The following is a 72089-nucleotide window of genomic DNA, read 5'->3' as shown; positions in this document are numbered from 1 at the left end:
GAGTCACACTTGCTATGAATACCTGACGGACTGGAGTTACCATCTGCAGAGTGTTTTTCCTGTGGAAGTTATGAAGTTAAATGTATTCTTTAAAGTTCTGCTAACTGGCAATTAATATAACTAAAGTAGAGAAAAATTGTGAAATTGAAAATTGCTGTTAGTTGGACCATTGTTCAGGAGAGGAAATGTGAAATCGTCTGTACTCTGCTTTTTTTTGCCTAGGGACCTAGTTTAATTGTGTTACTTTTTTCCCTCTTGTAGGTGATAAGATAGTGTTTCAAGGAAAAGGATAAAATGTAAATGTCTTCTTTTTAGGACCTTCCTGATAAAGATGGAAGATTTTATTTACTTATTTTTAGAGAGAGGGGAGGAAGGGAGAAGGAGAGGGAGAGAAACATCCAAGTGAGAGAGAACCATCCATCAGTGGCCTCTCACACGTGTGCCCCGACCAGAGACCGAACCTGCAACCCAGGCATGTGCCCTGACGGGGCATCGATCCGGTGACCTTTTGCTTTGCTGGACGATGCCCGACCAACTGAGCCACACCAGTCAGGGCCTCTTCTAGATCTTTATAGGGATGGATTATTCATCAGTTTAGTAAATATTTAAGATTCAGAAAAAGTCAATTTGTGTTTGGTTGCACACTTACATTTATTACTTTTGGTACTGCATTCTTTAGGGCTAATGCCCCATGCATGTCTGATTCTAGAGCACAAACACTTTAATAAATAAGACAGAATTTCAAACTGAAAAAGGTAAGAGTTTGCTTTTAGTAAATGAAGTATGGCATGGGCTTACCTCCCCTGGAATCTTCTCAGAAGTCTCAGAATTTGAATACTTTGGCATTCTCTCTTTTGCTTCACATTCCCTTTGGGAAAAATTCCTTGAACTACAGTCTGAAGAAACTGAGGGGTAGACTTGTCTTCTCCTCAGACTGGTTACGTGTCCTTCCATTGAGTTGATTTTGAAACCTTAACTGGAAATAAGGGTGGCCGCTCTCTCCTAGTCAGAGTGTCTCTTGCTGCTTACTGGTTGTGTGACAAGCCGGCTAAGCCTTACTTTTGTCGTCCATTGAATGGAATATCTTCCTTGATACAGTGTTTCAGGGGATAAAATAAATTCATGTATGTAGAGCATTTAGCCAAGTGTATGAATAAAGTCAGAGCTCATGTGTCCTTAGGGAAGGAACTCTCCTGGTTTTCCAGGTAAGCCGTGCTTGTCCTTCCTTCTGTAAACACGGCAGTGGGCGCCCTGGCAGGCTGACGGCACCAGGCTAGGAGCTAGTCAAGAAGGTGTAGTCAAGGAGCAATGGCGTTGGTATCACCTGGGTGATTGCCTGGTGTCACCTTGTTAGAAATGCGTTCTGGGTCTCAACTTCATGTTAACAATTCCCAGGCGACCTTTAAACATGTTAAAGTGTGAGAAGCACTCTGACACATGCTTAATACACATGCTTAATATTTGTTTGCTCCCAAATAATTTGCTACCAGTCGCTCTTGGTTTTGTGATTTCATAATTCGAGTGTGTGTCATATAAAGCTAAATAAAAGAGTGAAAAACAAGTTGTATTTTTTTAAGAAAACTAAGTTCAATGCTTTGGAACAGTAATGACTGAGTTATAAAAAGTGATGTTGGCCCTGGCTGGTGTAGCTCAGAGGATTGAGCTCGAGCCTGTGAACCAAAATATCGCCATTTGATTCCCAGTCAGGGCACATGCCTGGGTTGCAGGCCAGTTCCCAGCAGGGGACTCATGAGAGGCAACCATACATTGATATTTCTCTCCCTTTCTCCTTCCCTTCCCCTCTAAAGATAAATAAATAAAATCTTAAAAATAAATAAAAGTAAAAAAAAAATTTTTTTAAAGTGATGTTAAGTGTGGGTGAGACAACTATATAGATTGGGAAAATGATTAAAAATCTTAGGAATTTGAGCTTCAGGTTTTTTTCTTGTGTTTTAGCTTCTTAGAATTTAAAGAAATCTAATACCATCTCATTCTTGGTGGGGGTCACTCGGAAAAGAGCGTGCACTCAGCTCAAAAGTTGAGGAGGACGTGGGGTTAACAGCTGGCGACGCAAAGTCAACCACACACCTGCAGGTCTTCTCTTAAAGGGGAACCAGATGACACTTGGCAACATCTGCCTCAGTCCCAACCTGTTTCTTTAAAATCTGCAAGCCTGTGAATGTATGCATGGCATAAGTAAAGAAGACTGAGGCCAGAGTCTCATTTACTTTGTTTGTATAAAGACACCTACAAATGTAAAGCCTTTGAACATCCCGAGTGCAAAAATTCATTTTAATGACGGTCTTTGGAACTTGACAATTCTCAATCATGCTCTATAAGTATAGTCATCAACAGCCATCTCCAGAGCTGAGAATTGAATCTTAACTGATTTTTAATCTATTGTGAATTTACTGATGCATCAAAATTCTGAATAGAATGGGTTCATGCATATCTAAGCCACCATGGAAATATCTGGGCGGGTTTAGGACTGTGTCCTCCACCATCTCTACAAAATTGGGCAGGCGAGGAGTAACCAATGCAGAAGGATGTTGATCTGCAGCATCTACCACAATCCAGACCTTTCTAACATAAAGGCACCCTGACGTAGTGAGTGTGAGAGTGACATTTGAAGGGAGAAAGCCTGTGTTTGAGAACAGTCTCTGTCATGTAGTTCCCGATGTGATGTCCTAGGAAATTGGTCATCACAATGTCAGAGACTTGGGAGGGGATAAGGAAGTAGATTTGTTGATTTCCTATAATGAGTCAGCAAAGTCCTTATACATATTATTATCAAGTTCAATTCTGCGGTAAAGTTTGATATCTACATTTAATAGGTAAGGAATGTGACACACAGTTACTAGGTGGCCAAGATCACATTTGAACCAACTTCTATCCACTGTGAGAAGCTGTGTTCTTTTCATCAGAACCACCTGCCTCCAGATAAAAAGTCAGTGAAATTCGAGTACATATATGTTAGTTAATACCATAAACAGAATGTCAAAATAGCCCTCGTTATGGCTCGGTTTTGGCCGAGACTGCACTGGCCGAGAACAGTATGATAGGTGTCCGACATCCCTACACGTTGCCCCCAACAGAAGTTAGCCCGCACTGGAGGACCCTAGGGACCGTAAATCAGTTTTCCAACATCATCCAATCACACACTCGGAGGGTATAAAATAGTTGAGGTAAAGGGGCCTCAGGAGCCAGGATTTCTTAGAAAAGTTGTAAGTATCCAAGACCTCCAACTGCCCTCCTTTTCCCACCAATGGCAGGAGGAAGGTGGTTGTTTCCTCCCCAGCTAAACTGAATTGGAAATGCTGAAAGAAGAGCCAGTCAGAGGAGAAAACTGGAAATGCTTGAAGAAGCATAAGAAGAGATGTAAAGCACATACAGCACAGGGAATAAAGTCAATAATATTGTAATAACTGTGTATGGTGCCAGATGGGGACTAGCCCAATGGGGGATCACTCTGTAAATTGTATAAATGCCTAACCAACCACTATGCTACACGCCTAAAGCTGATAAAATGTGAAATGTCAACTGTAATTGGAAAATAACAAAAACATTTTTTTAAGTTAAGAAAAGAGAAAGCCTGATACTGACCTTCACTAAGAAGCCCATCATCACGGGACTGGCTATAGGTGCCTCGCTTGACATCGGTGTAGAAAAGGTCTCTACACTTCCCTTCTAGTTTAGCAAAGTGCATCGTCTCTAGGACCCACCAGTTCACCTTCTTGGAAGAAGACCAGCTGAGTGAAGGCGTGACCCGACCAGAGGGAGTGGATTGTAGTAAGCTGGAATTTTCTAGTTTATCCTGAACAGTGGGGTGAGATGTAATTTCATAAAAGTAACTGTACTTTAATTCACCCTCATCCTGAATTCTGTTGGTGTAATTGTTTGGGGAAGACAACTCCTTGTGGGCTGGAAACTCTTTTTTGTCTGTTAGTTGTCCATCCTCTTTGCTGAAATTAAGGTGCACATTGGCAAATGCCCTCTGTGTGCAGTTGCCTTCTGCGAGCACTCATCCATCTCCCTGGGTTATTATTTCCCCTCCACTTTCCATTCTTGATTTGTTTCTTTCTCGTTCTCACATGTTTTTGTGTCCTCTAGCCAAGAAATGCAGAGAAACTCATAGTTGTTATGATCATTGGCAAGTTACCACTGCAGCCACAAGCACTTAGCCTTGGCGTCTCTCAGTGAAGAGTGAGTGCCGTATGTTGGCTACGGGCGTCTTCCAGCTTCGTGTCCATTGCTCAGACCTCAGCGTGGGTCCTCACAACTGCACCTTCAGCAGGGAATACGCTGGTGTGTGGCCCCGAGAGGACGTGGTAACACTGCACCTAGGGGTTCAGGTAGCATGGTCAGTCTGCCCTGCTAGTGCTCTATCGTAAGTGTGCTATCCTTCCCCAGTCTTCTCCCTGAGTATTTTCAGTTGGCTAAATAAACCCCCTGATTTGAGCACCCTTATTTAGTCTATGAGCCTCTCTGAGCCATGACCTCTGAGAAGGCTGCCTGATAATGTGTACTTGGAGGATACCATTGCATGAAGGTAACTTGTCACATAACATTTTTCTTCTTGTGGTTCTTTTTTCACTTTTACTTTGTGGCTCACCTTCTTGTGTCATCTTAGATAAATATAGTGTCCTTCAAGGGAATGTTTTAGGTGTGGTACTTTCTTTATATAAATGGAATTAATAGATACAGACAAATGTGTCATTAATATAAAACAGTCATCATTCTATAACTTTTAATCTTTTAAAGAGTAAGGGTTATATAGAAATATTTATTGTTTCCAACAACAGATTGCTTAAGCTACAATTTTGTTACTAATTTCTAATTTTATTGCATGTTGGTCAGAGATCTTCTGAATGATATTAATGCTTTGGAACTAATGAAGGTTTTCTTTATGGTCTTAAGGATGCTTTTGTAAATATTCTGTGTTTACTCAAAAAGAACACATGTTTCCTGTTAGTTGAACATAGAGAACTTGATATACTTTTAATAGCTTGAGTTTCACAGTTGTATTTTCTAGATATTTATAACATGTCTAATATTTTACTTCAGTGGTCTATCAGATTCTGAGACAGTATGTTAAAATCCTCAACTAAAATTGATAAATCATCTCTTTCTTCTTAAAGTTATCTCAGTGTTGCTTGATGTGTTTTAATTTTAGTTTTTCAGTTATAATTAACGTGCACTACTGTTGGGAACTTCCCTGACTGGTTTTAGAAACAGCCTCTGGTGGCTAAGACTGAGTAAAAAGACCTTGGGACCATAAGCCACTTAGGAGACAAAACTTATCTTCCTTCTAGGGGCACCACCTCTGGCCCCTTTCACCTCACCTGGCTTGGCTCCAGGCTGATGACTGGTTAGCCAATGGTGGTTAAGATTCCTCAGTGGAGGGATGACCTAAGACAGGCACATATGCAAAGGGGCCCTCAGGGAAGGACTTGGAGGGCTATAGAAAAAAGGGTCGATGGACACTTGCCCCTTAGTTTTGACTAGCCTGAGTTCTCATTCTGTATGCAAGAAGTCTCCTAATCTCTTGGCTGCCTTACTTCCCCTGCCTGACTTAAGCCTGAAACAATGCCTTAAGCCTGAAACAATGCCTGAGGTGGGTGCAGCCCTGTGCTGGAAAGGGTGGGTTCCCTAGGGTGATCAGGCCTAAGAAAGAATGCATAAAATCCTATGAAACCTACTTTGCTAATACCCTCAATTTAAATGCTAGGGTCCAAGCAGGAAGTGAGTTTGTTCCCCAAAGTTTCATGGTCCTTTAGCTATCTGACCCTGACTCAGAATAAGCCCTCAGAGTTTTTTGGATGTTATCTATTGTTTGATCATTCCTGCCTGGCAATGATCGATGAGCTTTACATATACACCCTGTATTCCTATGCAAATTAAACCCAATAAAAGCCCATTGAGGAACAGGCTCCTGGCCCTTCTCCTTTGAGGAATTGGCCACCTTTCCTCTCCAAGCAGATCACATCTTGGTAGACTTATTTCCATCTGTGGCAGCTGGGGGGTTCTGTGGGCGGACCCCCCCAACAATACTATATTAATTTCAGGTGTACAATGTAGTGATTAGGCAATTATATAATTCTCTAAGCTTGATATATTTTAAAGCTGTATTTGAAGGTACATATGAATTTATGATGGTTCTAATCTTCTTGTTCAATTATTCCTTTCACTCATACACAATTTCCTTTCTGTCCTTTATGACTTTTTTGTCTAAAAATTCTATTCGGTTAGATATTCAGAAATAACCTCACTTTTTTTTTAGGGTTTATATTTCCTTAGCACAACTATTCCCATTCATTTTCAATCTTTTCTTTCTTTTTCTTTTCCTTTCTTTTGTCTCAGGTGTGTCTCCTGTTACCAATACATTATGAGGCTTGGATATTTTCATCCAACATGAAATTGTATTTTTAGTTGGTGACCATGACCAGTTTATTATCATTAATCTTATATGAAGACATTTCATGTCTTAGGATCCACGTCTAAAAGGGAAAAGTGTTAGTCTGCTCTTTTGTCATGCTTATCTTGCTCCAAGGTTGTCAGTGTTAACAAAAATTTTAGTTTAGGTTATGTATCTGGCCACATTTGAGTTTTTCTTGTATAAAGTCTTTTATCTTTCTTTAATCCTGGACAACTTTAAATACACCTTCAAATATGTCCCTTCTTCGTTTGTGTTGTTTGGTCCCCTCTGGCAGGAGGAGACCTCCTCCCGTTGGCCAGACAGTGGCATTTCCACCTCTGGGTTTCTGCTTTTCTTTTCCGTTTTTCATCTCTTTTTCTTTTCCTGCTTCCTCTGGGCAGATCAGACATCCAACCCGACCCTCTAACTCACTAACTGATTTTTAAGCTGTATCAGTCTTACTAATTAACTGCTATTTGTCTTAAGTATAAGTATTGCTTATAGAGTTATTCATTTCAGCGATTGCATTTTTTCATAACCAGTAATCCCTGGGGGTTTTTCTGTATCCTTTCTCGTTGTTTTCTATATTGCTAAGGATTGTATTTATGTCCTTCGAAGTCCATATTCAGTGGCATGTGGAGTTCTTCATCAGCATTCCCCAGTCACTGTGGCAGAGAGTCGACTTTGGTTAGTTTGTTGGCTCCCCTTTGGGAATAGTGACATTCCTGAGATGTCTAATTATCTTGACATGAGTTCCTATGTCTGGAGTGATTGGTCTCTGAAGTCTACTGGGCACTGGTCAAAGATGAGGCTGTGGTTTTGTGGATTTAAGGTGAATTTAAGGGGAATGGAGGGAGTAAGTTCCAGGGTAAAGATCTAGTCATCACAGAAGCCCCTGACCTCTCCCCTCTGCTGCTATTCCACCAGGAAAACTTAAACCTGGCCCCTTATAAATCCTGCAGGGTAAAACACTGTGGGGAGGCAAACTCCCCAGGTTGTAATCCATCAGTCTTGTGGGATTGGAGAAGGATGGGAGGGATGGATGCCTAAGATCACTGCTAAGTACACACTTGTTTATCTTCATGGATTTCTTACTCCTTTAGGGCCTGAGAGTACCCAGTGGGCACTGGGACAGCAATAAGGCCTGCTGTTGCAGGTGAAGTCCCAGAGCAATGAGATGGTAAAGAGCAGAGCACAATAAAACTCTTTCCTCCACCCTATCCTTTAGCGCCTGTGGCTGTGGCTGCTAGCTGTTCTCTGGGCTCCAGTCCCTTCCTCAAAATATACACTGGTTCAAGAGCTTAGGCTTCTTCATTTTTCCCCCTTTCCTGGTTTCATTAATTGCTGAGTCCTGAAATGCATGTGCTCCCTCAGCATTTATAGCTTCTCCAGGGTTGGTAATTTGCAGAGGGAGCCAACAGGCCCACCTAGTTTGCCATCATAGCTGGGCCTACAGTTTCAGAGCTTCCTTCTCCATGCTCCACCTCTCTTTCCCACCTGGTGCCTAGGTGAATGGTGAATAAATAATTGTGGTCCTCGCCACCCTAATGAATCAGGACTCAATTCTAGAAAACCAGTAAGTGAAAGTCTTACTACACACAGTGCTGGTCGTCCTGCTTACTCTTGCCCCACTCCGCAGCAAGCCTCCAATGAGGCCAGGCGTGTGCAAGGGGAGACCACGAAACGTGTCCCAGACACATGTTGTCTCCCAGATATCTACACAAAGCCCATCTTGGGAGGAGAGAAACTGCAAACCAACGCAGTGTGTGAAAAACTCTCTGGCTAAAGAAAAGAAATCCTTTCAAACTATACAAACATGGGTTTCATCTGAGGACCCTTCTATATTGGAAGACCCCTCATGATGAACCATGAATTAACTTCATTTTGGACTGAATGGATACATATTGCAATCAATCCCTGTCTTCTCAACCATGAGGAGACAACTCTGGTATTCGTTAGAGTTGAGGGGCCAGTTTCTCTTTGAGAGCTGGGACGGTGCAGTAGGGCCAACCAAGATGGCAATTTCAACAGTAGGGGCATCGGGCCCAGGGTGGCAGGGGACACCTGGATCCCTCTCCCAAGGCTCAGGGATGAGGTGGCCCCAGAATAACCTTGGGATGGAGGAAGAGTGAGTGTGGGTGGCAGCCTGCTGGGCCACCCACAGGGAAGAGATTCCTTGTACACTGGACAGAGTGAGGTCTCTCCTGCTGGGCCAAGCCCTTATTCAGAGCCACAGGCAGCCATCCCACCATGGAGACCTTGGCCCTGGCAGCTCTTCAGACCTACTCGGAATGTGCCATCTCGGGACTTGCAGGTAGAGCTGGAGCCCCACACCCCACGGGGCCAGAACCCCAGGCAGGAGAGACCTCCCCACCCCATGCCCTCAAACTGGAAGCAAAATCCAACAGTTTCATTGTGAGCCCCTGGCAGAGGCTGAAGTTCATGTGCCACGTGCCCGGGGAATTTGGCGACATGGTTCCTGACTGCATGCTGGGCCAGAGCACCTGTGCCCTCTTCCTTAGCCACCACCACCACCACCACCACCACAAGTCACTTCCACCCAGGCTACAACCCCAAGTGTCTGTGGAGCCTGGGAAGAGCGCCCCCCACAGGTCCTGCTCACCCACATGGATGTGAAAGATCCTCAGCAGCCCTCAAGGAGCTGCTGAAGTGTGTCTCCTGGCCGACTGCACCCTGGTCCCTGCCTGGAGCCTGGAGGGCCCGGGTGGTACCTGGACACCTACAAGGCCTGTGAGCAGAAGCCGGCAGACCTCCTGATGGAGAACCCGGAGCGAGACTCTGTGTCCCAGGTGACTGAATGTCTTTCCACTGTGAATCCATTCCACAAAACAGATAGTCAGACCCTCCTCGCTGCTCTTTGGGTCTCTGGAACAGCTCACAGTTGCGTCATAGGATGATCCCGCCTTGTGCCCCTGCTGGGGGCCCCAGAAGCCCCACAGGCTGTTTTGATGTCCTACATGAGCCCTTTTTGAAAGCGCCCCGGTGACCTCAGGAGCCAGTGACGCCCTCTGTATAATAGTAAAGCATTCCCCCGCCCCCCGCCCAAAAAAGCAGAGGCATTGGCACTCTCGGTTCACATGCTAGCTCAGCCGCTTGCCGTGTGACCAGGGTGGACATGTTATTCCACTTTCCCTTGGTTTTCTCCTCACTAAAATGGGAGAAAACTAGCTTGGGTTCTAAAGAGTGAGTATGCCGATGTCTCTAAGTCTATATTGACTGCAGTGTTTTTCTTTTTTTGTTGTGTTTTGTTCTCCAATGTGCTCTGTAACGTTCAGCCCCATGACCTCCCTCTTGTGATGACGGTGGACGGAAGCTGCGATGCACGGGTGCACTGGAGGACCGCTGTCTCCAGAGGAAGGCTTGCGGCCCCGCAGCTGACCACCTACCCTGCTGTGCAGAAGTTCCGAGTGTGCAGCTGGACGAGTGTTAAGGTGCAGGGTCTCTGCGTGAGAGACGGGTGTACCGGCTTCGATCAGCCGGTCTGGCAGGTTTACAGGGAGAACCTGATCCTGATCTATTCTGAATGGAGCTGCTTTTATTTATTTATTTTATTCATTAAAGACATCTCTAATGGTTTCACTGAACTTCTTTTCAGCACTTCAATAGTAATTCCCTGAGATTTTATCTGGGGACAATTTCTCCAAATTAAAATAAAGAGGTAAGTCTCTCAAACGAAAGAGACAGTGATGACGTGCAGTGGCCTTGTTGGTGAGTCAGGGGAAGAGCGAGGGCACCATCTGGGACCCTGCAGGGGGATTCTGGGAAGTTTAGGCAGAAGGCACTGAATTTCTATGAATGGAGAGAGTGCACTAGTCACTGACCTAAGACACTGGCTGCTCACTGCTTAGATGGTGGGCAAAATCTCTGAAATCTTTCAGAGATGCTTGCTAATCCAAATGGAGGGAGGTGGGATGTCAGAAAATCTTGACCTAAGTTAGTTTTCAGTTTCAATGGCTGTGTTTTCTCTTCTTCAGTGTTCACATTATTCAGCTATTAAACAGAGGTTAAGTCTGTCAATATGTCTAGAAGAATAATAACTATCAGGAATATTGTTGTTAGTTTTTAATTTTCAAATGTGGCCTGTCTACCTTCCTGGGTCCTCCCACATACGTGTTCATCCTTTTTCTTTATGCTTTCACTTCTCGTTTCCCCACGTCTCCGCCCCACACAGGTTTTCTGTGGATTCGTTGAGTAAAGTCAATGTTACTGAGCTTAAGTGAGGAGAGAGACAGCTTGTCTCCATGTCAAAACAGCCAGTGAAGTTTGCTTCTGCGTTTACCTGATCACTACCACATCCGACCACGCAGGCCGCTGTGCTCTCCCCCGGCTCCCCAAATATCAGTGGTTGTGGTTTTAGGGTATTAGCTCACTAAGCAGGTTTTGATTTTTACCATTGACACAGAAAGAAGCAATTGTCACTGCAAAGACGTTTTGCCCGGATAACTCCTCTTAATAAGCATTTGTTGTACAGCCGAATGAAAGTTACATGAAACGGCAATGACAGCGAGTGAGGGAATGAATGGGGTGGGTTGGAGCTCCATGATGAGAGCGTTTTTGTCGCGTCTTTGTTTAAAGCCTTTCCTTCCTCAGGGCCCGAGATGAATGAATGTCCACGTGAGCCCAAAGGCCTGTTCCGGGTTCTGTGTAGTAGGGATGAAGGCAGGTGAGTGGCTGACCATCGGAGTTCAACCTGCCTCCTGAAGAGTCAGATTTTGTGATGTGATGAGAGATTATTTTTGTTCTTCAGGATCACGAAGGTGTATCACTCACCGGAACATAAAGGGAAAGATATTCCCCTTACGTATCCTTTTTAAAAAAGTTCTCCAGGTCTCACAAGACCAGCAGTTCTGGATACTGTTGCATAGTGTGAAGAACCTACACTTTACCCATGTTCCCTTTTGTTAGTCTGTCTCAGCCTCATTTAACCCTCGTTTTTTTTTTTTTCATGCTTTCCAGATCTGCACATCTTTCCAATAACGGCCTTTATGCATTCTAATGATTTAATTAGTTGCCTTTTATCTTTAGTCTCTCTTTCAAACTGTATCAAAAATCGATGATTGTAACGATTCTGATCATCTGATGTGATGTTGGACAGTCCAGGTCTGCCCCCAGAATACAAAAGGGTAGGATACTCTCTTGTCCTAGATTTCTATGCCGTGCCTCCCAAACTTATACAATATAAATCAATAGTTGTATGTGGCATTTGCTTTATCAGGAAAATGAGAAATGTGTCATGGAGTCAGATTGAAGACTGAAGATGGTAAAACTGACAAAGACACTAATGTTGCCATTTTGCACGTGGTTTTCTAACCTGTGCTCTGAATTACCCCCTCTCTCCTGCAGGACGAAGGAGAGGATATGTCAGCACCCACGACTGAAATGAAAAAGGAGATGGAATGAGCAGGAGACGAGATGAATGAATGGAAAGATGGAGAATATATTTCTTTAGAAAAATACACAAATATACACCTTTTTGCTTATCACATACACTGTATTAATTTATCCATATATATATATATAGCATAAGCATTTCACATAATTTGGGCAGTAGGTACAATTCTATTATAAGCAGTTTTCTTCAGCCCCTACTTACTATATTAGCTCAATAACATCTAGAATATTTTAGCAATATATTATCACATTTGTACTAGAGCTGCCTGAAATACACTGTTTTCCATGTTTGTAAACAAAAATAGAAACACCATTACATAAACACTGTGATTGGAAAAATACCTTCTTTTTAACTCTTCCTTTACATTCGGTAAAAGAGACTTAAACTACTTTAGTATCCAAAATATTTTCTGAAAGAATATAATTTTGGGGGGGCACCCTATATCCATGTAACCAGCACAAATGTTTTGTCTTTCCACAACTAAATCACTTCCACAGGCAGTGGCATAAAGTGTCATAGATGAGACTTGCAATTTAAAGGGTTTCAGTGTATCTCCTCATTTAGCAGACAAACTAAACAATGATAACTCTGAATACTGTTCCAAATTCACAAATTAATTTCAGGTGCCAGTAATAATACTGGCTTATTCAGGGACTTTTGAAGATTTGAAACTGAGGAAGTAAAGAGAGACACGGGAATGTAATTTGGGGTTTCAGTGAGAACCCATGTGAATTTCAAATGAATCGAGATAGGGACTTGTAGTGGTTACATTTCCCCCCTCCTGTGCACAGCAAACAAGAGGTCAGCTACAACCTGACTTATAATTGGCCCTGCCGAATCTTCCTGAAAAAGACTGATATCTGGTGAAGCGCTGAAGCCGGGTGGAAAGCAGTGAGTGAACTTCTATGGAGTCCTTTAATTACCAGTCTTAAATGTATCTTTTACTGCTAGGTAGGTAGCACCCAAGGGCAAGAGGTAATCAGCTTTACAAACTTTGGAGTGGTTTGCTTTCTAAATCCTAGCGCTTAGGAAAGTAGAAAACTTTCTTTAGAGAGAATATTCTCTCCCACTAGGAATTATATTTTTGGCAGTTTTGTGAAAAATTTAGCAAAGGATTCTTTGTGACCTCCCAGTTTATATATGCCAGTGACCGAAGCACACTTCAACCTGAAGCCCCCTTCCTGACAAACGTTAGGGGCTGCCCAGTGGACACGATGATCTAAAAACCAGGCCGAGCATACAGGTAACAAATTGGCCCCTCTAATGTTTCAAGCAAACTGACTCAATTTCTTTTCCAGTCAAAGCCTTCCATCTTCCTTTCCACATTCTTAGGCATCCCTATGTGAGAAAGCCACTTGGCCTGGTAGAGGTCACACGTCACAATTTGTGTAGTTTGCACTGTGTGGATGGCACAACAGCGGAGTACTATCAGAATCGATTGAAATAAAAAAAAATTAAAAATCAGATCCATAGCCAAATACAGAAATAGTCTAATTCAAATTTTAGAGTTAGAAAGCAAAGAGGTTGACCGTGATTTTCATTTTTAAAGGTAGAAATGGCTCAAGATTATTCACAAGGAGCACCCTGTATCTGAACCAGGTCAATTCAATTGTGTTTGTCTCGGACGCTTCGCATGCACGACACCTGCATTTCAGCACTGGATGGAAGATGGAATGCACAAGTGTCGCAGTGGGAGACTCCATTCCTAGCCTGTCTCCCATGGCAACAGTACCAAGAGTATTCTTCAGCTTCACTACGGACAGAATTACTGAAAGGTTCTTCACAGATGAATTGTTTGGCTCCTGGGAGGATGGGGATCACTTGAAACACATGGTTGGTTTTTCTCCCAGGACATGAAGGCTCAGAGATCACGATGCTCTATCGGCTTCACATTTAAGCGCTGGTCTCCTGCTCCACCACGTCCACCACTTCCATAGGGATGACCTCAGAAATCGCCTCGCAGGGGTTGATGGCAACGTCCTTGTTCCTGGGCTCCTGGTGGCAGATGTAGATGGGGAGACCACTGCCAGGCTCAGCCTCAGCCTCCGAGGCAGAGGCGGCGGCAGCGGCAGCAGCGGCGGCGGCGGCGGCATTGAGGTTGGGGCGCCTGTGGTTGGGGCGCCTGTGGTTGCGGCGCCCGTAGCGCTGGTCGCACTGGATACTAAACTGGATCCACTGGCGCTGCAAGGTGGCCTGGACCTGGAAGAGAAAAGGGAGTCTTATTCTCATATAAGGTCAGAAACGACACAAGCCAAGTTTCTGAGCACAATTCTTGGAACTTAACTGAAGTTAAATGTGGGGGATTGAACTGTGATTCCAATATAAAAGGCTGTGTGGTTCGCGCTCTGGCCGTGCGGGGAAGAACTGGCACGAGCACCTGCCTAGGCCTCCAAGGGCAAGGTTACTTGCTACTGCGCGAGGTTTCTTCTTTAGCTCTTAAGTCCGACGAGTGAACTTTGACTTGGTTTCACGCTTAATACATGGCAGACACATCCCACGAGGGAGAAAGAACTGGAAAACATTGTATCTGCTACCACCTCTGATAAGGCAGAAGCCTTATGTAGAAGACAGGTAGAAGTAGGCAAGGCAGACAGTGATAAGTTTAAATGAGTTTGTAAAAGTACCCAGCAGAAATAAAAATGTCTCGGTTTCTCCTCATTTGTCCTTTTAAAATAACCCTCATTGGAGCACCATGCATATGAATTAAGTGCCCAGCCCAGCACGAGGTGAAAGGATTTGAAATCTACTTTAATTTTTTAAAATGATTACTAAAGAAATGTTCCTAGCCCTCTATGATCAGATCCCAAAATTATAATCTATCCTTTTCTGTGCCGATGGTAATCTGCTTTACTTAGTACACCACACATATTAGAATAGGCCCTTAGCATCATACTTTCAATAATTACACTTTAATAAGGGCAATTATTTTTTACAATACCACAGGTCGAGTGAGCCTAATGCTGCTTTGATCCAACAATAAGGTTATTAAATTTTTTTAAAGATTTTATTTATTTATCTTTAGATGGGAATGGAAAAAGAGAGGGAGAGAAATAGCAATGTATGATTGCCTCTCGTGAGTCCCCTGCTGGGAACTGGCCTGCAACCCAGGCATGTGCCCTGACTGGGAATCGAACCGTGATTCTTTGGTTTGCAGGCCCGCGCCCAATCCACTGAGCTACACCAGCCAGGACAGGTTATTAAATTTGTTTGACAAAAAAAAATAGGAGATTTTGGGGTTTTTGCTCCCAAAGCATTAGAAATGTTAGGAGTTGCCAAGGGGATACCTAGTATAACATTCAGAGTATTGAATTAGCGTATAAACCATCACTTGTTTTAAAAGCAATTAATACAGGTCACTTTAGAGTTTGCCCTGATTATTTCAATTTATTTATTGCCAACTTTATAAAATAAGCCCTGGTCTGATGTTTGGAGACGTAATTATTACACCCAAGTCCATTATTAACCTGCTGCATAAAGTTGGTGCATTTGGGACTCAGTCTACATATATTTGTAAAAAAGAAGGTCAAGTTGTGATAGAATATTTTCGCTTTGGTCTTATTTTCCTGTTAAGTTCTCCACAATCGCCTGCAGCTATGTTATGTACTTGAATGGAAGGCAAGGTTTCTGCCAGGAGTTTTGATCCAATGAATGAAAAGATTTTAAGGCCTACCCCTTCACTTTCTGCCACCACAATGTGACAGACTGCAAAGCAACTTTAAGATTAAAAATCACGATTAAAAAAACTTTAAATTCACTTGGAAACTAAAAAGTAGTTGTATGTTTAAATGTTTTTATAAGACTTTTGGAAGTTGGGACCTTGTTATATCCTATGAATTAAATGTTAAGGGATATTTCTGAATATTATTCACAAAATTGTCACTGACATTTTCCCCACCCTTTTGAAGGGCGTATCAACAATAGCTGTACTGGTCTTCATTTTACAGAATTTATATGGTCTTTTGTTTGAGATAATTGGGTACTTGACAATTACAAGATCAGGGCTTTCTAATTCCCTTCTCTTACCTATTTTCCTATGTTTGGGGAAGATGTTTTGTTTAAAAGACAATAAATATAAGGTTTAATTATTGTGTTTTTTTAAATAACATGCTTTTGCACATCCCCCATTCATCCCCCCAAGTCAAGGTCATTCATTGCTTGAAGGACAAATCATATTCTGCCTAGAGTTCTGGTTCTCAAAGTGTGGTCTCTAGACCAGCAGCATCAGCATCCCCTGGGAACTAGTTAGGAATGCACATTCTCAGGCCCCACCCCTCTCTACTGAATGGCAAGGGGCCACAGTCTGTGTTTCAGCAAACTTTCCTCGTGGTTCCGAGGCACACTGAAGTTTGGGAACACTGGTCTAGAGCCAAGAAATCACTGCTGAGCTTGCAGTCCCCAAGCTGATTTTTCTGAGGCTTTACAGAGACAATAGTTTTGAAAATCAAGTTTTATTGAGTGAAAGAAAGACTTGCTCAATAGAAAAGCTTCCCTTTGTCTATGCAGTGAAAACCTTACTGGTCTGAAAATAGAACTTTACTAAAAGCCATAATATAGAGACCATGTAGAATATGACATAGTCCCTTACAGACAGGAAATGGCAGTGGTGAGCTCAGAGCCCTTCTGAGCAGGAAAGAGAGGAGAGAAAGATATACAGTCACAGGGACCTTGCATTTCCCCCTTCATGGTGGGCCTACCTGGGAAAATAGGGAGAAGAAAGAAAGAAAGGAATAATAAAAGCACCTCGATATAGCAGGTTTTCTCTTTGATTCTGAGAGCAGAGTCCCGAAAACTGACAGCCCTGTAAAGAAGCCCCCCATATTTGGCCTGGCACCATGTGTAACATGGTGTCCAAGCCATGGAGCGGCAATGGCTTAGGGTGAAGACAGATTCACAGTATAAGAGAGGATCTGGAATTCCTGGGTTCCTCGGTGGCTTGGGAAAGAAAACTGAGAGTCAGAAGAGGGCTGGGGCTTGGTGGAGGAGGCTGCAGGGTGAAAGGACCTCTAGGGTCCACAGAAATGAGTGGAGCGACCATGAATTTCAGCAGGGGGTGCAAGCATAATACTGGTAACCAGCTGCACCTTTGAACAAAGGTTCTTGAAACAAGTATGTATTTTCTTGAAAGAGACTGTTGTAAACCGCAGACGTGCCTTGGAAATATTGTGGGTTTGGTTCTGGACCACAGCAATAAAGCAAGTATTGCAGCAAAGTGAGGTGTAATGTTTTTGCTGGTTGAGGGGGGTGGTCTTGCTTTTAATTTGTAAAAATACGCACTGGTGACGTGCAGTAAAGCAAAAGCACAGAAAAAAAACAAGGTGTGCCTGTTTTAGAGGCTAGTACAATGGGCTCCTCAAAGCAAGATGAGGTAAGTTATAGCAAATAAACAAAATTTTACTTCATATACTCTAATTTGTGACTGAAAGGTTGAGATCCTTCTGATTGTGTTACTTTGGTCTACAAACTATTTTATCCACAATGCAGGGGCAATCGCAAGAGGCACGGAAAGGGGAGAAAATCCACAGTGTTGGTAGTACGCTCTCGAGTCTTAAACCACTGCTGGAGGAAATCGGGCATCCTCATAGTCATCATCATCTTTGTGAGGTCTCCTACAACTCCATAACTCACCGAAATGTGTGGATGGTCAAGGTCCACACACTTGGGAGAGTTGTAGGAAATGTCTGATCCATAAGCACGCTCACTGGTCCTCTCCCGATCTCTACGACTGTGATTCTGCAAATTGCTCCCCTGCTTATAATCGATCCATTGACTGTCTAACCCACTTCTGCAACAGGAGTCACTTGTAACACACTGATACTAGGTGATTGAAAACTTCATCTTCCTTGCACAACTGACATATCACCACCCTTGGTCTCTGCTAACACTCAATATTCAACCAGGCAAAGCTCGACCACAGCTCGATATTAGATACAGTGGGAAATAACTTGCAGCGCTTATGAGTGCCCTGCCTGTGCTTAGTGTTGTAAGATGGTATGTTCACAGCAGGTGCGGCTCAGATCCCGATACCTAAATCCGTGGGCTGTGTTATTACATTTGAAACAGTACACAACTTGTGTATTATTAGAAATGTCATACTTGTACTTTCCACCAGCGACAGGATCTTAATTAAAATGGCAATGGTTTCTTTACTTCGAAAAGCAGAGATAACCTGCTCCAACGAACTAGACACATCAATCATTAGGAGTGCCTCTGGGTATGCTTTCGTGCCTGACACGTCAAAGACAGCATTGTAAATTACGACACAATAAATATTGACGTATTTTTATAAGTGCGTGCAATCTTCTCATGTTTTCATGGTATGCCGCTCCTGAGCCCAGTTTTTACATTAGCTGTATATTAATATTAGTTTGGATAAAAAATATTTTTTGTATGTCACCTGAAACAATGCAAAAGGCAAGGATATACATTCACAGAAATTGATATAAAGATGGAGTGACCTGAGCCCTTTGTATTGATTAATTTTTACTATTGTTTAAAAAAGGAAGAGACACTTCAACAACTGGCCTTCAGGCTAGGCCCTAGCAAAAGTCAATGCACAATGTGTTTTTGTGGAATAAATGAATGAGTTGATGGATGAATGAATGGAGGAAAGAAGAAAATGTACTAACTAAAAGAAAAGCAACAATAGTTGGGCTATTGGGGTTGGAAATGAGTAATAAATAGGTCACAGAGCAGCAGAATATCGGTGCTCACTAAATACTGTTCAGTTGATTATTAGACAATCTTTCTAATTACTAACAGGAAATAGTAGGTTGATCTTTTTATAAAATGTAATTTTCCTTGGTATAGAATTTGTCTTTCTAGGAACTGATTTAATGTTATAAAAATACTTTTACATTAAAAGTTATGTGGCATATAACTACAGAAAGTTTATTAACAAAACTTCAGGGAGGAATCCTGGACGTAATACAGTACAGCGGGAGATTTAGTTCATTCAATTAAGAATCAGGAAAGTTGGGTTCTAGTCCTGATGATTCAACTATGATTATGACAGTGGGTGAGTCACATGATCTTTCTGGCATTTAGATTTCTCACCTGAAAGAGGAGGGACATTTCAAATCATGTTCCCTGGAGCTCTGGGAGTTCTTTGGTACAAATTTAAGCAGCTTCACTTTTATGTTTTACAAACTGGGCTCCTTGGCTACATTTCATTGGAAGAAAGGGAGCTCTGGCTAGAAGTGCCTGAACATACTGGCCATGCACACTCTCAATTTTATATGTAAATATTCAGATAGTGTATTAATGATTTGAGTCTTAACTTCAGGGTGATTTTCAAAATGTTGCCTCAGTGACATAATACCGCACCAAGCTCCTGGAAAGGAGGTGGCAGACCAGCACAGACAGGCTGGATGTTGGCTCTGCCGTAGTGAGCAGTTGGGTCTTTTAAAGAGAATAGGGCATGACCTTTCTTTCTGTGTGGATCCAGAATGGCCTTCACTATTGCTGCTCAGGGTGTAATCCGAGGAAATCATAATTTAGCTGCCTGTTTGAGTAATACCTGCCATTGTACCACACAGCATGGAAAAGAGTCACTTTGCAGTGGTGGAAAAACACAACCCCACTAGTCATGCAACCATGAAAAGAGCGCTATGGACATGAACCCAAATGAAAAGCGGCCCCCTGGAAGGTAAAAAGTGCTGGCTTCGTATGAACAAGCAGTGGTAACACATAAAAGGCATGCTTACGTTGCTATTGTAGAAGCAGTAAATCACGGCAACGAAGAATCCCTATAGAGAGGAGGAGAGATAGAGTTGAAGTTACTTTCACATACATTACATTGTTTAGCCATTAATATAAGTAGACAATCTGGAGGGGAACATTTTACTATTGTGATAGCCAGTCAAGGTTCGATGGAAAAACTATTGCTACCACTCACATCCGGTGCTTCACTACAGTTGGGCAACTGATGGGCATGGGTTATGCCATTCTTCAGAACTCCCCTCAAGAAAACAAAATATAGCCCTTAAAATACTGGGGAGGGGAAGGAGAGGTTGAAAGGACTGTGGGGACAGGAGCTTGTCCTCGGCACCTTGCAATGGCTCAGTCCCTTCCTGGACAGGTATTTGGACATAGAGGTGTCTCTCCTAGCCCATACCCCCCTGCTTCCTTCTTCAACTTTAAGATTCAGAAAGTAGGAAAGCGTGGCAGTGAGAACCCCTTCCAGGTTACATATGGTCAAAAGGGTCCTTCTGGTCACAGAGGAGCCCCAGGGAATGGGTCATTCTGCATCAACCAGCAGAGCAAGTCACGGAATCCACACACCACTGGCCTCCTTACCTGGAAGTGAATGAGAGAGTGCATCAGGTAGTCGTAGATCTGGGCAAGCACCTTGTTGTTGGGCCTCCAGGGAAACACGACAAACTGCGCTCCCAGCAGGGGCACCAGGAACAGAGTGGCCTTGACCGCCTTCAGGTACATGTACGAGTCGGGCTGCTGGGCTTCCTTCATCTTCTTCACGAGCACGCGGATGATGTTGAGCAGAAAGAAGAAGTTGACCTGCAAAGATACGATGTCATGAGCGAGCAGACCACCAGGTCAGTACCGCTGCAGGACATCCACTTTCCTCAGTTCTTCTTTCCCCGGGGTGGGGAGCCCACCCACCAGGACTGCCCCAAGGGTGGTTCAGTTTGCCGGGCACTGCTGGGACGTTGGGCATCGATCAGTAACTGTTCTTTTTATTAAAGACTATCATTCAATTAGCTTCATTTGGAAGTTGTGATAGATAGGCTAATAGAACCATCGCCGCAGAAATCCCCAGAGATGAGGACGCTCTGGGGATATTAGTAACGGGCTCCAAAGCAGTTCTCACCACCAGTGCTGCCATGACAGGGCCGTGGATGATGTACAGCAGGTGGGTCTCCGCGCTCAGCCAGCAGCTGGACAAAGGGAGGGGCAGGATACGTCAGTGCAAATGCATCTTATCTACAAGTGGTAACTAAAAACACCCACAGTGCTTACTTGTCATTGAAGTATAGGGTCCTGGTAACGGCATGGATGATAGTTGGCACCATGGGGAACCCTAAAAATGTGAAACGGTACCAGTTACACCTGGCTTCCTTGTCATAAGCTGTAAGTACAGTTGCATAGAAAATGACGACGTGCTTACTTTGAAAAAAAAAGTGGCAAATTAATTGTTTCTGTCAAGATAGTTTCCTGATGTTTGGCACAAATACCTTTGGTCAAATCAGGTAAAAATGTTCTTGATTAGAATGCCACGGGCTTTCAGAGAGCTTGGTTAAGATCAAGTAAGTAAAGCCTCTTCCAAATCATATGGGGTGGTAGACACATTATTACTCTCTCCAGGACTAACACCACTGCTACGTCTCGATGAGGTGAGGATGATGACTGTAGACCAGAAAGCTTGTGTATGACCTGGGCTCTTTCAGGGAGGGAAGTTGGGGTCCCCAGGAGCATGTGACCTGGGACAGCATATGGAAGAGACAGTCTGATTGCTCTGAGGGCCTTGTTGGTGTTTGCAGTATAGCTTCATGGTTTTTTACTTTTCTGTCTCTACCATGTGCATCGATCCCATTCTCTTTCAATACGAGAGCTTCAGAGTAGCCACGTTCGCTCTGGCTGTGGACCTGTATTAAGGCAGGTTAGTATTGCGCTCCTTGACTGCACTTGAAGTGCTAGTGAAAACAACTTGGAATTTACAAACAGAATGATGGAGGTAATTATCATCAATGCATCCTGTCAGGATACTGCTTTGAAAAAAATAAATTTTCATTCTGTACAGCTAATCTAGACAAAAGTTGTGATTTTTGTGAGGAAAAAAGATGTCTTTTTCCTCAAATGTACTGATGTATAACAGCACATTGTTTAATTTGGTTGAGAAACTTGTAGAATGAGTTTTTAAATTCTATCAGATCAAGAAATGGGTCTCAGAAGTGAATTAGACCTACATGCTTTGATTTTCTGAGAATTATAGGCAAATAAGAAAATGCCTGAAAATACTGAGTTTTCACCAGAGAACAACCTCACCCTCTAAAGCCATGAAGCCTATAATTCAATAGGACTGTCAATGAAATTGTAATTTTGACCTGAAATACTTTTGAATTTGACCATTTACACAAAACATAATTGTGTTGTCCTGACAGCAGTTCTAGTCCACTGTTTCCTCACTGGGGTTTAGAGAAATTCACTCTCCGAATTTATTCTGAAATACACACTTTTAATGAGACAACGAGGGAGGTGTGTGGGGATCTCACTCCACCTCCTCCTGTTGTAGGAAGGAAAAATGTGTTTCTTTCAAAGATAGATTTACATCCTTTTTCTTCCAGGAACATTTTGTTTTGACTAGGGCAGAGAGATGTTCTTAAATAGTCAAAGCTGGTACAGGAAGTGCACCATAGATTTTACTTCAAAGGAAGGAAGTATTTATTTCAGACAGAATAGTGCGCGTGTGTGCATATTGGTGGGCCTGGGGTGGGGTGATATTTCCATGGAATACTTTGATTCTGACAATTTCTCTCATTTTGCTTAAATTAGAACATCTTGATCTCTGTCATTTGCAACCAAAGAGTCACAACACCATCAGTTCAATGTGGAAATACCCCAAATATGTGTTCTATTGACCCATGATTGTAGGATATCTCGCTGGGTTCAGGTTGTGTGATTGGTTAAAAATCCATGTATTTCTATTAGGGACGGGTGTTATGAAAAGAAATCTTACCTAGGACCAGCCCTGGTCTAGATTGTGGAAAAGACTTCCAGTTACTTATCGGACCTCCCAGACACGTTTCTGTACACTTGGTAACCATATTTGTTGGGCAGGGGTTTAAATACAAAGACTGATGTTCTTAGCAATCTTTTGGATTATTCTTTATCCTCAGTCAATCCCTTCTCTCTTACCAGTATTTCTAGGAGCTCCCCAAAACACTGCACTTAAATGTCACGCTTAGCTGAAGATACTCTACAGCCTCTGCTCTAAGAGTCACAGTCATCTGATCGGTGGATGCCAAGAATNCAGACACGTTTCTGTACACTTGGTAACCATATTTGTTGGGCAGGGGTTTAAATACAAAGACTGATGTTCTAAGCAATCTTTTGGATTATTCTTTATCCTCAGTCAATCCCTTCTCTCTTACCAGTATTTTTAGGAGCTCCCCAAAACACTGCACTTAAATGTCACGCTTAGCTGAAGATACTCTACAGCCTCTGCTCTAAGAGTCACAGTCATCTGATCGGTGGATGCCAAGAATTCTCCTCCAGTACAGGAGTTTCACGGGACTTTTAGGAAAATAAAGCAGCATGTGTTTTTGTCCCAGAAACTTTTCCATTTCAAGATTTCACTGTCTATCTTCCCCCTTTCCACCAGAGTGGGCTACACTGATAGAGCTCTGAGGGGAGGGAAGCAATTCTAGGGGGCCCTCACGGACCTAAGAACCCTGCCTCAGTCAATCTATAGGAGTGGTCACCGCTTGAGCAATCCAGCTATAAGTTTTCCAAAGCCATTGCCATGCTCTGTGAAGTCAGATAGGCCCCATTTGGAGGCCCGTGTGGTTATACCTATTGCTCATCTAGTCTCTACTCCTTGACATTTCATTGGAGAAACCCTGCTGATGGATGGGCAGGAAGGAACGTTCTTGAGGAAGGGATGTGGACCAGGGTGGGGGACATACAGAATTCAAAATGGGACATTCTCCTTTGCTCTACAAACAGGTGACAAATAAAATGGAAGGGAGCCTCGTCGGATTTTCTCTGTTGGGCATGTTTTCTGTCCATCCAATGGCTGAGTTCCTTGAAGACACTCATCATTGTGACCCTCTGTCCCCACCCCATGTCCACCACAGTCTGTATAAACTTGTTAAAGGGCTTCTACTAAGCTCTCCTGGAGACTGAACTCCTAGCATCTGCCTCATCATTCCTCAAAGGACCTGGGCCCCTGATTGTCCTCTGACACCCAGACCAGAAGAGACTGTACATACACAGACAGAGGGGAAAGAGGCTCAAGACTCAGTTGGAGGTAATACATACCCCAGCCCAAGAGATAATACCACTTCATGTGTTGTTTCTCCGTGAACACAGTCACCACAATGAGTGTGTGCAGATAGATCCCCTCACACAGCATCCAGAAGTAGTTGCAGGACATCAGGTAGTGGTTGATAAAGTGCAAAACCTTGCAGCTCAGCTGTTGGAAGGAAAAGGAGAGGCTCAGGAGAAGACACAGGCAAGGATGTGACAGCGAGCAGAGGGTAAATGTGAAAACCAGCCAAAGTGTCTGCATCAGCCTGCATTTAGCTTCCCCAAGCATCTGTTAATGGGTGCCACCCTCTATACCCACAAGTCAGAGCAACACTTGATTGATCAGATTAAATTCTACCTTTAAAGTGTTTTACAGTTGTTGTTTTTTTTTTCTCTAGGAAGTTTGCTTTTGTATAGCTAAAAAAAAAGTCTTTTGGCTTCACAATATCTGGATTTGAGAGCATCAAGAGTTAGTCATGTCATAAAGATAAGCCTCTTTGCTGATTTTCAGACTTAGGTCACTTTGAGGATGCTTTGTGCAGGACAGCCTTGTGCAGAGACCCAGGGAGGCAGAGACCCAGGGAGTCAGCCACCAGGCAAGTGTTCATAGCAACCCCGAGAGCAATGGCTTACCGTATTATGCCCTCAGGAATTTTTTAAAGCTTTATGGTTGTTTTTTTTTGGAACTACAAGACAATCTCTTGGGAAAAAGCAAGGCAGTATTTACTGTTTGCATTCGATAGATGAGGTTAAATGATTTCTGTAATTCAATGGTGAACTCAGAAAAATCCTGAACTTAGACTATTTCAGGAAGATAACAGGTTTAGCAGATTTCACAGTAGATGAACAGCCCCCTTCCCACTAACAGCCAGGAGTGGGCTGGTGGTATGACACGGGGTGTCAGACCCCACAAGAGATAAGGGTTTATTTAAAAATTTACGATAGTTCATAATTTGATGGTGTACGATTTGCAGGGTTGATAATTTAGTGGTTGAATTCCCATTTCCCGGCCTACTTTGTACAGACAACAAATAACTTTCTCAGGGTTTCCACACTTAATGGGAAATAGGAAGCCAAAAATTTTTCCTGTTGAGAGATGCTTAGTTAATTGCTTCTACATCTGTATCAAATGTTGTGGGGTCATCCTCCCTAATTAAATGTAGTGTCCACATCCAGTTATGGACAGTCACTACTCTGCAATGGCTGAGCCCATCTCTTCAGAAATGCCTGGTCCCGAAGAATGAACAAGACAACGAACGAAAAGCACTCGCAGTGCAGCGGAGAGAGGGTCGGCTTCTGTGGGAGGCAGGTCTGGGTCCGAATCCCATCTCTGACCTGCCACAGGGCAGAGGACCCAACCTTTACTGTGTCTCTGTTTACTCAGCTAATAATGGAGGTAATACCCACCCTTCACTGAGGTCTTAGGAGGATTTAGTGAAATGAGATTATTTTACTGAAATCAGTTGACATTAAAAAAGAAAAGTCATCAAGAGAAACCCCCTGGGCCTTGTTCTATAGGTTAAGACAGGACTTTGTCTCACATGACAAAGGCCATGGTTTTAGGCGATGGATCACAACTCCCTTTTGGATATATTCACACTGCAAAAGATGATTAACACCACGGATCCATTAGAAGCCAAATTAAGCTGCTTTCCCAGGCCATGCCACTGTGACACAGGAGGCATGCTCTGGGCAGATTTCACGCATTTTTGTCATCGGGCTGGCAGAGCAGTCAAATGCCGGTTCTGAAAGATGAGGCTGTCTACACGTGCTTGCATAACACAGTTAGGCAGAGAAACAAAAACGCAAACACGGCTCGGCCCTTCCTGCTGTGCTAGAAAGCTTCTGTTTGTGCTTTGAAATGCACTCTCCGCCCCGCCCCCACTGCCCTGGGCACAGAGAAACAGCTCTGACCACTGCAGTCAGGGCTTCCCTGCCCTGTGGTTTCTGGTTGAGCTCAGATAATGGGACCATCAGCAAAGATCAGAGATGAGAGTGAGGGAAGTAGGGGTAATTAAACCTTTTTAAAGTCTTGCAGATAGAGAATATGATGAATATTTAGACGGCTTACTAGAGTGAATGCATAGTTATTCATTGCTGAAGTATCTGGCCCAAGCCCAGCCTGATGCCAGAATGCTGAGGGGATTAATGTTTAGGCACATTTGTAGCCCGCTAGGTGACATGCTGGGCCACCGGGGACGCACTGCCCAGTGTACCTAGTACTGCCTATGTCCACACGGTGCGCTCAGTAAATTCCCCATTGATGTTCATGCATCTTCAATTAGCAGTGAAAACTCACACGTGGTTGTACACTTCTTATTCGCTTATGGGTGAATTATTCCCAGCCCTTTACTATGGCATATAACAATTAATTCTAATAACTGCCTAGAAATAAAAGATATGCCTTGTTTAATGCAAGACTGAACTGTAAAACTAAATACAGTTGCACATGTAAAAAAACCTGCTTAAATCAAACAATAACACCACGTTCATTATTTACAGATACTATATCCTTAGACATAAAATTAAAAACAAACAAGGCAGCGCTCACCGGATCCATGCTCACGAATTCCTCGTTGGGCACCACTTGAATCAGGTGGATGAGGACAGTGATGGAGTTCAGGATGTAGGTCAGAAACATGTGCTTGTGTATAGTCACCCGCTGGCAGCTGAGGCTCCTGGGAGGAAAAGTCACAGTATTAACCAGCGCCCAGATGCTGAAGGACCAGGGGAAAAACATTTTGGCAGTATTTGTACTATTGCTTTTAGCAATGGTTGAGAGAACATATTGAAGTAAGTGAGGCTGGTCCCATCTATAATTCTTATTGTACTTCTCTGTCTGATTTTTAAAAACAGTCTTCTAGCCATAGGAGCTCATAGTTTTCGGTCCTCAGGTGACTTCATAACAAATGCAAGGGTGCGTGATAAAATCACTTTTAGTTATAACAGATGTGAAATTACTTGAGAAGAGAACTCTTACAAGAGAAACCGTCACAGTTTGGCCTGTGCTTCAGATGAAAAGTCCGCTCTTTATTGATGGGACCAGGCAAGAATTATGTGGCAAATGGAACAACAGGGCATGAAGTCTGAACCAAGGTGGCCTGTGACAAGGTACTGAATCCATGTCCTTGACCCATTACATACACAGGCTTTATTAAGTCTCCCATCATCCCTCTCTCTGGATATTTCTTCCAACTGATTTTGAATTCTCATATTCCAACCAGAATCCACTTTGTGGTTCCTACTTTCCATATCCTCCTGATGGGGGAGCTCAGACACAGGCAAAGAATTTCAGATACACTCTGATTTGATCTCACTGAGACATGTGGGGTTTGGAACTGACAATACCAGTGCTGGTTGGCACAGCCATTGCCCACCACGTGGAGACTCAGCATTTTGTTGGAATTTTTTTATTCACTTGTCCTCCACTGCATAAACTTGTAATATGTATTTGTGTGGATGTTCGTTAGTGTAATATCTTATTTCACTATTTGATGTAAATGAAGAGAGCCTGTAGAATGGCTCTAACAAAATTGGAACGATTATCTTAGAGAAATAGTCTTGTATTTACCATACTTGATCCAGTTAAAAAGTGTTTAGAATCATGTAAAAACTTATGGCATTCAGTTAATGATGCTAAAAATTAATCAGAGTAACTATCCCTAAAAGGTTTTTCATGGAATAAAGCTAGAATCCTAGGAATTTTGAAAAGAAAATTCTGAGGAAAGATGAACATTCTGAGGTCTAGGTTTACTTACAGTGCTTTTCCTACATTTCCAAATCAAAGCAAAATGAGTTGTTACTTATCTGTAGTAAAAAGCAAGTTTAAGTAATGAGGGTGTGTGTTAGAGTCTATTTATAATTACGGTAGCTACATTTTTCAACTTTTCAGGCACTGCCCAAAAGCATCAGTAAAGAGTTCATACAAAATATTTAAATTTTTTTCAACTTGTTGAGCAGGGGTAGAATGCAGACTGGGGTTTAGAGAACTTTCTTTCACACACACATGACCACTTTATTTAGCAGCAACAAAGGCTGTTAAATAAACTGGATCTAATGAATTTTATACTAGTGCTATGAAAGTAGGTTGCGATTTAAGGATTTAAAAAGAAAAAATTATGTATGTAAAACATCGTACCCATTGATACTGCATACACTCTTCCCTGTTGCATTGTTAAACCCGTCACCTGCCGTTTTCCTGACAGTCGGAACAGCATTTATAATGCTTCTCAATGGGAGGCAGCTGACGTCTCGTGATTGGGTGCAGCCTGGCTTAAACCTATGACAACTGACATCACCCAGAACTAAGTGGGTAAATGCATCACACAGTGCTGCCATTCTCGTGCCTGGTTTTCTTTTGAGGGAGAGTTCAATAATCTGCCCATCTACAACATTAACTTAAAGGGCTGGTTAATGTTTAATGTCCTGCGTAAGCAGGAGTTACCCTGAATGAAATGCACTTCCTCCACCTCTCCTTGCTCTCAGGCCCTGGCATCCCTGCTTTATTTTTCGTCTCCCCTCAGGACATCATATATTTGTTTATTGCCCGTTACTCTGTCCTTTTCTCTCACTAGAATGAAGCCTTTTGCTTTGTGCATCTAGAACACTGTCTGGGTACACTGTAGGGTTTAATAGTAATTTTTTGGATTAAAAAATATAAGAGCAATTTTCTTCTTTGAACTGTGACCACTGAACAGTTGCCCAGTACATCAGAGAATTCCATTCAAGGTCGATGGTCCCAAGTCTTACACTTTGCATCACAGTGAACCTGTGCCAAATTCTTAACACAGGCATTAACTAACTGAGAGTGGACATTATCCCATTAGCTACATACAACCTATATACAATACTGTTTTATGCACATAGTGAGAAAGTGATGATTTAAAGCTGGATAAAGTCTTAGGCTCCAAAGGAACACTATGACTAATAATGTAATATGAGTTTCTGTTTCTTGAAGGTTTCGATATAATTTTTGCTAATTAAGTTTTAAAAAATTCATTACATTTTGCTGACATTTACCCTGAGCTTTTTGAAATGAGTTAAAGGTATTTTAAATTTATTAAAATTCATTCAATAATCCAACACATATTACTGTGTACCTACTGTACTTTAGACCTTCTGGTAGGTGCTAGGGATATGTTGGTGAACAAAGCAGACAGAGTCTTGCCTCTAGGGGCCTTCTATACAATGTGTTTATTTACTTTTAGTGTGATACCTGTTCTGAAGGAAAGGTATAGGGTGCTAACGAGGATTAGCTGAATGGAATGAGAGTAATTCCATGTGTAATTGTTCTCAATGTAAATTCTTGTTGCCTGAATGAATGTGAGAGAAGCTGACAATATTTTCCTATCAGATATGGATTGTCTTTAAGTAGAAATAGCACAAACCTGATGTTAGCTATGATTCATTTCTCTCAATAAAAATAGGTATCGAGATGGATAGAATATTACTTTCTCTTCGAGTGAAAAGGACCCATAAGCACTGAAGACTCCCGACTAGTGGGTAGTGGGGGGATAAGGTGACGTAATCGATGCCTACCTTGACCGGATCAAGGTGTCACTCACATGTGAAGAAGAGAATGATCTACGTGAGTGGGAATCTCAAGACGTCATATTTTAAGGCTAAAGTGTAATAATGTCACTTTCATGGTTTTAGTTCACCTGGCACAAATCTTTCACACTAAAAATTTGTTTCAAGTTATTAGCACACTATGCATGTATGTGTATGCTTTTAGAGAGCTAACGGTAAAATGATATAGAAAACATTTAATTTTTGCCTTAAGTTTTGACGATTGCATAAATCGGTTTGATAGCATAGGTTTGAGGAGGACTCTTACAGGGCTGTTCCTTTTTAAAAGGCTCTGGCAGGCACACGTTGTGACTTTAGAGTGAGATTTCAACGGGATGCCTATGAATGGGGCATTGGGTACCAGAAGAGGGGCTGGGTGTGACTTCTCATTTTGCTTTCTTGACAGTTTTATAAAAGTGATTGTTGGCATTTTGCAAAGCAACTCAGCCTTGGGAATGTGGAATTATGCAAGGGAAAGATGATTACTTTTTGCTCAGGTTTCACACAGATGATGCCATTTAAGTGCACAAGTCATAAAGCCCTTCAGTGTGATGGCGGTAAAGACCACAAGGGTGCTGTTGAGCATTTGAAGATTTGGGGAAAAAACTGCTAATCAAAAGAGAAAATCCAGTGACAGACTAGACTTACCTTCCATTTCTCACAATCACTCTTAATATTTTGAAGTGCAGATGTAAAGAAAAATGTGAAGAATTAGAAACACACTGTAATCTTAAGAAAATGGTGCCCTTGATATTTTTGGTCTGGGTAGGTTTAAGATGAGGTTAAGAACATGTATGAAAATCTGATATAACCCCATTTGTAGCTGGATATTTAGCATCACAGCACATGAGTGTTCTTCACATCCTATTTGTTTCTTGTTGTGTGTGCTCTGGAGAAGCAGCTAGTTCACGTCTTCCCATTATGATATTCAGGTTATAAATCAATACTTTCTTTTTAAACCAAGATTTCAGTTGTTGGACAGGTTCTTGAAATTGAGGCAGGAGAACAAAATCTGGTTGTTTCTAGACAATCTGCTCCCAAATTTGATCCCCTGGGTTTGACCAGGTTGATTTTGTTTTGGGACCCACTAGGGTTGGGAAATGTTTCGCTTGGTCCACGTGCTGCACCTTTAAACAGCCATTTGCACTGGCTTAGTGTGGCAATGATTGTGAAAACATTTTTTCTTTGCTGGTTTGGCTCTCACATCTCATCAATTATTTAGATGGCAGGAGAAATAAAGAACTAAGAAATGCCTCCTTGACATTTTTAATCTTTAAAGTCCTGAATACATTTATTATTTGCATCATTATAAATTTGAGCACTCTGTCTTTCAGTTATATCAAAAATATATCTTAAACAATAGACTTTCAGTGGCAGAATTTTTGATCAAGGCTGTGTGAGAGCCACGATGTATTTATTTACTATTATCAAGTGCAGTGGGAAAATGAACAGGCATTCCAAGATCAATCATACCATGTGTTTACTTTGCTATATTTTGATCATTGTAATTGAAAATACTCTTATTGTAATTCTAGTAATTAGTCCCTCATATCTCATTGCTTTGCTTATGTCCTTCTCCTGTTGTACTATGTATGAAAGGAGCTCATTCTCTATTATTATTTGCTATCCAGTTAAAAATATTCAGTAATATTGCTAGATCAATGTAAGAATCTTGACTATGTAAGGTCTAGACATAATATATAATTATGATATAAAATATAGACAAAGATTAAAAAGGATAAAAAACAATAGTTGTGTAAAGGGTAGGTTTAGGGTGCTTCTCTTGGTTTAATTTTCTTCAGTGTCATCATAAGATTTTAAGAAAAATCAAATTAAGATCCTGCTTGTGAATCACTATATATATAATTATGTAACACATCTTCAAAGTTTGGACTACTAAGGAGCTTTTCCTCATCATTCTTCACCTCCTGGAGGGCGGGCCCCTTGTAGTGCAGGCTTCCCCTGCTAGGTGAGTGTTTACAAACCCATCTGTATCAGTGTCCCAGCTGGTGTTGTTGTGAGAGGTTGTGTTCGGCTTCACTGAATTTTTTTTGGAAGACTCAATATGTTTCCCTGTTTCATGATGGGTGATTTACCAGTATACCTGTTCACAGGGTCCTGAGTGTATAGCAGTTTTTAACCCAAAACAGCATGACCCCCATGCCCCACCCTCCCTATTCACCTGATCTTGCCCCTCAAAGGGAAACATTTTGCTGATGAGGAAGAGGTGAACAAAAAATGGCAGAAGCACTAATAGGCATCAGAATTAATAAGTTCAAACATCCTTTTGAGAAGTGGGGAAAAGTCTCCACAGGGGTATTGCATCAAATGGAGAGCACTTTGAAGGTGACTGAAGTTTAAACATGTAAGAATAAATACACAATTTTTTATAAATAAATTCCAGCCTTTTTGGGTCTCCCTCTTGTAATTCCACCACAACTAAATTAGTGGCAGGAGACCCCACAGTAACATAGAAGCTAGAAGTCTCAAGAAAAGGGTAATGCAGTACTTTCTGCCTTTGATTTAAAGAAGTTACACTAAATTTAGGACATTTTTAGGACCAAATTTAACATATATTACTATCTCACATATACTGTAAAGCCATTCCTGAAAGCATATAATCAATGTTTTAAATTTTCCATTATTGTGAAATCAGTATCTATATCAACTCCATCATTTCACCACAGATAATGCTATCAAGTGTCTAGGCACAGAATCGTGACAGAAAACCGCGTTGAAATTTTATTCCTCACACTGTCTTAAAAGATATTTGCAGTTAACCATGCTAGCTTTGTTAGGGCAAAAACTGACATCTTCTCGAAGACATTCTCCTTGACCTTGGCTGGCTGAGTCAAGGCCAAAAGGGAGGAGACTTACCTTCCTTCTCTGGAAAAATACTACCATGGCCTCATCATGCCCACTTCTCTTCTAGCCAAATCTGCTTGTACCATGGCTCAAGGTCAGGCAGGGTGCAGCTGAGCTTGTGGCCGTGGCCTCCATATTTGTGAGTGGGGGTAAAAGAAGGAGGGGACCCTCTCCTCAGTGCTTCATGGAACCTTAGCCTCATTCACACAGTACACTTAAGGGCTGTTTGGTTTTGTGAAGGAGAAATGTTGCCTTGAAAGGTTGTATGAATCGGTCTCATTGTCCTCTAAGGTAGGGCTAAAAGTTTATTTTAATTAGTATTATTTTTTTTGCTACTTCACGACTCCTACGTATTTCCTATGATTTGCAGAAGATCCTCCCCTCCCCTGCCTAACTTTTACAGAGTTTTCCATTTACTTCGGTAACATAAAGAAGATAAAAAGCAGAGGCTGTAAGGGTACTTACTTGAAGCACATGAAAATTCCCAGTGAAACCGACAAAGTGGAAAGAGAGGCAGAGTGACCCACGATAGCCAGGTAGTACAGAATGTAAGCGTTCTGGAACGACAGCGGCAACAACGAAACGGTCACAAAGAGGAATGCGTGAGTAACTGACCATAGAAAAGGGAATTAGTTTCCTCCTTTAAAATTCCTACTGAAACTGTGACAAGTATTTCAGAGAATTTCTTTATATTAAATTATAATAAACCCCGATGAACAGACTGAATAGTATAAGATTAAGAATGTACATGACATAGTGGAAAAAAAACATGAGACTGGGCTTATCAGAACTGTTCTTTACTCAGAGTATTATTATTAAGTTTCTGTGTGGCTTTCACTCCACCTCCCCAGACCTCTGTGGTCCTCACCTGTGAAGCAATTTGTTGGACAAGATGATTTTTAAAGCAGTTATGTGCTACCACTAAGAAATGCCACTAGACACTGGGATACAGAGATAGTGACTGTAAAAGGATGAGAAAGGTGACCCACGTTAACACCAACCACAAGACGACTGGTGTGATACCACATAGGTGCAGGTGTTAAGTCAGAAAGATGCCACAGTTTTAAATTTCCATGAACCTAATAATATAAACTCAAACCATATGAAGCATAAAGAAAAATTTGACACCTCCTAATAACTGATAGCACACACAGGCAAAAATCAAGCTCTAGAAGATTTGAACAACGTGATTAACATATTTTACTAATTTGCATGTAGTAAACACTGTACCCAACATCTGCCGAAGACCCATTCTTCTCAATGCTGACGGAAGATTCAAAGAATATTTACCCAAGATAACATACACCAGTCAGTCCAGCAAATCTCCACAAAATTCAAGTAACTGAAATCTTAAAGATCACATTTGACCACAATAGTTTAGAAATTGTTAATGAAAAGATAACTTGAAAAACACTCTCATATTGCTGGGAATTAAGCAATACATTTCTAAAGGACTATTGCATCAAAGAAGAACTCACAATGGCATGCCAAAGCTTTTTACATGCAGGTGAAACTGCACATAGAGGGAAGTGTAAAGACTAAAAGGCATGTGTAAAAGATGAAGAAGATTGAAAATCAATGACCTAAATTTCCAGCTACAGAAGAATTAAATTCAACTCAAAGAATGTAAAAGAAAGGACATTGTAATGCTAAAGAGAATTTGAACCTAAAAACAACAACAATAAAAGTTAGTTCTTAAAAAAATTTTCAATTCTCCCTGGAAAGACTGATCAAAGAAAAAAGACAAGAAAAATGAAATATATGTCAGCACAAAGGTTTATGGCAGCCTTATTTGTTAGAGCCAAACAGTGGGAGCAACTCCAGTATCCACCAACTGGTGAACCTGGTTCATCCGCGGGATGGAACACAGATGCGAGCTGAACACCAACCGAGGAAAAAAGACAATAGGTACTCAAGTGTCCAGTTTTCAACGAACTGAGGGGCATGTTCTAAATGGGAAAGAATTAAATATGCAGGTCATTATCTGTTTCCTTCTATAATATAGTTTAGCTTTCTGGCAGCAGGTACTTTGCAGGCATCACGTATTTCTATGTACAAGTCATGGCATGTTCAGCACTGGAATTTGAAATAAATCCTACCTTCAGTTTCTCAGCACTGAAAGCATTACACATACTGTAGTTAGTCGAGGTCTTATTCCTCTCAGGGTCTTCAAACCAAGTTCCGTTTTCATCACAGAATTTTGAAGCCTTTTCTGTTAATGAAATATAACAGTTATTACAGTACCATTTCAAAATAACACGAAGAAAAAATAATAAATTGAGGCTTAAAAATCATTCCAAAATGTTAATCCTTTTATAGAGTTGAATATGAATACCAGTAAATAGAGGCTACCATGAATCTGCTAGATTATAGAGATGTTTTAATTATACAAAGTGTTTTAATACGTACTGTCCCGTTTTTTCTTCAGCAGAGCCCTGTAAAGCAGCCATTGCTACTTCCATTTTCCAAACAGCGTGAAGCCATGAGAAAGGTTATGGAATTTGAAAGGTCAGTGCACAGTGGGTGGGCTAGGATGGAAGACCTGGTCTGTCAGTTGCCAGAGTGCTAGCTACACTGTACCTCCTGTTTTTTTTTTTTTAACAGACATTAAACTAATGATGTGAGATAGAACTATGTGAGAAGAGCAAGACATACTTTTGTTCATTTACACACAACATTTATTTACTAGATTGACTTATGAGACCGCAGTTTTTGTGGGTCAAATGGTCAAACATGGGCAATTTCACATGGTTAAATTCAATGGAACAAAGAAGTCCACCACTAAGGGATGTATAAAGAAGTCAGTTTTATGCTTCCTAGCAAAACAGAAAATAAAAACGAGTGTCCCACCTGTGGGGTCGAAGTCCGGAAAGTAGTCGGGGCAGTGCTGGTGGGACGTCACCCCAGCCGGTGTGTCGTCCCAGCACAGCCATCCGTCCCAGGTGCGGTTGCAAAACAGACCTGGCCGTTCAGAAAGAAACGCACGTGCCATTGTCAGAAACTACGGAAGCCTCCGCGGGGTTTAGTAGTGCACAGTCAGTTATTCTGGGGCTCTTCACTTGCAAACACATTTACAAACAAGTGTAGCAGCAGCAGCAACAAAATAGAGGGGTTAACTTCATCAACTACAAACAAAATTTCCGTTTTTTCTAGCATTTTCTCCATTTGTTCCTCAAAAGACACACATGTCTGCTGTATGGAATCCTTTCACCCCAAAATCTTTTCTTTAATTAATTAATTAACTTTTAACTTTATTTTTATTGTCGACACTATTTCAGATGTCCCCATTTCCCCACCCCACCTTGTCCACCTCCACCCAGCCCATGCCCCAACCCCCCCTTCCCTCAGGCCATTAGCACAACATTGTCTGTGTCCATGGGTTATGGGTTTGGCTAATCCCCTTACTTTGTTTCATCCAGCTCCCACCCCAGACAGCTGTCAATCTGCTCCCTATACCCATGACTCTGTTTCTATTCTGTTCACCAGCTCATTAGATTCCCCATGCAAGTGAAATCATATGATATTTGTCTCACTGGCTTATTTCACTTAGCATAATAATCTCCAGATCCATCCATGCTGCAGCAAAAGGTAAGAGCCCCTTCTTTTTTATAGACGTGAAGTATTTCATTGTGTATATGTGACATAGCTTTTTTATCCACTCATCTACTGATGGGCACTTGGGCTGTTTCCAAATCTTTCCTTTAAAATATCTCTGGAAATGCTATAAGGGAAATCTTGTGAAAGTATGTGGAAAATCACTCTTGCATAAAGCCTCCTTAAAAAAAACAACTATATGTCTTTGGAACGTAAGTATCCTACTAACCAGTAACCTTCAAAGGGATTGCCTTGGGCGGGGGGGATTCTGTTTTAATTCAGAGATGATGCAATTGTTCAGAATTCCTAGTGAAGATGCATTTGCCAGATGAATTACAATATAAACAGTCTATTACTTTAGAATCACACTTTATTACTGGCTAAAATAATGCTCAGTTTGATCACCTATTCATCAACATTGGCTCCAAGTGGTTTCTCACCATCTTCAAAATTTAAATCTACCCCAGAACACAAACATTTATCTTTATAAAAGAATGAACTTCAGGCTTTGAAGGCAGTCCCCCTCACTCTAAAAAAAGAAAAAGTTTTAAATACTAGTCAGTAGCACAAAAGTTCAACCTCCCAAGGCAACTAAGACCAAAGCAAGGATGGCTGCACTCACTTGGCCTCTGAAAAGACCAGTTTTATGTTCCTGTGGCTTCATTTACTTCAGAAAAATGGATTCTTTTTGGCAGCAAGTTGCATCTAATGCCTTCCAGGTTCTTAAAAAACACAAACTACTGCAGAGAGAAAATATCATGTATATAATTTTAATTGACTTGCTTCTTTGTTTAAAGAAAAGTGGAAGCTACAAATTAAAATTTTGACTATTTGAAGGCAAACCATGTAGTAATAGACAATATTTAACCAATCCCCCCTGCAAAGAAGATCTTGTTCAGTGTTTTCAACCCATTTGTGGGACGGAGGAGAGAATTTAAAGGGACAAGCAGTGCTGGGTCACTCATATCCTCCCTCTCATTTCCCGTGGGCCCTCTCCAGCTAATCAAATATGCTGGGCCCTGAGAATATTTGGGCAATCACGGAGAGCATTCTAGAGAAATGAGAGATAAACAATTCTGCCTAGGAGATAATTTTTTAAAATTCATCTTGGAACTGGAGGTAGAAAAAGAGAAGAAACAGCATGAGTTACCAACCAATTGACAGGTAGGGGAAGGCACTACCTAATTAACCCAAATAAGATTAGGGTTTTGACAGGTTCCTCTCTCTGGCAAATTCTCTGCCCACGATTTTCCAATTCCCTTCCTGTCATTTTTCAATTCCTTTCCCTCACTTAGCCCTGCATTGTTCCTGCTTGCCAGGGGTGAGTACTGAGTTACTGTAGTAACATTGTCCTAAGTGCAGATGTTGGCCAGAAAGTCTTTGGATGAACTTGAATAAAGAAATCAGGCATGTCTACTGCATGAAATACACAAACATTTCATGGTATGAAGACCGTTGCTAAAACTACTGGCATATTAAGTTAAAATTAGTTCATACATATTTCCCCATGGAAGAAAATAAACCTTCAATGGTATTTGAAATACATGCTAATCCTTCTTCTTACCTTCTCCTTGGTACGGGGGCAGCAGCTGCATGCGTTTGTAGCACTTGGACTCGGCATCCTTCATTTTCCTTCGTCCTAAGACATACAGGAATGGCTCAGGCTCCCCGGTTGGACTGGTGTCATTTGAAGTGTTGGGGAGGACCAGGGCTGGCTGCTGTATTAACGACAAAAATCAGTTACTTACAGAGAGTGCAGATGGGTGTATACATAAAGAAATGAAATAATAAAACATTTGAAGACATTTATTTTTCCTCCTACAAGCAACAGTTGGGCATGGACTCCATGTAGAGTAGTTTTGCTTTATAACCAATAAGTGTTTATGTTGCATCTACAAATTCTACCTACAGATTCCATATTTGCATTCATCCCATTCAGCACTGGCAATGTCCAGCAGCTATACACACTCACGCGCCTCTTCATCATATAAGACTGTTCTGATTTTTATTATTGCCGTAAAGTTTAGATGTCAACAAAGAAAATAACCTCATTTCCAAACAATAGGAATGTTAAATCAACTTTGTTTTTTTTGAAACTCCTAAGAATCATTAATCATGTTATTAAAAAGATATATTAGTGTACTAAACAAGCTTTTTTAAGTTGGATTTCTTCAGCTAATCTTTATTTATGAGTACATCATGCACACTGCCAAAAATTCACCCCATTCACTCCATAGAACAAACACCTCTATTCTGAGATATTCCGCCTTGAATAATTGGACTGATGCTCTTTAATTTGTTTGATCAGCATTTGACCTACACAGGGTTATTCATTTTCATTGGTGAAAATCAATGTAAATCTTGAGTATTTCTTTCAGCTGTTTTGCATTTTTGGTCCAGGCTGACTGACATTAGTTTTGTCAGCCTCAGTTCATCCTCGTCACCATCGTGGGTCCTGTGTATCGGTGTTGCTGTGTGTGTCTACAAAGATCACTGTCTAATACATCATCCTAAATTGTGTACATAGAGATGTCAATTTCTTTTGTGGCCATCATGTTTCAGTGGTATTTTAACCCATGATTTTTTAAATATCCAGGTTCTGTATGGTCTTTTCACTCAATAAACAGATTGAAAGAGTTTCGATATTTAAAAAAGACAGTGGCCCAGAAAGTATAACTCAAATTCACATGTCTAACATGAAAGACATTTTACCCAGAACATTATTAACCTTCAGTATCAATTTACAAGATAATAAAGAGACATCTCAAATTAATGATAAATTTTTGTAAACCAACAAGGCTCACATTTCTGGGTAAATGTAATACTAAATTAAATCAATGGAAGTTTTGAGGGGAGATTTCTTAACAAAATATTGAGATAATGATAGTTTTGAGGAACTTAGTTTTAGCTTCTGGAAAACAATGCCTACTACTACTATAATGTCCATCCACTCATACTGAAAACATTCCTTTGTATTTCAGCATTTTTGATGGACATAGCTTAGAATACTTTTGTTTTACTTACACATAAAAAGATGAACAGTACGAAGCACCAGTGATTAAGTGAGAATGACATCTTTCCTCTTGAACGTGATTTTTTTCTAATTCCTAGAAAAAATAACAAAGACATTTAAATTGATATAGCTTTAATATTGATTATAGTCTCTCTTTTCCTTGTCTCTCTGATTCATTCGAAGAGAATCAATGTCTCAGGTCGCCCTGCATAAAATTCCCATAAGTAACAACAGCATGCTTGTAACTTCCTGTTTCGTTGCCCTTCCTGCCCTCCAGAACAGATGCTTGTCTGGTTGTTGTCTAGAGTCCTCCTGAAGGCATTCTGGAGCCACCTTGACATGTCAAGACCAAAATAAAGAATTCAGAGACATCAAGAGCAATCACTGTGAACTTCAATGAATATGTGACATCAACAGAACTGCTGAAGATTCCAATGGGAACATCCGTAAAGTCACCTCATGGAGCCGGGACAAATAAAACCTGTGGCTTGTGAAGGATTAACAGTCATATCTACTGGGTAGTTAAAATGCCAACTTTTGTTTAAGGAGTCTTAGGTGGAACCTTGAATATTTTTCTTTCCTACAAAATTTTCTTCAAGCTTCAAGTTGCTATTGAGAATAAATTTCTTGCATGGCAAGGACTCAGCATGTCACTGAACATGTCACTGTTCCTACTCTGACCACAGCAGTCTGACACAGGTGGCTTTGTCACAGATGTTAACCATTTTTCATGACTGCAGGCAGTTTTACGTAAGGTAAAAGATGATAAAGGGGTCAAAGTTTAAAAAGTATATATTTCTTTTCATCAGTGGGATTTGTGTGAAAACTATATTTCAACTAGGGGCGAGTAGTTGTAATGGCGTCTGGAACTACAATATGTTTATTGTACCACAGAGTTTACACATTCTGTTAGGTATGAATTAGACACACAGTGTGTCAATAGACTTGTCCCCCAGAGTAAATTGTATTGAATTTACAAGGTTTTTCTTTATTAGCTATATAAGTTTGTAGGCTGCAAACAATTTGGCATTGTGTGTCAAAATTCTTAAAACGTCCATACCCTTGGACCAGCCTTTTTCTCCCTCCGAAGGATAGAATCATAAAGTAGCCCAGGTTTAATTATGGATATATTGTTGACTGTGGTGGGATTTGGAACTAATCTAAATGCTCAAAATAATAAAATTGTTTAACAAACTCTGGTACATCTATACTAGGGAATACTATGCAACCATTAAAACTGTGTGTTAGAATATTTAATTATGTAGATAAATCCTTTATGGTACACTATAGTAATTTAAAAATTACTAAAAATTACACAGTAAAATATCATTTTGTAAATATAATTTATATGTGCACAGAAGAAAGGCTTGTAGAATAATACAATCAATATTTTGATTTCTTATTAAGGCACTATTTCTTATTAGGCACTATCAGTGTATTAACATATTTTGTCATGTATAATGTGCACTTTTTTGCCAAAATTTTTGAGGGAAAAATAAGGTGTATTATATGTGAGTAGTACTAATTCTGTACCTATATAAATGTTTTAATTCTTTTTAAAGAAGATTTTACTTATTTATTTTTAGAGAAAGGGGAAGGGAGGGAGAAAGAGAGGGAGAGAAACATCAATGTGTGTTTGCCTCTCATGCACCCCCAAATGGAGACCTGGCCCGAAACCAAGGCATGTGCCCCAGCTGGGAATCAAACCAGTGACCTTTTGGTTCTCAGGCCAGTACTCAATCCACTGAACCACCTAACCTGTCTATGTAAATCTATATTTTATAGATTTTATCTCTATATAAATTTATTTATATCTATATAAATTCATTTATCTATAGATAAATCATTTATAAGTTGTTCCTGGTTCCCTGTCTAAATTCCTGACCCATAGAAATGGTGAGAGACTAATAAATGACTTTTATTGTTTTAAGCTACTAAATATTAATGCCACAATAGATGACTATAATATAGCTCAAGGGCTTCAGGTAAAAGATTAAGAAAGAGTATTTTGCTTTGTTTCTAGCTTTACAACTACCTAGATGTATTAGTCTAATGTAACTCAGTCTTGAATTAAGTTACATTACTCTCTGGGTCTCAGTTTTTCCATCTTCTAACTGGGAAAACTGGACTAAGTTCCGTGCAGCCCCAGGATCCATGATTCTGTGATGGGGAATTTTAAATAAGGGGATCTCATGAGGTGTATCCAATGGACACTTGTTGAATAAGTGATTAAAAATTAGAAACTAATACAATAGCCATTAACTAAGTACCTTGGGAGCTTTCATTCTGACAGAATGAATGGAGTGGAAGTCATGATATTGATCATCCTACTCACACTGATGCATGTTTTCAACATCCTCAGACAGAATGAGTTTCTATGTAGAAAGTAAATATTTTTGTGTGTAGTTTGATAATGAAAAAAAAACCCCTAGAGCAGTTGTCACCACTCACCACCTCCACTTTACACACACAAAAACAGAACAGTGGATATTAAAAGTCACACAGGTACTATTGTACTAGCAAGTATAAGCTACAGGCATGGAAGGTCGTCAACATTGTTCCTTGATTGGAAACTCTAAGGCAGGGGTGTCAGACTCATTTTCACCGGGGACCACATCAGCCTCGAGGTTGCCTTCAAAGGGCCAGATGTAGTTTTAGGACTAGAAATGTAACTACTGCTTAACAGTTAAGCAAGAGCTCAGCGCTGCTGCTGGGTAGAAACAAGGAGCCACGTGCATAAAACAAGGTGAGGGCCGGATTTGGCCCGAGGGCCTTGTGTTTGCCACCTGTGCTCGAAGGGCTTCTCAAGCCTGGGTGCTTATAAGAAGCACCTGGGAATTTTAAAAGCATTCTGGTTTTTTTGCCTGTCATTCAAGATCCTGATTCACTGGGCGTGGCCTAGGTGTTAGTAAGGAAACATCCACTTCAGTTCCTGGGTAGGAGTCTGGCTAGATATAAAATGAGCTTCTCGCTCTCCATTTTGGACTTGGCATTCCCTTTCCCTGAGCTCTCTACTGGAAGGGAAAGAGAGAGAAGAAAGGGGAATTCTCTGTCAGGAGACATTTGGTACGCTTTTTTAATTGTTAGATACAACATGATTCTTCTTAGCTGAATTGATGGAAATCGTTATTTTAAGGGAAGGAAATTATGTGAAAATTGTATGATGCCTCCTTCTTATCGTGGAGAAATCCAACTTTTATGTGAAAAATCCTGTGTGAAAAAAATGAACCGTGGACACAGAGGAAAACATTATGCTCTGAGGCTGTGACGCGACTGAACCATAATAAAGGTTATACGAGGTCAGTGGGTTTCAGTTTATCATTTTCAGAACCACCACCTTCTGCGCCCAGGAAACATTCACACCTTAGGGTGAACGTTACCCCTTGAAAGATGACTTGTGTTAGTGAGAGAGAATGGTGCTTTGTTTATAGGAACTGGAATCGGACTCAGGCCTGAGAACTCTGTGACTGAGCTGAGGACAGAGGAGGGCCTAGCAGTGCCATCTTGGTTCAGATCAAAGCACCGCAGAGAGGGAGCCCGTAAGATTCCCAGGCAAAACTCTCTTCCTCAACGATACTGGTGTTTAGACAGGAAATGATGAAGTCTTATATTGCATATTATTGAAAATCAAATTTTGTGGAGTGATTCTCCCAAGAATTGCTGGCAACTCTAAGACGCGAGTTATTAGAAATATGTTATTACCTTGGAAAGAGAAGATCCTTCTAGGCTATTCAAAAACGAACAGACTTCCTCATCTCATATCATATAAATAAACAAATGCGCAAGTCCTTTTGGACCTTTTAGTACATATTGCAAAAACAAAATAAAATGAAAAAACTTTCAAGACAACTCAGCTAAAAAAAATCCCAATTTTAAATCAATCTAAAACTTTGGAGTCCAACTTCAGAAACTACCTTGATTTTCTTTCTAAAGACTTTGGCCAAAGCAACCTTTGAAATGCTTACATTTGGAGATGAAGTTGGTAGCTAGGGGGAAAGAGGGCAGGACAAGGGGAGGGGTGCAGTGGGAGGTGGAGGTGGGGAAAGGGGGTTTAGGTGGGGATGGAAAGAGACTGCTTTGGGTGATGGGCGCACAGTGCAGCATGCAGGTAATGTTTTATTGAGTTGTACACTTGAAACCTGTATGATTTTATTAACCGATGTCACACTAATAAGTTCTATCAAATACATACATTTCTTATTTATTTTCTAAATGGAAAATTAGTCTGCCAAGTGAATTTTATTTATTCTAGGAACAGTGTTGCATTTGAAGACTATGTCTTTGACTAGGGATTCAGTGTCGAGTAAATTATGTGAATGACATCAGTACATCTTGGAAGTTTAAATACAGAACTGAAAAATCTCTACGGTAAAATTAGTAATTTTACCAAAGCTGTGTGGTTCACAGCTTCTTCATTATATTAAGGGAGAAACTGAACCCCAGAGAGATTCAGAGACTTATTTAAAGTTTTCCATTTAGTCAGATGGAGAAGCTATACTCAAACCTGTTTTTCTGACTCTACAACACACGTTTTCATTTTCCCAGTACCTCAATGATGCTTTCCTCACTTTAGATAAGTGATTTCTTTTGTTTTATGATACCAGAATTTATAAAGAAAAAAATTATTCAGAACCTCAAAAATATGCGTAACATGGGACTTCTGTAAAATTTACATGGACTCAATGACTCTTTGGTGAGGATAAACGTGGGGGGAGCCTTCTGTTTCATAAATCCAGCTGGAGATCCTAAAGTATGTAAGATAATCATACTTTTTGAGAACACGAATTACTGTGACTTATACGGACCACCTGAAAAGCCTAATTGAAATAATCTCCCACTCAGAGTGGAAGAGGCTCTTTGGTCATTCTTAAGGAGCGCCAGGTGGTTTGGCTGCATCTGCCCCTCACACCAGCAAGGATGTCAGATGACTCCCAGGAAAATTATCTGGTTCTGCGTAAAGTAGCAGTCATCAAATCTTTTTCCTCAATAAATGGGAACACTGACGTAATTTATGAAAACTACTTTCCTTCTAATGTCTGATTACTGTCCTTAGGAAGTGGCAGGAACTAATAAGCAGTAGAGCCTGTCATGTAAGAAGCAAAGCATCAGAGGCAAACCAGAGGCCCCATGAAGGGGAGGAGGGATGATTGACACTCCCTAAGTACCTGTCTGTGTCCAATCCAGACACAGAGCTGCAAGTGATTTCTACATAATCTCAATTGTATCTCACAGCAGCCCTTAGTGGACACAGCAAATGCAAATATATTTATTCCACAGATAAGGAAATGATGCTTAGATAAGTGGAAACTCCCATGTTTTACCATATGTATAAAGGCTAGACATGGGACTAGGAGGCCAAGGACTTTGCCCTTATCGCCCATTTATAAGTGCAAAAAAGAGCTAGCATCCAAATCTGTCCATTCAAAGACCATTTTCTTTTTGTTCTATCATGCATATTTTGTATATTGGTAGGGAGAAGATGAATTACTTAATAAACAGTGCCAGAACAATTGCAAAGCCATTTGGAAAAAATGAGTTTCTTCTTTATTTTCCATATCTAAATAAGTTTTAGGTGGACACAATAAGTGAATGTGAAAACATTAAACATTAAAATAGTAGATGAAAATGTAAATATTTTTTATAATCATGGGATTGAAAGAAGCCCTCTGAGCATGTATGTGTCATGTTTCCAGCGAAACTGGGAGATCCTTGAGGAGAGAACTCAGGTTCGGCTGGTCTCGGGGAGCCTCAACTGATACTTAGCAGAGTGCCTTGAATAAGACAGCGCTTCCAAATTACTAGCAAATGAGCAAAATATTCTCTTTAACTGCTTTTTTAAACCTAGAGATTTTTCCTGTACTTTTAAGTCTAAGCCACAATAGTGAGACAAAATTGAGGTTAGCATAAAGAATTTTTCCAGTAAGTAGATATTACAAATCCAATATCTGGTTCAAATATATAAAATCTGATAATTAGGTAGGTTTCCTTTTGAAGTAGTAAGTTTCTAAGATCTCAATTCTAACAAATGTGCAAATTACTGCCTAAAATGTTCTATAATGGATGCCCATATTTTATAGAAACTTATTCTAGGTGATATATTTATAGCTCTAAGACTCTGATTATAGCACTCTATAATTGTATATTCTTTTTCCATACTTAAATATTTCTTAAGTATTTTAAGTATTCATGGAGGTGACAACCATTCATTAAATAAAATGAAAAGTGTACGTAAAAGGAAGAAGAAAATTGGCCAGAGTCCCACCAACGCAGCAACAACCATCTCCAATATTTTGGTCTTTTTTCCTCAATTTTCTGTACTTACATGTATAATTTTCTCTTCCATGTTATAATTAAATTATAAACTTGTTTCATGTGTATTTAACTTATTAATTTTATTTCTGCTCAAGGAGAAAAATGCTTTCTTATACTAAGTAAGTGGATTTAATTTCCAGTTGTCCCATAAACGTACTGATTGTGTTGTGTTCTTCTTTCACAAGAAGCTCACATATGCTACTGACCTTACAGAATTATCAAAATATTAGACTTGGAAAAAATAAAAATAAAAATAAAAATAATGTGTGTGCCTAATTGTCTCTAAGTAGGTAGTGAGACCTATAACCTTTTTCAGAAAATTAATTCCAAATCCACTCGTAATGAAGTACACTTTAAAGTGAAGTTTGTACCCTACTGGTTTCTACTGTAAAACTGAAATTTTTAGGGCGAGTCATGTCTTCTCTGCAAGCGTCAGCCTCCTCATCTTTAAAGGTAAAAGGCCAATGTAATATTTACCTGAAAGGGTTGTTGGAGGATTAAAGACATTAATACACGCAGCATATGTAGAGAAGTGCCTGAACACGTGCAAAAGGTTTCATGAATGTTGATTGTAATTATTATTACTGTGAAGTGTTTGTGGTGAATTGTAATCCCATGTCTTGAGGCTGAAATTTTTTTTTTCCTGGCCTCAGTTAAATAGAAAATAATAATCATTTTTGTAATAATATTTTTTTTTAGAAATTAAACATTCCTATCTTGGCTCTATACATTTCTATCTTCCCATTCGACCAATTCAAAATATACTTGAAAAGATGACCTTTAACACTGACTCCTGGCTATACTTTTCTCTAGTTATTTGAGTTTTTTACAAACCTGGACTTAGTATCTAACAGAAGTTGCTAGGCTACTAGGGACTCACAGGCTATCTTAAAAGCTACTTATTTGGATTTCTCAGAACTGTGTTCACACTAATAGATGAAATAATCCCATCCAAGGCAGAGAGGCTTTTAAATTTAGGTCGAGAGTGGAAGATGATGTCGAGCAGGCCACTGTGTGTATGCTGAACACAAAGTTAAAGGAGCCAGTAGCCAAGAAGGCAGCCTGGGTTTGCTTTGCCAGGTGGCAATCCATCCCTTCTGGGTATCAGTACTGCAGTGCAGGGTACACACCGAGATCGAGGCTGGAGGTTTGGCTCTAGGAATTTCAGTCAGTGAGTTTGTCCTGTGAAAGTTTAATTAATGGCCTGTTAGGGGTTAGCATGACAAAATTCCTTCCTTTTCTTGCTAATATTCTTAGAAACATCTTTATTACAAGGGTTCTGAAACATGTCTCTACATGCATTGCAGAATGAGTGTAACTTCCTTCCATTCACTTATTTATTATTTCTTTGGCTATAGAATATTTCAGTAATGGCTTCAAGTATTTCCTTTTGGTTAATATTCCTTATGTGGTTCAGAGTCTTGTTTTATATTGAGTTTAAAAGTGTTTGAGTATCTTTAAAAAATTTCTGTGTGTGGGGAAAATCAGTGTGCCACCCTAGCGGGACATGTGACCAAATTTGTAATTCGCCTTTTTGCTTCCATTGTGGCTTCTAGACACGGGAAATAAGGACAAATGAAATGTGGTTAAAGTCAATGCCTCAATGGCTCTGCTGATGAGGAGTCAGTATAAAGATGAAAAACCACTACTCCCAAAAGATTCATTGGCAGTAAAATACAGAAAGGGACTTTAGCATCCATCCATGTGAAATGGATTGTTGTTTTGTTGGTTGAGGTGAGGAAACTTGGACTCCGAAGGATGAGTAATGTGAGCAAATGTCTTTAATTTCTCTTGGCCTAGTGTTGTGTTCTATAGCTATAAACACTGTCCTGAAATGTGATTTAAAAATTAATTTAATTTAATGCCTGTTGCATGTGTGGATGAATCGATTAAGGAATGAAATTTGACAAGTGAACATATGATAAAGATGTAAGTATGTATTTCATATAGTTTCAAAGTAAAGTAATAATTTGAAGAACCATAAAACCTGCATGTTTGATACTATGATTTTCATTTATTCATTTACTTATTTACTTTATTGTTGTTAAGTTATTTTTAAACCACTTATCCCATAAATGCCAGGTATAATTTAATTTGTTGTCTTTATTTCTTTTAATTTCATGTTTCGATGTCTTATATATGGGACTTACATAATTTTTATTAAAATGTAGAGTGATGGTTCAAATAGAATACTAGGTATTAGTCTTTGTTGAATGATTGAATGAACAGAAAAATGACTAAGGTTTGAGCAAAGTCAGTGATTATTAATCTAAAATACAATAGTTATGAGAAAGAATGTACAAAAATTAATATCGATGTATGTGAAGGCAAATTGTTGTCTCTGTTTCAATTAACAGTTTATACTCCCCATATACTAGCAAAAACCTCAAAAACTTCACTATTTGTACATCCTATAACAAATTCTCTTTTTTCACTGCTCTCTATCAGTACTCTGTTTTATAGCATAAACTCGCAGGTAAATTGGTTAACCAATTTGAGCAAATATATACTAATAAGTACTTTGATCATTATTCATATTTTAGACAGTTAAGTTCTTAAAAGAGCTCTTTTCCATTAATAGTGTCCTCACATAATTATGGGGCAGATCGACATAACTGTCCCTTATTACGGAAATGAGAAAACACAGTGGCAGATTAAATGGTCCTCGTAGGAAGTCAGGAGCAGAGGTTATAAACGTATAAATGAAAATCTTCAGATTTTTGTGTCATTTAAGCTGTGACCAATTCTGTGATTTTTAAGAATGGTAGATACATATGTGTGTTCCTTATACTGAAGAATTCTCCCTGATCCTTTCCTGACAGCCAGGCCTATCTGGGGACTCAGCTGGTGACCCAGGTGTTTTGTTTTTTTTGTTCTTTTTTTTCTTTTTAGAAGGTATATAAATTATGAAAGTACAGACTTTATTTTCTCCTTTTAATTTGACTTAAATGACACATCATACTTAAGAGTTGGCTCAGCTTCATTTATTTGGAATAATGTAATATATTAGACAGGAAGTCCATATAAAAAAAGTGCTTAAACATTGTAAAATTCATTAAAAATCTTTAACATGCTCTCCTCTTAGCAAGGTTCCAGAGAGTATAAATGGCAATGAGTTGCACCAGCATTGATATGGTTAATGTATTTTACCGAGGAGAGCAGCGCCATCTAGGAAAACAGTCTGAATTTCCAGGAACGCACAGTAATATCAGGTGATATTAAAAGCATCTCCCTATCAATACTCTTAGATCCTTATGTAAATTCCTTATGTTCATTGATCAACACGCTGTGCACCTTAAACTTACAAATATTATAGGTCAATTCTATCTCAATGAAGCTGGGAAAAAATACATCCTTTGCTCATTACAGAGCTTTCAAAACATTCTGGTGGTGACCCCAGAATGGAATCAGTGTTACTACAAACAATCAGTGTTACTACAAACGATCCACAGGATTCCCACATTTTTTTTTAATGAAATTACTTTTTGGGTCATTCTTGATATGTGAACTTGATGATGGAATTTAACTATAGACAGTTGATTAAACAATAGTATTGTATCATTATTAAATGTCTTGACCTTGAGAACTCAGTCACGGTAATGTAAGAGGATGTACTTGTTCTTAGGAAATGTGCACTGGAGGGTAAAAAGTGACACCGTTCCAACTTCATCTGAAGTGTTCCAAAAGTTATGAAAATGATAAAGCAGTTAGTTTATCTGAGTAAGGGGTAATATATAGGAATTCCTTGTACTAGTCTTTGCGACTTTTTCCATAAGTTTAAAATTCTATGAAAATAAGTTAAAGAAGTAAACTACTATCAAGAGAAAAGTTGTGAGACAATTTTCTTCATTTTAAATGAGCATCATTAAACATTTATTAAACTGTGAAGTAATAAAAAATCTGGTGAACTAGATTTCATATTAGACTCTATTCCAGGTTTCAGGCTGAAGTGAAACTCCCTCACTGACACCATTTTCTGGCATGTTCAGTGTTTTAGAAGAGCATGTAATTCAGCGCCTGGAGTGAGAAAGTGCTCATTTGTCAGGTGACTCCCCAGAACCGCGGCTCATCAGAACAGCTCAAGACAAATGCTGGCGGTGGAAGTGGGGCTGAGACCCACCTTCCCGGACACGCTGTGTCCCAATTCATTTCAGAATCCAGTATTTCTGAAAGCACTTCTGTAATGGAAACGGTGACACTTTTTAGTGTGCGCGCAAACGTAGTCTCCACTTAAAAGTTTCATTCTGTTTAAGCATGATACGGTTAATACAATTTCTATAAATTCTGAGAACATATGCATGAGATTGAAAAAACATTTAAGAGCATTTCCTTTAAGCTATTGCTTTAAAAATACTTTGAGGGCATTTGCTATGCAGAGAAATAAAATGGCTACCCTGCAATGAGGCATGATTTCATTTCTTGTGTGAGATTCTACTGTGGCTTCAGGACTCCACTCGGCTCATTCTGCTATGTAAACAACCTCAAAGATTATAAACATTCCATTGGGCGTTTCCACATAGCCTCAGAAACAGCCAATGCAATTTGTTCCCAGCATCTTCCCAGTGGAACTCTGGGGACTGGCAAGTAGCATAAATGTCTGGATCTGGCCTGATGTACGTGTGGAGTGCAGCAGGTTGTTGCCTGCCCGATGTATTAAAATTGTAAAAAATTAAAGATTTAATTAAAGTACTCTATTAGTTAAACAAAATGTACCTGCAGCCATATCAGGTGTGTGGATTGATTACTAATTACTCACTTATGTTCCACCACCTTTTTGGGATGTGATCGCATTTTCTGTGATAGCCAGGCTCTAGTTCACAGGTAGCAAACTCGAGGCCCATGGGCCGAATCCGGCCCTCCAGCTTGTTTTATCTGGCCCAGCACCTTGTTTCTACCAGACAGCGATGCCGAGCTCTCACTTAACTGTTAAGGAGTAGTTACATTTATACAGCCCTCAAATTACACTGGGCCCTTTGAAGGCAACCTTGAGGCTGATGTGGCCCCTGGTGAAAATGAGTTTGACACCTCTGCTCTAGTTCATCTTTTCAGTCAATCCTTCAAATGCACCTTGGAACTGGTGCACCTTCTGATTCCTTTGTTTGGGTCAGAGGTATAATGAAATATTACCTCTGCTGGTAGGCCCTCTCTGACCACTCTGAGTTCCCCCCATTATGCTTTATCCTATTGCTTTCTTCCATCACAGTTATCATAATGTAAACATAAAATTATCATCGATTATAACCTCCATTAAGGTAGGGATCAGTGTTCATCCAATACCAATCTTCCATGCGACTGACACATAGGAGGTGCCCAGTAAATATTTGTTGAGTGACTGAGTGAATGAACGAATGACCTAAGATTTAAAGGAAGGGTCCACGGAAGAAGTGACTTTTAAATTGAATACCTGAGGATGCCCAGTTAGGCAAAGATGTGCTGGGTGGGTAGCATTCCAGGGCAAAGGCTGTGATGGGAAGAGAGTGTGTAGTACTCTGGGAACAGAAAAAAGCCTTCCTTTGACAAAATTCTAGAGAGAGGCAGAAAGAGGAGAGAGGCAGGCAGTGTTTTTGTGTGCTCTGAAATGGAGGACCCATGTCAGAGAAGGATCCGCGGGGCCCTTGACCTCTGACCTGGATGGCACAGGTCTGCAGTAGAAGGAAGCCAGTAATCAGAGAGCCGAGGAGATAAGAGGTAGAAAGAAAATAATACCAGGCTTCTTGCAGGCTTTCAATGTATATAGTTCCGTTCCCTAAAGGGTGTAGAGAGTAGCAGTTTTCAGTTTCTGAAAGCTGCCCTACGAGCCTTCCAACAAAATACCAGTTGCTACGGCAACTACAAATTAGTTTCTGTTGTGTGCAATCAAAAACACTGATTAATTCAGCAGGATTTGAGGGGCAGGTAGTTCAGTTTCAAACTTGATGAGTTTTTGGTACCTGGGGAAGAGCTGCCTGAGCACGTTAAGTGGGAAGACAAGAGCCAGGGGTGGGGACACAGTTCTCTTGTGTGGAGGGCAGCTCCGTACACCGTGCACCCACACTCCGCCACCCTGTCTTTGCTACAGCTGCGGTAGAAATCATTTCATGCTGATGTGCAACATTTTTTATAACTGGAACCATGTGATAAAATTCTATTTGAATAGAGATCCAGTAAGAAGTTTATCTTTGCTGATACATTTTCTAGCTATTTTTATTTTTTGTGACTCAATGTTTCTTGATTTGCATTTACTGACAAAAATTAGAGGCAGATTTGGTGTCCGACAGTAATTGGTTTATTTTAAATGTAGTAGACTCTGCTTTCTCTTGTTCCTTTTAAACAATTTGCATTGTTTTATTCCCAATTGTCCTATTTTTAAAATATGCTCAAACTTCAAGATACCTATAAAGAAAAGATATATGTCTTCATTATATCTAAGGGCTATAAGAGAGAGGGAATATATAAGCATTAGCATGGCTCTATAAATCAAGTTAATTCAACCTCTTTCCCCATTTATAATCAATTGGGAAGGATTCAATAGGAAATAGTTGGTGGCAAAAAGTTCAATTTCCTTAAGAAAAATGACAAACAATTTGGCATTAGAACTCCTGGTGGCCTTATAAAGATGGCAAAATTTCAGTTTTGCTTTGAGTTTATTGTTTGTAGCCTATGATTGCCATGCAAATTCACTCCACTGGGCTGAACAATAGTCACAAATTGGATTGTAAACCCCAAAATTACAAATTCATAGGCTTTGTAAATGAAACAAGAAACTGAGCCTGAACTCCTAAGATAAAGAACAATAGAATTAAAATTAAGTGATAGAAACTGGGAAAAGATACATTTGCTGCTTCATTTGCATTAAATCTCAACTTCAGAACAATGTTCAAGTACTTTCATAATTTAAAAAAGTCAGCTGCTGGAGTGTTATGTTTTATGTTCTTTTGGTATATGTTAGACAATCTGTGGGCTAGAGGGCGTGTCAAGGTTGTGTCTTGCATGCTAACAGGAAAACAGTTTGGCAGAGTGCAAGTGAAGTTCCTTTCCACTCATTTCCATGGACAGATATGACCTTGTGGGGCTGGAAGCAGCCATCCTTTTTTAAGGGCTTGGCCTGTGACCATCCACTGCCAACTCTTGGTTTTCGGAAGTCTGAATAATCCCTGTAATCCCTGTAAAGGCATTAGGAGTGTTTCTGATATTTTTACTTTCTGGGAAGTTCATTGATAAGCATTAAATTAAAATTAAGTTTAGTAGTTGTTTTTGGATTATAAAAAAGGATAGCTCTGGCCAGGGGTGGGTGAGGTTAGGAGGTGGAGGGGCCCAAGAAAAATGAAAAAGGACCCATGGCCATAAACAACAGTGTGGGGATTGTGGAGGGAGGGACATATAAGGGGGCTAAATGGTAATGAAAAAAATACAGTAAATTCCTTTTTTAAACATATAAATTCATTACATAAAATTTGGAAAATTAACAAAAATACAGTAGAGAAAAAGTTACCCATATCTGATAAATAGCTGACATCATTGTTGCCATTTGTGTGTATTTAATTCTCAGTCTTTTCCCCATGAATATTACATATACTTGTATGCATATATGTATATGATATATTTGGGATCATACTGTACTACTTATTTATCAAGTTTTTACTATATTGCCATATTTTTTTCCGTGTCAAAGTTTTCTATAAATAAAAATTTAATAACTGAAATAATCAGCTGGTAAACCTAATATATTTAATATTCTTTATTGATTAGTTGTATATTTTTCTGTAATGGTCTGTTTATAATTATTATGGTTAGTAATTATGTTACATTTATATGTGATAATAATTGCTACAGGACTTCTACATTTTAGATTTCAGTAGAAATTAGAAGTAAACAAGCATTTTTTGTTATCTAGCATTGATTAGATAATGAAAAGAAATGCAGAATGAAAGGAAACTAGAGAATTTACAGCAAAACTTAAGAGCCACCATGCCAATATGACAATAAATATAGTTGGAATGTCTTTTTCCATTAAAAGACAGTAACTTTTGATTTAGTTAAAAATCCAATGGTATCTTCCTTACACTGGTAAGAATCCAAAGAAATAATGCAGAAGCGAATCACTAACACATATAAATAAAATTTGGTCTGATACTAAATAAAAAAGAAGAGTTTAAAACTGAAATTAGATGGTATGATCCCCTTTCTACATCCTCTCTAAGGCTGAATGTTACAATAAAAAAAAAAAGACTTCAGGTTTCACAGGCAAACAGTATATTTATTACATTAATTTGCATATATCTCATTATTAGTGAATTTGAATACTTTTCATATATTTTTATGTCTTTACCCTTCCTTTGGTGACTTGCTCTCCATTTTATTTGCATATTTTTACATCAGTTAAACTCATTTTTTAAAGAAATTTTAAAACATTTTATATAGTATTGTTTATAATTTGTCACATAGATTACAATTTTCCCTTTAATTGTCTTTGAAAATTTTGTTTATGGAATTTTTTTAACACACAGATTTTAAGTATTTGTGGTCAAACGTACCTATCAGGTTTCTACCGTATGATTTCTTCTTTTACTCTTTTCCTGAGAATGAACTGAAATAAGGACCCACCCACATCTTTCATTCTTCTTCATGAGTCCTTTCACTGGAAGTTGAGATCAGACTCACCCAGCTCCCGGGCAAGAGCAAGGCCTAAATGAACATTTCTTTATAGAGGCAGATTTGGCTGGGAGGAGCTTGGGGCAAATCTTCCCACAGCCTTCCTCCAACTGCTAATCAGCAAAGATATTTATGTCACTGCGACTCTCTACACCTGTGGTCAGTGATTTCATGCTGCTCATGGCTCATTTCATGCCGAGGAGCAGGAACGGCTGCTGTGCCGCTTTCCCAGGCTGAACATGAACTCATCCTCTCACGAGCTGTCCCAGGCTTTCCCCGCACTGCCAGGGCGGAGAAGGGGTGAAAACACTCTGCTTGGTGCTGCTGCTGCCTGGGCTTTCACCTTCCNGCTGGGAGGAGCTTGGGGCAAATCTTCCCACAGCCTTCCTCCAACTGCTAATCAGCAAAGATATTTATGTCACTGTGACTCTCTACACCTGTGGTCAGTGATTTCATGCTGCTCATGGCTCATTTCATGCCGAGGAGCAGGAACGGCTGCTGTGCCGCTTTCCCAGGCTGAACATGAACTCATCCTCTCACGAGCTGTCCCAGGCTTTCCCCACACTGCCAGGGTGGAGAAGGGGTGAAAAAACTCTGCTTGGTGCTGCTGCTGCCTGGGCTTTCACCTTCCTTAGGCTGCTGCGTGCATGACATTGGACCTGCTGAGTGTTACATTGGTGGGAATGAAAGAACAAAACACCCCTGAGACAATGTGTCTTGGCTTACTTTGCAAAGGGGGAGGTCCTGTTCAAATGCTATTCCTGTTGATATTATTTTTAGGAAAAAAGGATCCTATTAGACTCTTCAGCAAATTGTGACCTGTATGCTGTTGCTTTTCATGTCACAGACATTAAAGATCCTGTCCTCCTGCCAAGTAGAGAGTGCTGGTTTTGTTAAATTTAGATTTAGAGGGGCACTGCTAAATCAGTTGATAGTAAATATGAGAAGAATTTGAAGTTAGCAATGTAAATTTTGCTTCTAGATGCACAGGCTCAGATGAAGCAAATGTTGGCTGAGAAGTTGCATTTAACAGAAAGAGAATGCAGTATCTCCTAATACTGGGATTACACTGAACTGAGAAATGCAGGTCAGAAGACCTTGCCTACTGGACTCCAAGAATGTTTTGCCAAAGAAGTGATGAAAACCCCATCTTTGGGGCAGCTGATGCTGGGCTGGCCAGGACCCTGAGAACATGTGTTTTAAAGACCCTATGCTGGCAAGAGGTATAGAGATGACTTCATGGGACTTCTGAGTCTGGAATTTCTGTGCTCCCATTACCATTTTTTTTTTTTGCTGGATTTTTGACACAGTGTATTTAAATTTTTTTTAGATCTAAATAAAAATAACTGTCAACTTCCTGAAGTTAAACTTTAGTCCTGCTGCTACTCTTGGATTGACCTCATATCACCCCATTTTCATCACCAGACGAGGTGGAGGAGGGGGTTTGGGGTTGGAATGAATGGAAGGAGCTTCCTTTGCTGTGCTCCACACTTGTGTTTCTATCGCACAAAGTGAGGATAGGGGCTGATTAGGTGAAACATTTGAGCACACTTTCTTTCCTTCTACTAAAAAAAAAAAAAAAGACCTGATTTACTGTTGGGAATGTTCTTTCCGGTTTCAGGAGTTGTAACTGCCCTCCCCCCCGCCCCCCCGCCATGGCTCTGGAATGTGAGCCACTAAGGAGATAAAGCTTGTCTCCGGCAGGAACTCTGCTTCTGCTTCATCCCCTGCTCCTAGCGCATGGTGGGTTAGCCAGAGACAGGTACGCCCCTTCAGAGGAGGGGCAACCTAAGCCAAACACTATCACTTGGGAGGCCATCAAGGAAGGACTTGGGGGGAGCTGCAACAAAGAGGGAGTGATGGACCCTTCCTGCCCCCTGCCCTCCCTCTCCCCCCCTGCTATTCTGACATAGCCCAAGTCCCCATTCCCATCTGGGAGAAGTGCTTCCTGGCTCTAATCCACTTAAGCCTAAAAACCTGTGATGGGGAAGGCGGTGCAGCCCTCTGCTGGCTAGGGCAGGTTCCAGGGTGACTGGGCATAAGAAAGAATTCACAAAGTCCTGTGAAACCTCCTTTGCTAAGAGTGCTTTCATTCATATGTTAAGGGTCTGAGCAGGAAATGAGTATGACTCCCAAAGTTTTTGCAAACCTTTTACGTGTCAGACACTGACTCAGACTAAGCCCTCAGATTTCTTTGAAATGTTATCTACTGTTTGATCCTCACCACCCGTATCCCTGTGTATTACAACCCAATAAGAGCCGTTGAGGAAGGGGCTCTTGGTCTTTCTCCCCTGAGAGATTGGCCACCTTTCCTCCCCAAACAGATCCTGTCTTGGTAGTTTCCTTTTCATCTGTGGTGGTTGGGGGGACCTGCAGGCAAAGTTGCCCCCACAATTTACAAACTCTGAAAATACTAATATGGAAGAGAATGCCATATTTTCAGAAGAAATTTTGAACATAATCCCTCAGGAAATATTAACAGGATATTATTAGCTCATTCTAACAAGGTGCCAGGCACCATGCTAGGCATGCTGCTCTGTCTCCAGTTTGCGGTGAGACAAGACCACAGGCCATGTGGGCTCTATAATGCTCCTGGAGATTTATGTCGGTGTGGCAGACCAAATGCTAATAGTGTACTCTTAGACATCGTGTTTTTTATATTTAAGGGCAAGAACTTTTTTCAGGCAATTCTCATAATTCTCGATTCAATTCTTCAACTAGGGAAGATGGAGGAGGAGAAGAGAAAATCTGGTAAGAAAGGTAAAATGAGGGCTTCTCAGCTGCTGAATTTCCAAGTTTGTTGTTTGAGAATTTTCAGCTTGTGGACAACTTACAACACCCAGCTTAGGAAGTTGAAAGTAGATAATATGGAAACAATTACTCTTGAGGCTGATGTCTTTTGTAAGTTTTCATAGAAAGTTTCCCAGGAAAATAATTTTCGGTTGAGATTTGTGAATATGGTCTCAAGATGAAAAGATTAAAATAAAAAAAGAATTAAGAGGCTGGCCTTAGAATTCATCCAGACCATCTGACTGGATAAATCCTCTGCAGACTGAAGGTCTGTCAAAGACCTCGTTAAGCAGAGTCGATAGGAATGCAAAGATAATGCAGGTCTGCATCTTTGTAACTCAGTTGAGGTATACAGGCCATGAGCAGTGTTTAAATATTATTACAATGACAAGCACATTCAAGAGGGGCTATCCAGGAGCCTATCTGCCCCAAACTACCACATGCTGCCGACAGCGCACTGCTTTCAACGGTGCAAATAGGCAATTCAGTTTCAATCACAAAAAGTCTTATCTTCTGGAGAGATTGGACTGGCAACATAATTAAACGCAATGATTTGCTTCAGAACACAATGATTGAGTTCATCATTTGTTGCACTTTAGTTAAATACAACAAAATGTCAAAATGTGAGATGGAGTATTTTTTATTTTTTCCCAGTACAGAGTATTTAAGCAGCACTGCTTCTCAAAATAATGGCTTGGTTAGACAGTGTTACTATACAGTGTGCTAGGTAGTTTTATTTCCCCCTGAAAAACTAATTAGTGGACAAATTTGTCAATTTGATCGAGGTTGGTAGATTTTAGTATCTTTAGAATTTAATTTATTGTAACTGAGAATTTCCATTTAGGCTAAACACATACACACAAGAAAATGAGATGCGGGAACTGGGACAATTGGAAAATGGTATTAGGCAAGTACAATATCTGAATAGATTAAAGATGACAAAACACCTACTTGATATAATCAAATATATGGAATGCACTGATGCTTTTGTCTGGATTATTTCCGTAATTTGTAGATGTGCACGTCCCATTATTTTGATCAGCCTCTACTATAGTTCATTTACACAGTGCACTATAGTGTATCAGCTTCCAGTAATTTCTAATTACTGTGATTACTTGATTATGCAAATTTTCACTTTCAAAAAGCTTGCCAATAAATATTTGTAATTCTGAAAAAATCCACTTCTAATCTATATCTGTTTCTACTTATTTCTAAGAAAAATAATTGGAAGTGTATACGAGAAATATTTGAAGGAAGAAGGATAATGGTTGAGTATAAAGTTAGCAAGACGCAAATGAGATATAAAAGCTCAGCTATTATTGAATCTCACATCTATTTCTAAAAATGAAACAAATATGCTTAATGCATGTTTCAACACTGTCCATGTAAAGGAAGTTCTTCCTAAGATTGTTTTCCAGCCAAGTTTAAGAAAATTCCTTTTAAAAGCAAAAGCTATTAACAGAGTGTTGACACCCTGCCACCTACTGGACAACTTGTTAACTACCAAAAAATGCACTCAAACTGTCCATTTCCACAGTGAGGTGGCCGAGTCTTTAGAAGTTTGAATGAAGCTCTCGGATGTAGGCAGGCAAACTTTTCTAATATGTTTGACAGCCACTATTTCCCATTTATTATGGAAGGCTTTTCTCCAAAATGATTCATATGCTCTGAATCAGTCTTGTGATGTCCAAACAGTAACAACAAACCCACAGCAACAATGTCTTTTTTTAGTGGCAGAGATTCTAGATTTCCTCTGCATGTGTGCAGTAACAACTTTATTTGCAGGCACCAGACCAAAAGTGGCAACACATATGAAAAGGTTGTAGGGACTTTTGTCCCCCATCCTTTGGGCAAAGAGACATGAGGACCATCCTATGAACGGCGTCTGCGGGATGGAAGGGACCACAGATGCCAGCACCTCTACTTTGAGCAAAGGACACCTGCAGCTTCGGGCTTCAGGAGCCAAATTCTGTAATATTTGACTTTATTTTACATGTACACTAAAGTAAAAGTAAATCACAAGGAAATGGCATGTTAAAGCCAACCCAAGTAGAAATTTCATTTATTTGGTAAATCTGACTGACATCAATGTTCAAGGCAGATAACACAAATTAAGAAAAAGTTCTGCCAGCAGCCAGTGAAGTGCATAATGGATAATAATAATAATAGAACGTGACATTAAATATTTACTGCAAAGTCAGAGAATTTCAGTGACAAAGGATATGGAGAGCATGTAGACCTCACTTCTACAAAGAAGTAAAGTAGGGCTCGGGAGTGATGGAGATGGAAGTGATGGAAACAGTTTAATGTGCAGAAAAGCTCGTGGCAAACTCCAACTTTGTCACTGGCCAACTGAGTGATCTTGGCCATCGTTAATTAACCTCTCAGAATTTTAATTTCCTCATCTGTACAAGGTAAATGTATGATACAATTCAGAAAGTGGCTAAGCAGTTTAAGTAAGAAGAAATGCCCAGCTCAGTTTCTCAAAGCCTAACAGGTGTTCAATAACTATTATGATTCTACTCAAAGTCACAAAACCTGCTGGCAGAGATGGAACTGGAAGCCTTGTCTCCGGACTGTTGATGGGTGGCCCTCTCTGAGGCAGCATTGTTTCAGGGCCCACATTTAAGTGACTTTAAAACTATGATTCAACTCTGTTGGTACCCACAAGAAAGGGCATATTGACTGGCCATATTTTATTCAGCCCCATCTTTAGAGCGTCACTTTCATGGCCTGAATTGTGGGTGAATCAGATTTAGTGTTAAACTTTTACATTAGGCCATAGCTCTGGAATGATCTATCTCTGGTCCATTTCCATCCTCTCTGGAGGCCATAGATTACTTTCAAAGTTAACCTGTGATAATTAGCATTATCTTCATACATGAAAGAAAGAACATTAATAGATTGTTATTTGTGAATCTCAAACAACAAGCAATTGAGGGACATCATGAGAAGAAACGCTCAAGTAAAGCTCCCTTCCTCCCTGTGAAGCCCCTCCTCGCCTAAAAAGTGGACAGTTTTGTTCAGTCGCACCTGGCGAACCGCGTTCCGCAGACCACGTCTGAATCCCTTGTGAAGTTCTTACTCATTAGGTGGGATGAACAGAGAATCTGTTTCTGCAGAATGGCGGAAATATTATTTTTAGCTGCTGAACAGAAATGGGACCCCTAACAATCTTCTTCTTTTAAAATGTGAAGTGTTGGTGTTTGGGGCAGAATGTTTTAAAATAAATAGGCTTTCACTCAATTATGGGCTGTTTTTGCAATGTGCTGCCTATTTGCTTGGTGGGCCTCGCTCACGGTGGAGAGACCCCACTGACAGGAGGCTGACTGCCACCCCGTGGACAAGGTGTGAGTCAGAGGGAAGGAGATTTCGGCTCCCGTATCAGCTTTGAGAGCTGTTCAGAAAGGTAAGAGCCAGGAGATATGGAGATGAGACTGGGCACTAGGGACTGGATCCTTTAACGGTTGGAAGGCTGGTCCAGATAATCAGCAACATCCTTCCACACAAAGATGCTATGGTGCTAGGTTTATAAAATGTATGTTGTAGAAAGATATTTTAAAAATGGACTGTATTGTTTTTGAAGGATTTTTTAGGGGGGGGGCTAGAAAAAACTTTGGAGGCAGTGGTAAGGACACTGTGTAGCCAGACATTGGACAGCTCTGTTAGCGAACTTTACTCATCATTAGCTGTTACCACCTTGGGCAAGTTGCTGGCACTTTTCTGTGCCTCAATGGAGTAAACAGTAGTGTGTACTTTGTAGGGTCCTGTATTTTGTTATTCAATGAATGAGGACATGTGAAGTGCTTTGAGTAGTGCTGGTTCAGAATAATTCTTGCGTCCACTCCCCAAATGCAGTGAACGCTCCCTTTCTACAAAATACACACCCCACTTTGCCTGTAGAATGGAAATGTATATGTGACCCCCAAACAAGCAGGGGTGGTAACTACGTGGGACATATCCGCTGCTGTAGCCAATCTACATATTAACCTGGCACGGGCACGCTCCGTGTGACCTCAGCAGACTTCTCAACACAGAGCCCTAGAGTAGAGAAATGAGGAGAAACCTGTTTGCCATTTCTGCTCTTCTTCATTTGTTTCAGATGTTTGCACTTTAATCGTGGAACTTGTCAGGATCAAAGGATAAACCTCAGGACGCTACATCTACTCCACTTGTGGTTTGGGTGTGATATTTCCATAGTGATTTAGTATACTGCCACAAGATTTTGATTTTATCTGTTTTTAATGAGAAGATGTGCATTTTAATAAACCATTATGAAAACTGATTTATAAACATGTGCTTTTAGTGGTTTGTTAGAGGCACCCTTTTTACTAGCTTTAACTGACAGTATATTTGCTTCTCGTGATATTTTGTTTTTCTTAGAAAATGACAAGAGAGTTAATGTAAGGGAATAAGGGATGTAAGAGAACTATAAGGATGGAGTCCAGCGACAGCTCATTGGGAAGAGCAGAGAGTTTAGGAGCAGGTAGCAGCAGGCTGTTTCTGGTCTAAGCTAAACACTGTGTGCCAAAGGATGGTCTCGGCTGCAGCGACAGGGCAAACGCAGAATTCCAAAGACAGGGACAGTGGGCCATCCAATTGCCAGGTTTATATAATAGAATAGATGATGATAATAAAACAGGACATGCCATTTTATATTTCGCATAACATCATTAATATTTGAGCCCTTATTCTGCACTGGGCACTGTGCTAAGAGCCTTACTCATTCAATCTTTATTGACACAGTAACTCTGAGTGGTAGCAACTGTGATGCATATTGAATGCATGAGAAAACTGAGGCATAGGGAGGCTACATTGTTTCACCGAGGCCAAGGTGAAGACTTCATCTTAGAATCTCTGACACCAGTTTGTAGTTAACTACCATACTGAGGGTCCTTGTGTTTATGGGGTAACTGTTAGGTCTCATCTCCCAAGGGCTCAAGGGCTAGTGGGAACTTCTTTGCAGGTAAGTCCCTGCCGACTGACAGAGAATGTTAAACAGAATTACTGCTCAGATGTCAGTACTCTGTACAGGGCTGCCGAGACTCCTACATGATAAAAGATCATGAGCTTAATACAGGGGATTTTGATCTGCTCAGGCTCCAGCACCGCCTTCTTCGTGCTCCTGAGCAGTGCAGGTGCAGTTAACTCAGAGCCCACAGGAACCGAGGTGCTCATCATCCTCAAACTGGCTGTGAGAGTGACAGGTCTGCGTGCTCCTGGGGCAGGTGGAGCAGCCGCGTGGGACTAGGGCTGCTGGCCCCCAGTGAAACTGATAATGGTTTAAGCAGCAAATAGACACTTACGGAGCAGATTATGCAAGCCTTTAGAAGAATGCCTCCCTTTAAGTTGGTTTGAAGGGATAGACATTTATCAAAGGGGAGACATTCAATTCCAAACTTGTTAAATAGTTTATGGATGCAGGTTAATGACTGGATAAGAAGGGTTTGATTTAAGCACAGCACTGAGCTGACCATAGGCTTATTAAAACAGGTAAAAGCATCAAACTAATATCCAATATGAAATCATATCTTTAAAAACAGGTCTCAAATAAGAATTTGGCAGCAGAGAAATAAGACTGGAGGCTGATTGGTGGACAGATGAGGTTTGTCACATTTGTGAGTGAACAAGTATTTCTGCTCAATTTTTAATCTTTATTAAAACATCCCATATTCACTGAGGTCCTTTTCACCAACTACGAAAAGATTAGAATTAATCTATGATGCAGAGGTGAGTAACTCAGATGGCCAAGTGAAGGGAACAGATATTTCACATTGCCTGGCTTAGCTTAACCAAATACCGCATCCTGCAAACACTTCAAAAATAAGCGTGGGCATGTAGTCCCTTCCGAATCCATTGAGATTATCCTTAAGTCACCAAGATACTTGAAGACACCTGAATTTGTTTTTCCAGGGCAAGTTCTTCCTTTAAAACAGCAGAATAGGAAGGGAGGATGAGAATGGCAGTGGAATTTGGATGGCTCTTGTTATCAGTGGAATAGTATGAAAGCCTGGAAAAGTATGAAAGCAAAGCTTGGCACTCAAGGCTCTTGGTATCCTTGAGTAACATATGAATGGGAAGCATTTTTCTTGCATTTAGAAATTCTATTCAAGAAGAAATGGTTTATTGGAACGCTTTTTTAAAGGTCTTATTTATTTATTTTTAGAGAGAGAGGAAGTGAAGGAGAAAAAGAGGGAGAGAAACGTCAATGTATGGTTGCCTCTTGTGTGCCCCCAACTGGGGCCTGGCCTGCAACCCAGACGCATGCCCTGACTGGGAATCAAACCGGTGACCCTCTGGTTCTCAAGCCCGCACTCAATCCAGTGAGCCTCGCCAGCCAGGGTTATTTGGAATGTTTTTAATAGGTTCTTTACTTTTGGATGAAAATTGAAAAACATATTTTCCATTACATTTTTTCTTATTGCCTTTAACAAAATACGTATTTTTTAATTATAAAATCTATATAGGCAAGAACTTTGACCTTATTTTATAACTTATTTTATATTTTATATGTTAAAACCCCCTCAAACCCATCTTTCCTCTTCAATATAACTGCTTTGGAGTAGAAAACCATCACCAATGTGAGATGTGCCACTCTAGATAGTTTTCTGTGCACATAGATGTGCGGAAGACATACAAGTCACAAAACAGGACCCATTTCTAGACATGCGCACCTGAAACTTTCTTTCCCTCACTGTGATGAGTGTTTGCCATGCTGGTACACGTGCTTCATTCTTTTCTATTAGCTGTATATTACCACACATTAATGGGTATGCCACACACAGTATATTTAAATATTCCCCTAGAGATTTGTGTTCAGGGAATATCCACCTTCCAAGTATTACAGATAACACTGGAAGCACAAAAAGACCCCAGGTTTTACAGAGTAGACAATAAATAGAAATGTTGGGCCAAAGCATATGAGCATTTGTAATTTTGGCAGCTAATAATAAATTTATTTGTACTTTTAAAAAGAACATTATTTAGTCTGCTATATGTTTTAGGAAGAAACAATAGCTACATCTTGGAATTTTCCCTTTTAGTGGCATTCTTCTGAATGCCATTTGAAATAAAGAGAGTGGCCACGCCTGTCTCGTGTGGCTCAGTTGGTTGGAGCATCATCTCATACACCAAAAAGTTGAGGGTTTGATTCTCAGTCAGGGCACATGCCTCCAGGAGGCTTGGTTGGGGCCTGTATAAGAGGCAATTAATAAATGTTTCTCTCACATCGATGTTTCCCTCTCTCCCTTTCCCTTCCTCTCTCTCAAATCAATAAGTATATATTTTTAAGAGAGAACATCAATTTTTGGGTGGGTGTTTTTTTTGTAACTCTCAAAAACTCAGTAGAGATGTTGAATGAGAAGGGCAGATTTTATGTTTTGCTTTTCTTGATAATCTTTAAAATAAGAGTGATCCTTTTTAGTATATTAATCAACAGTCAATGATAATAAAGAAAAATAAGGGAGAAAAACAACCTGTTCTTTTTATTTATTATTCCACTTTTGATATGAAGTTGAAAATATCAGGAAGACAGTACTAGAGATATTGAAAGATAAGAAAGTATTAGGAACATGGACAGTGAAGAAGTAAATTATCTCAAATACTTCACTCAAAATACAGCTGAAGTGCTGTCGGTGCTTTGCTGACTTCCTGACCAGGCAGTGAAATGCTAGGGCTGCTGGGGCAAGGCTAGATAGTAGTGGGTGTATAGCAGTCAGACAACAAACCCTTGAACTACAGAAGGGAGGGGAAAGATGGCGTGTTCAAAGGGGTACCTGGGGGGTGTTTTTGAGCTTGATAGCTTGACCAAAAGCATTGGTATCATCTGGGAACTTAGTAAAAATGCAAATTTGGGGGCTCCACTGTGGACTGAATCAGAAACTCTGGGGTGGGGCCAGCAACCTCTGTTTAACAAGCTTTCCAAGTGATCGTGCAGCTGGCTGAGGTCTGAGAACGGCTTCAGTGCAGTAAGGAGAGGAGGTGAATGAGGTGTCAAGGCCTTTGCCTTTTTGTGGCTTTGCAAAATGGTGTATTGGTTTTATAAGTCCAGCTGACTATTTTATGTGAAATAAACCCGAAGCTGAAGGCTGGGATTCTTTCCCCTCCTCGCTTTGAAAAGTGGTGGTGAGTTGCTGGCAAGACACTTAGGTATTTGACAAAAACTATTTTGAAGATTTCAACTCACTACTTTTAATGGAGCAAAGTTAATCTTTGAAGAAGTATGTTGGTCTTTGGATATAAATATTTTCAAGTTGTTTTCATAAATCAGTGCAGCAAGTGAGATTCTCAAACATTTTATCTCACTCTGTCATACTCTCACTGGTGACCCTGCTGAACTCTTGACTTGTGTAACTTAACTTCATGGTTTTTAACTTCCCCTGGGAGGTCCAGTCTTGTTATCTTCCACGTCTGGTGGCTGACACGCCACGTGATGAGGTTGGCACCCTAAATCACAGGAAGATGTGAAACTTAACTGTTAAATTCTTGAAGTTCAAGATAGTCACTCTCACAACCCTATCTAATGAGTATGCACTTGACTCTGAATAGACTAGCAGCAGCTGTTTAAGCTCCAGGTCTCCAATGAACTTGAGAGATGGAACTGTAACTTACTGTGTGCTGTATTAAGAGAAAACCCCTTTGAAGGGAAAAATCTGGCTTTCCTTCCTCATTTACTTGCTGTAAGAACTGCTTCTTCTTTCTCTTTAAAAAGTCAGAAACTTCTCGTTCTTTAGGATTATGATGAAAATAAAGTTTTGACTAAGGAATCAGTGTGATACCCACTTGTCTAATTTTCCAGTTAAAATAAAAACCACCCTCCATCTTAGGGAGGTGGAGCCACTCTTCAGAAAATTGAAATAAAAAACAAATATTAGTGTTTTTGATTTAGTAAAATATAACTGTTAGCATGAACTAGTCACTCAACAAGGTCTCTTTTATAGGTATAAAAATTATGGGTCCACTTTCAATGTTATCTTCTTATTAAACTGATGACCTTCAGCTGCCTCCCGTAGGCACTGGAGAATCTTACTTTTCACTTCATCTGGTGAACTTCACAACTTGCGTTCCTACTTGCATTTGTTTTCATTTTTAATGGGATTGAGAGATACACGAAATCATTTAAAATTTCAGTGCTGTGCCCATGTGGACAGCATCATCTAAAACACACATCTACAGAATGATGGAGGCACATTTAAATCAGTGGGATTTCTCACATTTTTACCATTACTGCAATGAGGGTATGTGACAGTGAAGAGAAGTTTGTGATTCACACAGAATTGTGGGTGACACCTTGGGACGTGGACAGACTTGGGTTCAAGCCCCAACTCCAACATTTAACTAGATGAGCTACTTTAGCTCATGTTCTCCTCTGAGTTATGGTTCTATCATCTATAAAATGAGGATTATAATAGTTATGGTAACAAGAGCAGTTACTGACTGCACATGCCTGGTACCATGCTTGGCACCTCTCTGGCCTTATTTGAAACAGACTCATCGATGCAGAGAACAGACCGATGGCTGCCAGAGGGAGGGCGGTTGGGGGCTGCGTGGACAAGATGAAGGCATGGAGCAGTACAGCTTGGCAGTTACAGAACAGTCACGGGGTGTAAAGCACAGCGCAGGAAATATAGTCAACAACAATGGAATAACTGCGTATGGTGCCGGGTGGGTGCTGGTGATATTGGGGGCGCCCTTTGTAAAGTGCATGACCGACCACTGTGCTCTAGCTATGAAACTAGTACAAAGTAATATTAAATGCAAACTGTAATTGAAAACTAAAATTTAAAAACATCTGTCAAGATAGAATAATTCGCTCCTTACAGGAAACTGAGGCTAAGCGTGGCCAAGCAGTGTTAATCAGTAGCATGTCCTGCTGCGCAGGCGCAAGACCACGCCCTTCCTGTGGCTGCCCTGCTGCGGGCGCCCGTGCGCAGATCGGATGAAAGTCTGCACGTAGAACGGCCTTGACTGTGCGCACGTGCTCTACACAGCTTAGGTGTTCTGTATGTGGAAAGTGCTCCTTATAAAAATATATTGATACATGGGTATGATTTTCTTTCAAGTGTAATCTGCTTTCTGAAAAATTCTGTATGAAAGTACTTGCTGGCATAAGGGTTAATCTTGGGCAACTTTGTAGGATTTTGCTTTGTATACCACCCCTCATTCCCTAAAAGCATTCTTTTCTTTTTCAAAAGAACCCAGAGTCTTTAAACTTTATGAATAAACACAATTCTTCTTTCATTGTCCCCAGGGTGAGGTAGGGGGCCTAAGGTTGACAAATTTTTAATTTTAAAATATTTAAGAACACAACATGCAATTTTTTAAATTGAGCACACTTAGGAGAAATTCTGGACATTGTCTTTGACCTTGGCTGCCAGACAGTGCAAGTCCGTTTAAAGGGCCTCCTTCATTCTGTATGTGTGTGTTTCAGACGATGGTGTCTGTTGTGGATCAGCGTGGGTCATCGGACCAAACCCAAGAACTACTGTGTGAAAGCTCACGTGACACCCTGGAAAATCAGAGACTGCGCAGTGCACAGACCTGGGCGGAAAGGGGAGCTCTGCTTCCAGCAGCACAAGACAGCTATCCAAATCATGGACTCTGTAGTTAGGCTGTTTACATTTAAATCCTGCCTCTGCTGCTTGTTGCATCATCTTTCTTTAAGTCTTTAAGCCTCACCATTCCTTGGAGCTAAAATGGGTTTACTAATAATGTCTGTGTTTAGTATGAGAATTAAATGCAATAATAATTCATCCAAAAACCAACATAAGCCCTCAAAAATGTTAATTTTTAACTTAACAAAACATACTATTAACCATATTTTATTTCTATTTCTTCTTATTGTTACTAATTTATATAGCTTCTTTGATTTTCAGTTTTCCCATCTGTACAATGAAGATAAAAATACCTGACTTGCAGGGTGGTTGTGGGCAAATTAAACAATGCATGTTTGTACATAATTTGTCATATATAAGAAGCCCAATTAATAATAGTCGCTATTAGTTTTTGTGACATTTCCTGTCCCCATTCCCCTAGTGCATTCACAGTCGCCAGCCTGACTTTGGCTCCCCCAAACCAGAAAACGAAGAACATCATCCCATTTGTCCCCCTACTTGGAACTCCATTGCAGGCTCCAGCCAATCCCTCTTTCATGTGCCTGAAAACTTACCTGTCCCGTGTATTTGTCCCTTAAGGTTCTCAATGCATCTGAAAGCAATTCCATCAACAAATTACCTTTGAGAATGTTTTGAATGTTATTTAACCAGGCACACGGAGAAATCTTAAAAGCAAAACACATGCATGCTTAGCACTTAAAAACTGAGCAATATCTATTTTGGAGCTTTGCTTAAAAGTATTGTGAAGAAGAAAGAAAAAAAGATGAAGGCTTTGCAACAAAATAATTTAAACTTGGGTACAATGAGTAATGGTAAGACCAGACGATGTTGATTTCTCTCCTGCCTAAGTCTCTTCCATCAGTGTGGACACTTCAGCCAGTCGCCTGGGGCAGCAGTTACCTCCATACTTTCTGCCCACTAGTAATTATGGTGGTTATGTCTGGATCCTAACTCCTTTTAAAAAAAATTCAATGTGGAGTGAAATCTGGACAGTTGGAAAATTCTAGACAATAGTGATAGGGTCTGAAGGAGAAATAAACTCAGCCTATACTGCTATAATCTTGGCTCCTTCATGGAGAATGTCCTATTTCCCCCTGAGTGTCCTAATATTCACCTCTGAGTCCAAATGCAAAATTGACTGATGCATTATGGGATGAAATTGGAATGGTTTTCTCCTCTCAGTCCTCCCAAAACATGTTGAGGGGGAAAGGGAAAGGATCAATGACGTGGAAAAGCCCTGCCTCCTTCGTGTCTTCACCTGCATGATGAAGGAATGAATGGGGTCAGGGCCCCTAAGATCTGCTCTACTCATCTCATTGGTAAGAGTGTGTGTATTGAGTACTGGGAAAAGGTAAATGGTTGTTTTAGAAGATTCACAAGTGACTGAGAGGAGAGGGAACATGATAGAGAAATGTTTCATTCTTTTACAAATTCCTCAAATATACAAATAGATCACGGACTAACCTAAACTAACATTAGGACTTCAGAATCTGAATGAAAACTGGGAGTGGACATGTGTATGTAAAACTGATAGTGAGAAATAATATTTATTGACAAAACCCGGTGTATTAAAACTAGGGGTTTTATCCTGAGTAATCTAGATGGGGTTCTGTGGATATAATCAATACGAAGAAGAGCTCAAATGTGTTTTTCTTGTTACCCTAAGAGGTGGTACATATCAGATAACAAAAGGGGGCTTAGAAAAATCCCTGACTGTTAAATCAAGAGAGAAGTATCAAAGAAGTAGGCTCTGTATCGTGTTTCAAGGTTAAGCATGCTATTGCCAGAGCCTGTCTGCTCTCACTCATAACCTTCCTAAGTTTGTAAACCAATTGTCCTTTGGTTTCCTGGCAGGGAGAAACTTTGTCAGGGTCTAAATAAAATCTATGATGCAATGATTATATAACTTTAGGGTTCTTCTAAATTGACTTGATTAATTTACCTATTTCATGGCTACCTAAACTGAATAGAATTATGCCTGCTCCTCTTCTATTAATGACATTGATCAAGTTCAAAAGCATCCAAGATGAGCTTCTGCATTAAGATCAAGTGCTTTTATTTTTCTATCCTAAGGGGATATATTTTGTATTGCTGAGGATAATATAGTTATTATTCTGTCATATTTTAAGATTGACAAAGGGGAAAAAGATTCTGAACTATTTTTTCCTTGAGTATTTATACTATAGCATCATATCAAATTGACAGAAGAAAAGTTACGAGTAGATTTTCTTTTCTAACTTGACTGAAATAAAGTAGTTTTTCCTTGTGCTATACACACATTTTTTTCCTCACTTCTTTTTCTCCATAAGTTGACTACACTTTCATACAATTTTGGAGGGTAATATTCTCTTCCTTTCTCATGCATCCATCTCCTTGTCTCTCAAATGATAACCTGTGGCTGGGAAACCACCTGATTCACAGGGAAGGTGGATAATCGAATGCAAACAGTTAGGCTCTAGGTCAATAGTCTCTGAAATGTCCCTGAGATACATGTTCCATTCTTTTTTGTTTCTTCATTATTCTTAAAGTGAGCTGTAACAGTGGAAGGGAAAAATAAAAGCTTCAGATTAGATTTTTTTATTAAAAATGAAAACATGTGACACATATTTATCAAAACATATTACACAGTGGAATGCAAAAAATATTTTAAAACAGTAAAAAAAGGTGAAATTAATATCAGAAAAGAAAATAACCACGGAAATGGTAAATCAATTAAAAACAAGTCAGAGATGGTAAACAAAAACCCCTTGCAGGAAGCTGAGCAGCCTGAACGCGGAAGTACACGCAGACTTTCCTTTGGGGATCTGAACAGGCGCCCGGGTAGCTCAAGTACACGGAGTGCCCGCCGAGTCGCTGCATAGGGAACCAGGGCGATCGGCACACATGGAAAAGAGTGGCCATGCTCCAAAATAGATCTTGGAAAGTTTATCACCACCAAGTGAGTAAATAGGAAACTTGAACATTTTTAGCCTAATTACAATCCAAAGTGTGTGTACTTGCCATTTTTAAACCACTTTTTTTCTTCCGCGTCATTAAAACCATATATATCATGGGTTTCTGACAAATTTTCATGCAAGTAATAAAAATGCGGTTTTACAATTCTATTGAAAACCATGCTTTGTAAAGAGCTTTGTTTTTCTTTGGTAAAAAGTGTGCCTTTAAAATAACAAAACATTAATTTTCTGTATTTGACTCTGCCTTTTAGGAATGAGGTGTCAGTTCAGCGGAGCTCAGTTTCCCCTCCCTGTAAACCACGGAGCAGAGAGCAATACTGTTAGCGCGAGTGCACGCCTGGCAGCTGCAGAGACTAACGTTTGGAACAAATAAGGAAAACCACTAGTTGGTTCCTTTAATGGTTTAAGGAATAAGATACCTGTGGATCTGCTGTTGAAAGACCTGCGAAATGCAAAACCAAAAGACCTGTTGCATCATAATAAAACTTTTGCTGTTAAGCTTCTAACATAAATTTATAATAAACACATTTCCCTTTTAGAATGTACTTACTCTCTGGAGCCAGATCCCCTTGGTTTCACTTCCGAATCTGCTGTGGGTTAGCTGTGTGCGCTTTCGTAGGTCACTTACCTCTCTGTGCTTTGTTTTCCTCATTGCGTAAAGGAGATTATAACAGTACCTACCTGACTGAGGTGCTGTGAGGATTTAATATGTTAAAATCATCGAAGGCTTAGAACATGACTGGTTTATAGTAAGTGCCATGTAAGTCTTAGCTCCTATTAAAATTTTATTACCATTATCATCATTATTGAAATATTTCAATAAATCTATTTTATATTCAAGTCTCCTTAAACATTTTTAAAACCTATTTTTCTGGAAAACTGGAAGTTGCACTTTGCTGGGGAGTAGATAGTGGTCCAAGTCCCACATTTGGCTCTGTTTCTAGTTCCGACTCCCAACACCAGAACTTAATTTCTAAGACTCTGCCATGGTCAAGTTGGCTATTATCATGGGATGCTTATTTCAGCTCTTTTTTGCAGTGTCTGTGGAGGGTTCTACAGTATTTTACTTACAAATGCCTGCCTCTATGTATAGACAGTGAGGCAGCTGGGTGACAACTGGGGCTGATGAACATCGCAGATTCCACAGAGGCCACGGACAGTTGACATCGTTTGAACGATGTAGGTATAATAGCTTATGAAGATGTAGGTGTAGATATGGTGGTAATGAGGTGCTTATGATGGTAATGAGGTTTAAAAAAAATGCTGCATCCTTCCAGGATGATAGAGACTAAAATTACCTTTTGGAAACTAGGGTGCAGTTTGGCCTTGGAATCTAAATAGGTCCTAGACCTAAAGGTCTAAATAGGCCTAAATAGGTATACGACCTATTTAGATTCGTGGATACGATACCAGATGGTCAACCCCCAGTGAAGATGCATCTGAAGGAAAATTTAAATGATCAAAAAGGCACCCCTACCCCAAGGCACGTGTGTATCAGTACTTAAAATTCCTGTCATTACTTAACTTTATTTTAGAAAAAGCAAATTTCCCAAAGATTTTCACCAAGATATTAAGAGTTAATATGCCACAAAAGGGTCTTATGGTCACATACATTGAAAAATGTTGTGGATAGGACAAGATTAAAAGTTTATATTCCTTCATCTGTTAGATAAATGTTAACTGTTACAAATGACACACATGAGACAGACTTCATGGGACTTATAGTTCAATGCAGATGATAGAAAAGAAACAGGCTCAAAAGAAATAAAAGGATTCCAAACTGTATTAATAACTCTGAAGGAAATAAACAAGGAGCGGAGATAGAGAACAACAGGGCAACACAAACTTGAGAAGTGTGATTGCCTCTGAGGTAGCGGCATTTAAGCCATAGCCTGCAGCAGGAGAAGCCACTAGGCCTGGAAGTGATTGAAAGGGC

General features: G+C 40.2%; 1 protein-coding gene and 1 pseudogene across 1 annotated transcript; one reads left to right on the top strand and one right to left on the bottom strand.

Annotated features, from left to right (window-relative positions):
• The first annotated feature begins 4214 nt into the window (after positions 1-4214).
• On the top strand, positions 4215-9409 carry LOC118987367 (DNA excision repair protein ERCC-1-like; annotated as a pseudogene).
• Positions 9410-13364: 3955 nt separating this feature from the next.
• Positions 13365-70805, bottom strand: CALCR (calcitonin receptor). Its single transcript, XM_037046482.1, has 15 exons — positions 70704-70805; positions 67754-67864; positions 64907-65031; positions 40938-41013; positions 37405-37558; positions 35097-35207; positions 34346-34458; positions 32712-32803; positions 26365-26491; positions 23826-23979; positions 20805-20865; positions 20656-20722; positions 20124-20342; positions 19532-19573; positions 13365-14027 (listed from the first exon to the last, which is right to left on the bottom strand). Exons 1-15 carry the CDS (start codon positions 70803-70805, stop codon positions 13722-13724), a joined length of 1860 nt encoding a protein of 619 aa, XP_036902377.1. The 3' UTR covers positions 13365-13721.
• Between the last annotated feature and the right edge of the window lie 1284 nt (positions 70806-72089).

The sequence above is a fragment of the Sturnira hondurensis genome, unplaced genomic scaffold, assembly GCF_014824575.4.
Source record: "Sturnira hondurensis isolate 20B ecotype Veracruz unplaced genomic scaffold, ASM1482457v3 Scaffold0005252, whole genome shotgun sequence".
Taxonomy (NCBI): Eukaryota; Metazoa; Chordata; class Mammalia; order Chiroptera; family Phyllostomidae; genus Sturnira; species Sturnira hondurensis.
This window is presented reverse-complemented; position numbering and strand designations above follow the sequence as displayed.

Bases quoted from the DNA above. Each gene is read 5' to 3' on its own strand.
- CALCR (XM_037046482.1), bottom strand. From the start codon at position 70,805: ATGAGGAAAACAAAGCACAGAGAGGTAAGTGACCTACGAAAGCGCACA. The intron at 34,459-35,096 runs GTGGGACACTCG...TTTCATTAACAG, and splicing joins TCCGGACTTCGACCCCACAG to AAAAGGCTTCAAAATTCTGT. The intron at 14,028-19,531 runs GTAAGCATGCCT...TTTCTCTTCCAG, and splicing joins ACTGCTTCTACAATAGCAAC to GTCCAGGCCACCTTGCAGCG.